This window comes from Pomacea canaliculata, linkage group LG10 (genome assembly GCF_003073045.1).
Source record: "Pomacea canaliculata isolate SZHN2017 linkage group LG10, ASM307304v1, whole genome shotgun sequence".
NCBI classification, from domain to species: Eukaryota; Metazoa; Mollusca; class Gastropoda; order Architaenioglossa; family Ampullariidae; genus Pomacea; species Pomacea canaliculata.
Window position 1 is genome coordinate 569,696 of NC_037599.1, and position 60,948 is coordinate 630,643.

The 60,948-nt window shown below is 43.0% G+C and overlaps 4 protein-coding genes and 1 long non-coding RNA gene across 5 annotated transcripts; 2 read left to right on the forward strand and 3 right to left on the reverse strand.

Annotated features, from left to right (window-relative positions):
• Positions 1 to 11,625: 11,625 nt before the first annotated feature.
• LOC112573294 lies at positions 11,626 to 13,670 on the forward strand. The gene is made up of 3 exons (XR_003101205.1): positions 11,626 to 13,059; positions 13,270 to 13,496; positions 13,545 to 13,670. It is a non-coding gene; the product is annotated as an uncharacterized LOC112573294 (long non-coding RNA).
• Positions 13,671 to 13,958: 288 nt separating this feature from the next.
• Positions 13,959 to 22,447, reverse strand: LOC112573292. The gene is made up of 2 exons (XM_025253518.1): positions 17,502 to 22,447; positions 13,959 to 16,700 (listed from the first exon to the last, which is right to left on the reverse strand). The coding sequence occupies exon 1, from the start codon at positions 18,673 to 18,675 to the stop codon at positions 17,551 to 17,553; it is 1,125 nt and encodes a 374-aa protein (XP_025109303.1). The 5' UTR covers positions 18,676 to 22,447; the 3' UTR covers positions 13,959 to 16,700; positions 17,502 to 17,550.
• Positions 22,448 to 22,761: 314 nt separating this feature from the next.
• On the reverse strand, positions 22,762 to 42,193 carry LOC112573293 (PDZ domain-containing protein GIPC1-like). Its single transcript, XM_025253519.1, has 5 exons — positions 41,506 to 42,193; positions 37,466 to 37,835; positions 30,770 to 30,870; positions 29,618 to 29,699; positions 22,762 to 27,365 (listed from the first exon to the last, which is right to left on the reverse strand). Exons 1-5 carry the CDS (start codon positions 41,797 to 41,799, stop codon positions 27,181 to 27,183), a joined length of 1,032 nt encoding a protein of 343 aa, XP_025109304.1. The 5' UTR covers positions 41,800 to 42,193; the 3' UTR covers positions 22,762 to 27,180.
• A 1,364-nt stretch (positions 42,194 to 43,557) lies between these two features.
• On the reverse strand, positions 43,558 to 54,979 carry LOC112573421. The gene is made up of 15 exons (XM_025253777.1): positions 54,822 to 54,979; positions 54,012 to 54,192; positions 53,639 to 53,709; positions 53,399 to 53,488; positions 52,838 to 53,047; positions 51,699 to 51,814; positions 50,611 to 50,731; positions 49,752 to 49,977; positions 49,375 to 49,439; positions 48,847 to 48,981; positions 48,376 to 48,500; positions 47,555 to 47,675; positions 47,049 to 47,155; positions 46,544 to 46,682; positions 43,558 to 46,293 (listed from the first exon to the last, which is right to left on the reverse strand). Exons 1-15 carry the CDS (start codon positions 54,892 to 54,894, stop codon positions 46,142 to 46,144), a joined length of 1,932 nt encoding a protein of 643 aa, XP_025109562.1. The 5' UTR covers positions 54,895 to 54,979; the 3' UTR covers positions 43,558 to 46,141.
• Positions 54,980 to 55,046: 67 nt separating this feature from the next.
• On the forward strand, positions 55,047 to 60,741 carry LOC112573420 (tetratricopeptide repeat protein 13-like). Its single transcript, XM_025253776.1, is given in 5 exon segments — positions 55,047 to 56,579; positions 57,328 to 57,880; positions 57,883 to 57,992; positions 58,970 to 59,320; positions 59,560 to 60,741. Coding segments are annotated over 5 exon segments (2,625 nt in total). The 5' UTR covers positions 55,047 to 55,181; the 3' UTR covers positions 59,773 to 60,741.
• Positions 60,742 to 60,948: the final 207 nt, after the last annotated feature.

Consider the following 60,948-nt stretch of genomic DNA (forward strand, 5'->3'; position numbering starts at 1 on the left):
GCCCTAAGACGAGTCAGAGCTAAAACATGAGAGAGAAGGAGGTGGGCTTTGTGACTGTTAACTGTTGGCATTTGTTGTGCCAGTTATTACTGGAGAGGATAATGTGGGCTGATTACCTGAGCAGGTTTGCTCCCTAGAAGTTTAACCAAGCCGTAGGTTGGTTTTGGTGGGGGGCTATTTGTCACAAACCTGCTGAGATCACTAGCTGTGTAGCTGCGGCATCAACAAGCTTTGTACAGGTGTGTCGCGGTATCACTGTATGTGTATTGTCTAACTTATCACTGTATCTGTATCGTCTAACTTATCGCTGTGTGTGTATTGTCTAACTTATCGATTGCTCACAGCATTATTATCGTCCACAGTAATGATGGAGTCTTGTTTTCCATTTCAAAGTAGCAATTCGCGGCAATTACAGAAACCACACTCATAAATAACGGCAGGCTTTCTTTTAAACCGATAGCCAGCTTCTCTCATCAACATACCTAAAGATAAAACGTTTTAAATCTCAAATCCTGTTAGTTGTGGATGTCACAGCTACGGTGACTGTGATGTCACATTAACGTCGTGGCTGTGGTAGAGGTTGTTGAGGTGAGTGTGTATCTTAGTTGATTTTTTCGGTGAATGTGTGTATTTCTGTATTGGATGAGTGTGATATATTTGTGTATACTTTATGAATTTGTTTGAATTTACATTTATCTACTGACTTTGAGAGGAACTGTGCAAGAAGATATTGAATACTTTTGAAATTGTTGGAAGAAACGTGTGTTCGAACTGTGGGGTTGGGGAATTAGGAATTGTTTTGTGTTGTGTTTCTCATTTTGATTTTAAATTATATTATATTTTTAAAATTTAAATTGTTGTCTGTGTTTTGATTTATTTATGTTCCTCGTCTGAAAGGCGCTGTAAAATGCAGGTGACACTACTCCTCCCTGTCTGTGACTCCCTCCACATTGTCGATGCGATAGTTGGGTGAGTGGAGTCCACAGGTGTTGTGTATTTCTGGATGCCTTCACCTCTCACACCTGGACATGGGTGCTTACAATTCCTTTTTTCTGGTGGCGGTGGTGGTGGCGGTGGTGGTGGTGGTGGTGGTGGCGGGGTGGTGGTGGTGGTGATGGCGGTGGTGGTGGCGGTGCGGGGTGGTGTGTGGTGCGGCCTTCGCTTGTCAGGTAAAAGCCAGGTGTGCAGCTGACGACAATACAACATGTTGTGCACCAGACTTGCCAGTGCCACCTGGCTGACCACCATGAGCAGACGGTCACCATGGTGACACAGAAAGCACACGATGTAGCCAAGGAAGCGGACAATTGCAGATGAATGGCTGGCACAAACGTGTACAGGGAGGAGACTTCGCTGGGTGCGTGCATGGATCACACGTCACATAGGATGTGTAGTCCACAGATGAGTTGTACACTCAGTGTGTTTACACTACACACGAGGCTCATCACACGTGTACAGGGAATGGATTGTGGTTGTGAAGTCGACGTGACAGCGATTCACAACAAATATGCAGGTGCAGGTGCACCTCCAGTCAATCCTCCTCACAGGCGGTGGGTGTGGAGGCCACACTTCAGTCCATGAGCAGCCTCCAGAGGTGGACGGGGTCAGGGGTCACCTAATATCAACAGAAATAGTCGCCGGTAGCAGTTGTGGATTCACAGATGTACACTTCACAATTTCCGGCTGAACTTTCACCTGCACATTCATGCTCAGATGTGCAGGTCACCGTGACCCAAAATATGGCCTCGTTTGGGAGACAGGGGTCACGTTGTTTTTTCATCCTCTTCCTTCTCTTGTTTTGTTTACGTCCCCCTCCCAACCACTCAGCCGCTGATCCTTCCTCGCGCTTCACTTCCGCTGACGTCACTGAGTGCAAAGCTGTCAGCATCCGCGCAGCCACAGGTAAACGCAGGTAAACGCAGGTAAGTGCAGGTGGCTTTCTTCATGACAAGCTGACCGCATGGCACTGGATCAACAGCGACCGCCTTCCCCCTCACACACTCAACCCCCCCCCCTGTACCTCTTGTTTGGTCTCCACTCTCCAGTGTGTGACGATGTGTGACAGCATGTTCACGTGATGCTACAACATTCACAACAATGTGAAACATGGCCACATCATGAAGAGTGTGATGGGTGAAGACGGGCCGTCACATTGTTGATTGTTTACTCACATGAACTACAACTTACAAGTCCAGACACAGCGGCAGTTGTCGCAGGCGATGAAGTTGTTCTCAGACTGAAAGACTGTCGCTGAATCTGTCGCTGAGACCACTTCAAGAAAATGTTGAGAACAACATGCAGCACACCAACGCGGTCTCCTCTGGAGAGTTCATCGAGAGCTGACTGCTGCACTGCAAACACCAGACTGTCGGCAGCACCTGAAGGTGTCAGCATCTCAAGATGTCAGCATGTCGATGTCGCCACCTCCCAGTCTCGAAGTGCCAACAACTGTGTTTGTCCTCATCTCTCCTCCCTTCTCACTCGCGCGGGCAGTGACGTCGTCTCAACAGCCCAGTGGCGCCGCCAGACGGTAAGCTTTAGAAATCAGACGTCGGGAGACAGGCAGCCAGCCCTCCAGTCAGCCAGCCATCCAGTCAGCCATTCAGCCAGCCCTCCAGTCAGCCAGCCATCCAGTCAGCCATTCAGCCAGCCATACAGTCAGCCATTCAGCCAGCCCTCCAGCCAGCCATCCAGCCAGCCATAGTCAGCCATTCAGCCAGCCATCCAGTCAGCCAGCTATACAGTCAGCCATTCAGCCAGCCATCCAGCCAGCCATTCAGCCAGCCCTCCAGTCAGCCATCCAGCCATCCAGTCAGCCAGCCGTACAGTCAGCCAGTCGGTCGTTGGCTGACAAGGTCCCGCTACTTCTGCCTCCTGTAGTCTGACCACCGAGGTGTCCACCTCGCTCCGTGGCGCCCTGCAGGACAGTGGCAGACAGGGGCTCATGTTGGGTGGCATGGCAACCCCCACCTGCTGCCCTCGCTGGACGTTGCACGTGGAGGCTGTTGGTGTCCTACGAGTGTGGCAGCCATGTTTGCAGCAAAGCCACTGGTTTGATGTTCTGTGTACGAGATCCGGAGCAGCCTCCACAGCCTCCAACGCCAGGCTTGTCCTCTCCGTGTCCACGTGTCACACCCGTATAGCAGGGGGTGGGTGGGTGGGTACCACGAGGGACTGGTACAGATCGTACTTGGCAGTGAGGCTGAGGTTATGTCACACCCTGTCATTGCCTGTTGCTGTCGCGACCGTGATGGGGGTGTCTGTCGGGGAGCAGGCGTCTGTAGCTAGGGTGGCCCCATGTACCCAAAGCTGTTTACGTCTTGGAGTCACGTGTCATGCATGTACATGTATATACTGTGTACTCCTGTCAGTGCTGGTCTCCATCCCACAGGTGTTGGAGCTGTCTGTCACTCTGTCAGTCAGGTCTGTCACTCTGTCAGTCAGGTCTGGCAGCTGTCAGTGCCTGCTATCAGATCAATGTCGTCGGCACAGCGCAGGTTGCCAACCGGTCACCTGTGGAAATGGCAGTGACACGTGGCAGTAAATGGATGTAACGGTTGTCAGCAATGTAACCGACGTTGGTTGTAAGACAGTCACAGGCCAGGACAGCCACGTGATCGCCTTCCACTCGCTAGTCGTCAGCCAGGCAGTCACCGGAAGTTTGAACAACGTGGGCTTGGAGGTCAGGCTACCGCAGCCAAGGGTCAGCTGTGACATTGGTGTAGTTGTTGTTGTGTCACAGCTACACAGACATGGCACTAATCTGTAGATACAATCAGGTATACTGCTGTATAGTAGATACAGATATACCACTGTATAGTAGATACAGATATACTGCTGTATAGTAGATACAATCAGGTATACCACTGTATAGTAGAGACAGATATACTGCTGTATAGTAGATACAGATATACCACTGTATAGTAGATACAGATATACTGCTGTATAGTAGATACAATCAGGTATACCACTGTATAGTAGAGACAGATATACTGCTGTATAGTAGATACAGATATACCACTGTATAGTAGATACAGATATACTGCTGTATAGTAGATACAATCAGGTATACCACTGTATAGTAGAGACAGATATACTGCTGTATAGTAGATACAATCAGGTATACTGCTTTATAGTAGAGACAGTCAGATATACTGCTGTATAGTAGATACAATCAGGTATACCACTGTATAGTAGATACAGATATACTGCTGTATAGTAGATACAATCAGGTATCCACTGTATAGTAGAGACATATATACTGCTGTATAGTAATACAATCAGAATACTGCTGTATAGTAGACAGATATACTGCTGTATAGTAGATACAATCATATACTGCTTTATAGTAGAGACAGTCAGATATACTGCTGTATAGTAGATGCAATCAGGTATACCACTGTATAGTAGAGACAGATATACTGCTGTATAGTAGATACAATCAGGTATACCACTGTATAGTAGAGACAGATATACTGCTGTATAGTAGATACAGTCAGATATACTGCTGTATAGTAGATGCAATCAGGTATACCACTGTATAGTAGAGACAGATATACTGCTGTATAGTAGATACAGTCGGATATACTGCTGTATAGTAGAGACAGTCAGATATACTGCTGTATAGTAGATGCAATCAGGTATACCACTGTATAGTAGAGACAGATATACTGCTGTATAGTAGATACAATCAGGTATACCACTGTATAGTAGAGACAGATATACTGCTGTATAGTAGATACAGTCAGATATACTGCTGTATAGTAGATGCAATCAGGTATACCACTGTATAGTAGAGACAGATATACTGCTGTATAGTAGATACAGTCGGATATACTGCTGTATAGTAGAGACAGTCAGATATACTGCTGTATAGTAGATGCAATCAGGTATACCACTGTATAGTAGAGACAGATATACTGCTGTATAGTAGATACAATCAGGTATACCACTGTATAGTAGAGACAGTCAGATATACTGCTATATAGTAGAGACAGTCAGATATACTGCTGTATAGTAGATGCAATCAGGTATACACTGTATAGTAGACAATATAGTATAGTAGATACAGTCAGGTATACTGCTGTATAGTAATACAATCAGTATACCACTGTATAGTAGATACAATCAGGTATACCACTGTATAGTAGATACAATCAGGTATACCACTGTATAGTAGATACAATCAGGTATACCACTGTATAGTAGATACAATCAGGTATACCACTGTATAGTAGAGACAGATATACCACTGTATAGTAGATACAATCAGGTATACTGCTGTATAGTAGATACAATCAGGTATACCACTGTATAGTAGATACAATCAGGTATACTGCTGTATAGTAGATACAATCAGGTATACCACTGTATAGTAGATACAATCAGATATACCACTGTATAGTAGATACAATCAGGTATACCACTGTATAGTAGATACAATCAGGTATACCACTGTATAGTAGATACAATCAGGTATACCACTGTATAGTAGATACAATCAGATATACTGCTGTATAGTAGATACAAGATATACCACTGTTTAGTAGATACAATCAGATATATGTTTAGATATACCACTCGACATCCATCACCAAGATATTAGCGTAGACTTATTCAGGTCTTGCAGGCTGTAGATGTCGGTAGTCGTGTCCTGTCTACATCAGACAGCAGCAGAACCTCTTCTGTCTACAGGATGATGATAAACTGCGTCTGCTCTGCTTGCTTCCTGCTTTTCTCTCTGAAGCATGTTTATTTTAATATTTATCCTACCTGTCATCAGACGTGTTATCTGTGGTACCTGGCTCTCAAAAACAATCTATTAAGCAGAACAAAATTTCAAATTATCGGCCGTTGAGAAGGTAGCACGTGAGAGAGACGAGTATTGGTGATGTAAAAAGTGGTAGGCCATCAAAGTTAATCTGTAGCTGGCAATGGCAGCTGCTCAAATTCAAATCCAGCCCTGCGACAACATTGTGTTACAGCCTACTTTCAATAACAAACTGGAAAACTGGCTTCACAAAGATGGCAGCAACAGAATAGTGTGCGAACCTGCGCGGCAGTAAGACATTTCAGGGCTCCTTACATGATAAATCCACACAAACACACTTTGATAATAACTGAATTAGAAATTTAATTAAATAAAACTTGTATTAAGTTAAATAGAAGAATTTTTAACTACTGTAAGTAATTTTGTTGTGTAAACCAACTTACCATGAGAGAGATCAAAGGATGAATGGATGAAAGGCTTGAGTCACGTGTAGTCGCTTGTCTCTACAGGTGTGAGTGTGAGAAAGGTCGCCCACCACAACTTGTCACGTGCATCGCTAGGCGCCTTGCAGGTTAGCCCACTAAACCTGACCGCTGACCGATGGGAAACCCACCACCACATGTCACGCTAGCAGGTTAGCCACTAACCCTGACCGCTGGGTAGCCCACCACCACATGTCACGCTAGCAGGTTAGCCCACTAACCCTGACCGATGTGACGCCCACCACGTGCCTGGCACTGCGCCTAACGGGACAGCCTTTGTTAGGGGAGACAACTGCGTTTAGCGCCAACTGGTGGGAAACCCGTCAGGCGCATCGTGTAGCGCGCCACGGCAAGCCCACTGCCCTATAGGTGGGCCGCCTGTAGTGGGGCCCTCTACTACCCACTAGTTCTGCAGGCTGGGCATAGATAATTAACAGTCACACTACCTACCCAGGGTCCAGTTCTCCTCGTGCAGATGACTGCCTCACGCGCACTGTGCTCACTGAGTGTGTGTAGACGTGTGTGTGTGTGTAGGTGTGTGTGTAGGTGTGTGTGTAGACGTGTAGGTGTGTGTGTGTGTAGACGTGTAGGTGTGTGTGTGTAGACGTGTAGGTGTGTGTAGACGTGTAGGTGTGTGTAGGTGTGTGTAGAAGGTGTAGGTGTGTGTGTGTAGGTGTGTGTGTAGGTGTGTGTAGGTGTGTGTAGACGTGTGTAGACGTGTGTAGACGTGTAGGTGTGTGTAGGTGTGTGTGTGTAGGTGTGTCTCACCGTTTGTCTCTCGCTACATGGGGAGCAAGACTTCCTGCCTCTGATGCCGGCGAGCCACTTGATGTCGGCCATGTGTTTCATTCCACCTGCAGTCTGCTTGCTGAGAATGGCCGCGTGTCGCCGACAGGTGTGAAATGTTTGGAGAAAATCTCGCAGGCGCAGCCACGATGGAGAAGGAGCACGTCACGTACGTTGTTGTCACCGGAACTTGCACGTGCGGCCCCAGAGCCCTCGAGATAAGATGAAGTGACTGAGACGAGTTTGCCTCCACTGTGGCTGCCATGATGACCGCTTACCACGTCACTCTGTGGCTTTCGTGACTGAATTGTGAATAGTGTGTGCTTGTTGTTGTTGTTGTTGTCTTGAACGTGACTGAATAGTGTGTTGAATGTGTTCGTGAGAAACAAGATGGCGGCCTGTTGTGTTGCAGGTCATCACGTGTGCAACAGTTTTCACTCCTCCCAAAGGACTTTCTCCATCTCCCTCTCTCTCTGACATCAACCGTGTGATAGGACAGGTGTGGTCTGTGATGTAAACAGAGTCTGTGTGTCTGCTGGTGTGTGTGACAGACAGGACGTGTGTGTGTGTGTCTGCTGGTGTATGTGACAAGACAAGTGTGTGTCTGCTGGTGTGTGTGACAGGACGACCGTCGGTCCCTGTCGCTAAGTTAGCGAGGCGTGACGCCTCCAGCTGCACTTGCTGCACTTAGTGGCTGACATGGCAAGTACTTACTTCAGATATTGTTCTATGTTGTACCTTTCTGTTATTTCTTTCTTTGCTGATCATTAAGGTGATGTGATGCTATCTCATGTCAGCTGTGAGTGGGTAGCACTAGTGAGTCACGGGTGGATTAGGAAGACTCTCGCTAAGCTGACAACACCCGGAAGCAGAGATGTACCCACAGTGACGGTCCGTGTGTCTGTCGTGTGACGGGTGGCCAGGCAAGCAGGGTGGTGCCGGCGATACCCTGACGACACCTGCTGGTGCCAGTGAAGGACAGTCTTCACATTCTCGCTTTTTTGTCTTTTTTCTGTTTCCTTGCACAGATGCTCGTTATGCACGTGCAAGCGACTGTGATTCGCAAGCGGATATTGCAGGGACTATACATGCAGCGGGTAGTCTGTCCGCCGCTTTCACAGTCCGTCTCGCAAAGCAACAAAAGCTGGGGCTCAGCGGGCCGCCTGCGGGCCACTTCCTCCACTCAGACCCACACCCAGTGCTTCCCCTCCCGACATCTGCCATGAATGGATGAGAGTGAATGAGACAAACTCGCCTGCTCCCACGTCAGGCTGGGTGGGCAAGGGGAGGGGGAGGCCAACTCAGGTCATTTACCCTCCCCTCCCTCCCCCACACAACGTCCGCTGCTGTGATGTAGTCAGCGAGGGGGAGATAATCGAGCATCGCATGTAGACACCCGAGCTTCTTCACGCCTTGTGTTAGCGCACTCCGGAGGTAAAAGCGAGTGAGTACAGCGAGTAGTGGAGCTGTGGAGCTGTGGAGCAAGCCTCGTGGTGCTGACTACACTGCGAATGTTGTTGAGTCCAGGCGCTGAGTCCTGCTGTCGGTAGGAGTCTGCGTCTGTGAGTCCACGGACGTGATCAGTCCACCTAATGTCCACGGACTGACACGATGGACTGACTGGGTGGACTGATGTCCACGGACTGACACGATGGACTGACTGGGTGGACTGATGTCCACGGACTGACATGATGGACTGACTGGATGGACTGATGTCCACGGACTGACAAGATGGACTGACTGGATGGACTGATGTCCACGGATTGACACGATGGACTGACTGGGTGGACTGATGTCTTAGGAAGCTAAGGCTCTGAGCACACGGAGTGACACGACAACACTCTGTGGTCAGTCTGAGCTCGCCAAGTTGTCCACTGCTAGTCTCGGCGAACCCAGTTCACCGCCAGACTTCCGGTAGGTGACGAGACTTGTGACGTCAGCATTGTCATCGCCGTAACTGCTTTGTGTTGTTGCACTGATAACCTAACCTTGCCTAGTTAGAACACAATTATCTGCTTTATTAGTTTGAAATCTTTCTCATGAAATGATAAACAGCATGAAGCGCACATACACGTGAAGATCTCATTGTAGATGTCAGTCACATACACGTGAAGATCTCATTGTAGATGTAAGTCACATACACGTGAAGATCTCATTCTAGATGTAAGTCACATACACGTCAACATGTCATTGTAGATGTCAGTCACGTACACGTGAAGATCTCATTGTAGATGTAAGTCACATACACGTGAAGATCTCATTCTAGATGTAAGTCACATACACGTGAACATGTCATTGTAGATGTCAGTCACGTACACGTGAAGATCTCATTCTAGATGTAAGTCACATACACGTCAACATGTCATTGTAGATGTCAGTCACGTACACGTGAAGATCTCATTGTAGATGTAAGTCACATACACGTGAAGATCTCATTCTAGATGTAAGTCACATACACGTCAACATGTCATTGTAGATGTCAGTCACGTACACGTGAAGATCTCATTGTAGATGTAAGTCACATACACGTGAAGATCTCATTCTAGATGTAAGTCACATACACGTCAACATGTCATTGTAGATGTCAGTCACGTACACGTGAAGATCTCATTGTAGATGTCAGTCACATACACAACATCATCTCATTGTAGATGTCAGTCACATACATAACAACATCTCATTCTAGATGTGTCACTGTTCACACTCTGGGATCAAAGCCGTTGTGTGAACGCCAGCCGCTCGTCTCGCTCTCTCCATCCACCAACGTTTGACACCTGCACAGTGGCATCCTAGCAACAGCAGCACGGGCTACCTTGCAATTGTTTACATGTTGTTGTTGTTGTTGCTAAACCGGAAGCTGCCTGCTGTAGAGCCTCGTTCTCGTACATCATTGGAAAAATCCACTGCAAGCTAGTAATGAGTTCGTGCTGAGCCTGTGAGCAGGTTTGTGTGTCTGTGAGCCTGTGTATGTGTCTGTGAGCAGGTTTGTGTGTCTGTGAGCAGGTTTGTGTGTCCGTGCAGGTATCAGCTAGTCACTGACTGACGTCACACAGTCGCAGGCTGAATGTTACAATAAGCTAAACCGCAAAACCGTGAACAGAGGTAGGTCACGTGACTAGTCGATACAACACCGTGAACATATTTGAGACACGTGACATGTGGATATAAGACAGTAGATAGAGCTGAGACACGTGACATGTGGATATAAGACAGTAGGTAGAGCTGAGACACGTGACATGTGGATATAAGACAGTAAATCTGAAACACGTGACACGTAGTTACGGCATCCATCTTTATGTTTCATGAATGGAATGAGAAGTAGTCATTGTCACATAGCTTGTTACAAGTGGAAAGTCGACCACGTGACAGGTAACGACAGCTGTGTTAGTGTTGACTATAACACTACAGTGTTAGGTACTCCTGCACTCAGTGCATGTACCGTTGACGTACTAATGCACTAAACATAGTGTTCATGAAGTACTAGTGCACTGTTCACATTTTCACGGGAAACTAACAGTAACCTCCACCCCTGTCGTCATGGTAGCAACACTTGTTTGTCACACACACACACTGACACACAGGCGTCCAGCACGCACACACAGACTGACACACAGGCGTCCAGCACACACACACACTGACACACAGGCGTCTAGCACACACACAGACTGACACACAGGCGTCCAGCACGCACACACAGACTGACACACAGGCGTCTAGCACGCACACACAGACTGACACACAGGCGTCCAGCACGCACACACACACAGGCGTCCAGCACGCACACACAGACTGACACACAGGCGTCCAGCACACACACACACTGACACACAGGCGTCTAGCACACACACACAGACTGACACACAGGCGTCCAGCACGCACACACACACAGGCGTCCAGCACACACACACACACAGGCGTCCAGCACACACACACAAATATGCACGACAACCTGCGCTCACTGACAGGCACACACACACACACACACGCACGTGCATCAAGACACAGGGAGGTGACTGTGACACGCCGTGTGGACACGACACCAAGATGCATAGAGGACTGACACAGTCTACGTCTTCACTTCCGGCCGTCTGCTGCGTGCACAGCAACGTCAGCAACATGGCGGACAGCAACTACAGTGTCTCGTCATCACGTGACACAGCGCGCTGCACTAGCCAAGGGGCATAAACATCAGCCAAGGGGGGTAAACATCAGTCAAGGGGCATAAACATCAGCCAAGGGGCTAAACGTTAGCGCAGTAAACATCAAAGTCTTCCTCGTCAGTCAGTATACTCATCGTCAGTGAGCTAAACGTCAATGTAGTACGTGGTAGTGCGATAAACATCAGTGAGCTACGTGGTAGTGAGGTAAACGTCAGTGAGCTACGTGGTAGTGAGGTAAACGTCAGTGAGCTACGTGGTAGTGAGGTAAACGTCAATGTAGTACGTGGTAGTGCGATAAACGTCAGTGAGCTACGTGGTAGTGAGGTAAACGTCAGTGTAGTACGTGGTAGTGCGATAAACATCAGTGAGCTACGTGGTAGTGAGGTAAACGTCAGTGTAGTACGTGGTAGTGCGATAAACATCAGTGAGCTACGTGGTAGTGAGGTAAACGTCAATGTAGTACGTGGTAGTGCGATAAACATCAGTGAGCTACGTGGTAGTGAGGTAAACGTCAATGTAGTACGTGGTAGTGCGATAAACGTCAGTGAGCTACGTGGTAGTGAGGTAAACGTCAGTGAGCTACGTGTTAGTGCGATAAACGTCAGTGCGCTACGTGGTAGTGAGGTAAACGTCAGTGCGCTACGTGGTGGTGAGGTAAGCATCAGTATATTGTGTTAGTGCACTAAACATCAGCGCCCTACCTATCAGTCAACTAAACAGAGTGACGTGTTAGCCGTGTAAACATTAGTGTGGTACATCTGTGTGTCACGTGTTAGTGTGCTCCACACCAGTGTGGTACGTGTTGGTGTCAACGTGTCACACGACAGGTGCCAACAAACGCGGTGTGGAGAGTTATGACACTGAGTAGCCAATATGTCAAAGCAAGTGTTTCTCTACCACGTATGACAGACACATCAACCGTCTCTCTACCAAACATGTCAATGTGACGTGTTGATCTACCGCTAGCCAGGGATGCAGATGACAAGCGTGTCTGCTCTACACATCGAGAATGCAAATGTAAAATGGAACCTCACACGTCGTCAGCAGACAGGTTCATTAACCTTTACCTGACTGTCCACATTATGCCATTGACCCTTTGGCTGCACAACAGACCCACTCAGCCCTGCACTCAAGTGTTGTCCCACGAGGGCGGCAGTCAGCCTTGCACGTGTCTTCCTGAAAGCAAGTTCCGGTGCCAGTCACGTGGTTGACAGAAGCTCACAGAGCCCGTGACGTGTTGTCAGGCACGGGAGCCACTTGTCACCTGCACTAGCACCTAGCAACGCACGCAGGTCTCGTGAGAACACTTGTGACGTCAGGAGCAACGCACGCAGGTCTCGTGAGAACACTTGTGACGTCAGGAGCAACGCACGCAGGTCTCGTGAGAACACTTGTGACGTCAGGAGCGACGCACGCAGGTCTCGTGAGAATACCTTGTGACGTCAGGAGCGACGCACGCAGGTCTCGTGAGAACACTTGTGACGTCAGGAGCGACGCACGCAGGTCTCGTGAGAACACTTGTGACGTCAGAAGCATCGCAGGCTGGCGAGGCCATACCTGGTTCAGCAGCAGCACTAGTACTATTATTAGTATTAACAATAACAAGAGAACTTGTGTTTGTAGCCACACGTTCACACACATTGTTCTCTCTCTCTCTCTCACAGACGCGCGCGCACTCCACAAGAGCTGTAACGTCGGTCGTCGTTTTCTCTTTCTGTAGTTCCTGACACGAGTGACGAGAGCGAGAGTAGCGACGATAATGACGACTGGGATGTTTGTGGTTGGAAGACTTGGCAATGCACGCCCTCTTCTCCGTGTGTACACACGGAGGCCTCACGAGGTACCTATGTCTGACGGCGAGGTACCGGTGTCTGACGGCGAGGTACCTGTGTCTGATGGCGAGGTACCGGTGTCTGACGGCGAGGTACCGGTGTCTGACGGCGAGGTACCGTGTCTGATGGCGAGGTACCGGTGTCTGACGGCGAGGTACCGGTGTCTGACGGCGAGGGTACCGGTGTCTGACGGCGAGGTACCGGTGTCTGACGGCGAGGTACCGGTGTCTGACGGCGAGGTACCTGTGTCTGACGGCGAGGTACCTGTGTCTGTGTCTGATGGCGAGGTACCGGTGTCTGACGGCGAGGTACCGTGTCTGACGGCGAGGTACCGGTGTTTGACGGCGAGGTACCTGTGTCTGTGTCTGACGGCGAGGTACCGGTGTCTGACGGCGAGGTACCGGTGTCTGATGGCGAGGTACCGGTGTCTGACGGTGAGGTACCGGTGTCTGTGTCTGACGGCGAGGTACCGGTGTCTGTGTCTGACGGCGAGGTACCTGTGTCTGACGACGAGGTACCTGTGTCTGACGACGAGGTACCTGTGTCTGACGACGAGGTACCTGTGTCTGACGACGAGGCGAGCAACACGGGGGTTAGCATCTCGTCCATTCCTCCCTTGGACTGCAGACCTTGACACTAGACATCCCGCTGTCCTCCGAGTGTGGCGAGTGTTGTCTGATGCTCTCCACCTCACTCCAGCAGCTTCCTCCGGCACTCGTTCTCTGGGTTCTTCTCTCTTGCTTACTAGTACAGCTGTCATCCATACACCGGCACTGGCAGTACAAACTACTGCTATAGTACACACTGTACTCTTAGACTGGTGTTAGCACTGCTAAAGTACACACTGTACTCTTAGACTGGTGTTAGCACTGCTAAAGTACAAACTGTACTCTTAGACTGTGTTAGCACTGCTATAGTACACGCTGTACTCTTAGACTGTGTTAGTGCTACGCCAAGTCCTGTACAGCTCAGTCATTGCCACTGTTGTTGTTGCCATGTTGATGTAGGTAGTTGGATGTCGTGGAGCCGTCGTCTGTGAAGAGTACAGCTCGCAAGTACTTAAAGGTGCGCACGTCCTCGAGCTGTACTCTGGTCATGTCGATGTTTGATGTTGTTACCGTTGGTGTTAACCATAATTTTGATCTTGTCAGCTCTGGTCTCCACTCCAGATATGGTGGTGCTGTCTGTCAGTCTGTCCACGCACTTGTATGACTGGACTGCCGGCAGACGATTTTTCCAGTTAACTACTAAAACGAGGCTGGTGTCTACAAAGCTTCCGGTTTAGTTACATTCATTGTGTAGGCTCGCCGAGACTAACAGCGGAGAACTTGGCAAGAGGCTAAGCGTTGGTCTCGGCACACAGACAGCAGTCCACCTGTACACGTCCGTGGTCTGTCTGTCTGTAGGTGAGGTCTTACCCAGCAGGTGAAGGTCGTCTTCCAAGTGTATCGACCTCCCCCCCCCCCCCGATGGACATGGACAGGTGATGATCGTGACGTGCTTCCTGCCCTATAGTACGTGTGAATGGAGACATCCTTGACATATGCCTATTGTTATGCTAGACAAATCTGCTGTGTGGTCATCCAGCATCACTGGCTGAAGTCCTGACGGCGATTCCATGACGACGAGGCCTTCTTCCACGTGGAAGTTTGGACATCACATGCCACATCACAGTGCCACATCACATGCCACATCACATGCCACACTCTGTCAAATGCCATGTTCAAGGTAGATAAGGTTGTGCTAGAGTTTCCGCTGGTGTTGTTGATGTTTTTCTCTCAGACAGCCACAGGTGAAGATCTGTCTCGTGTTGGTGCCTGGTCTGACAGGTTCTTTCTGCTGACAGGTGCTCACGAGTGGTGTTGGTACAGTTTTGCATTCCTCGCAGCATCACCTTGCTTGCACGGCGCATCAGACATTTGTGTAGTTTGGCCAATTCACTATTTCTTTCTTTGAGAAGGGTTAGCTATTGGCTGCGCTGTTTGTTATTTATTTTCTTTGGGAGGGATGCCACCAGTGACTGCGTTCATTCTGTGCGCCTCCCCCCGCCTCCGATTCTAGGCACGGTGCAGGGAGGGTCGTCGTTGTTGCAATGACTGGGGGCCTCCCACGATTACACACTGCACTCAGTCAATAACTATTGACACGCCTGGCTGCTCCATTACCCACCGATGGCGGTCACTAGGTGTGTGGCTCTGTGCTGAATGGAGGAAGACAAGGTTAGATGATTGTTTGCTTTTTTTGCTGCTGACAGGCAATCACGATTTTCGTGCTCGCGCCGTCAGACTCGTGAAATTTATCGAGCGCCTCGCTCCCAGGGCAGACTTTGACCCTTCAGGATACGGAGGGAAAGAGAGGAGGGGGAGGAGGAGGAGGCTTTGACCCTGCAGGATACGGAGGGAAAGAGAGGAGGGGGAGGAGGAGGAGGCTTTGACCCTGCAGGATACGGAGGGAAAGAGAGGAGGGGAGAGCCGCAGGTTTTGACCCTGCAGGATATGGAGGGGAAGAGAGGAGGGGGATGTGGAGCTGGCTTTGACCCTTCAGGATACGGAGGGAAAGAGAGGAGGGGGATGTGGAGCTGGCTTTGACCCTGCAGGATAAGGAGGGAAGAGAGGAGGGGGATGTGGAGCTGGCTTTGACCCTTCAGGATACGGAGGGGAAGAGAGGAGGAGGAGGCTTTGACCCTGCAGGATACGGAGGGGAAGAGAGGAGGAGGAGGCTTTGACCCTGCAGGATACGGAGGGGAAGAGAGCAGGAGGAGGCTTTGACCCTTCAGGATACGGAGGGGAAGAGAGGAGGAGCAGCAGCCAAGGTACACACACACACTGTGTACTGGCCAAGGCGAGGGACACAGATGCTGTGGCCTTGTGGGCTGGCAATGGCGCTCGCGGACTGAAGCTTTATGTCGACATGACTTTACAGCGGGGAGAGAGTGGTCGTCCATTAACGTCCGGTTGTGGTTGTCGCAATCAGAGGTTATGACTGGAGGAGGTAATGCTATGAAGGGAGCATGTGTGTGAAGATGGCGTCATTAACACTGCCCTCACTAGCCGCCTACTGTCATGTCATGTCATGTCATGTCTCAGTCTCTGACCAACACGCAGACATCCAGCAGACCTTGGTACAGACAGCTTGGACTCTGGCAGGCCGCTGAGAGGGCGCCACACACATCGCAGTCCACAGTTCTGATTCCTTGCAACCTGGTCACAGCTGTGGTCACTCTACACCACAGTTGTTACTTCTTTGATGATGCTGGACGTCACCGCTCTGCGTCACCAGGTCTCAACTACATCTCGTTTGTTGGCCCCTCAGTGTTGACTATGATGTTAGACGTCACAGCTCTGAGTCACGACTGTGATGTTAGACGTCACAGCTCTGAGTCACGACTGTGATGTTAGACGTCACAGCTCTGAGTCACGACTGTGATGTTAGACGTCACAGCTCTGAGTCACGACTATGATGTTAGACGTCACAGCTCTGAGTCACGACTAAATCACGTTTTCAGTCACATTTATCTGACGCACACAGCGCACAGCAGGGCTTGAGTGTGACCTTTTAGTAGAGTCAAAGGTCGCTCTTTGATCGGTGCCATCCCGTCTTCAGCAGCCGTTGGATGATGCAGACGAGATGCCGCTTTCCAGCGCTCGGGAAGATGGCAGCACTGAGCCAGCTGCACAGAGAAGGAAAATAAACTGTCAGTGTTCTCGTGCGCCGGTGTGTCAGTGAGAATGTACGGGTGGCTACGGATGGATAAATAGATGGATAATACGGTGGATAAAAGGTAACGAACAGAGGATGCTCTTTTGGAAGATTCAGTTGTTGTTGTTGTTGTTAAGTAGACCTTAGCCTATTTCAAGGGAACAACAGCAGTCATCGTCATTAACATTCTAATAAACTGTATTGTGCAAATAAACATACAGTGAACTGTTGGTAGTACAGTTACCTACGATACACAGCAACCTATTATTTGACATCCCAGCATGGACAGTAATTAAGATTGATTATGTACACATAGCCACATAGCCACATAGAAATGGAAAAAGAAGAGTGGATGAGAGAGGAAGGGATAAATCAGGAATACTCGTCGCTGTATGAAGCCACGAGAGGTTTACAGGGGAAATATACAGGATACACAACTGAGAGGTTGTATACGGGGATGTATATAGGACGCAAGTATGCACGAGATAACGAGCGAGTGAGAGAGACAGATAAGAGAAACATTTTGACACTTGATGGCTTTAATGTCATTGACTTCATCCGTATGGCATGGCGGAGGTTCAAGCATGATATCAACAAAATAAAGCAGAATATAGAAATCAAGTCAGAATCATTACTTTCGGTGTGTTCGAGTCCAAGAATACATTTGAGACTATCAGGCATAAAAAACTGAGGTTTGACTTTCATGCATTTATACTCTAGCTGGAAGTATTTTGCTTCGTCCAGAGCGAGAGAGAGAAATAGAGAGTCGAACCTCCATGGTCGCCGCCCACTCGCCAGGCACTGTGGCCGCTGTCCGGACATCAGACGTCGGACTCCAGCAGACGCCGCACCAACCCGAGACTGGGAGCACCGCTGACATCAGAGTGAGGCTGCATCTGATGCGAACTGTCCGCCAAGGCCTCGTTTAAGTCCTTGACCCTGCTAACCCCACGGGCTTCCAGGCGAGGAGAGGCGCCGCCCTCGTCCGGTGTGCCGCTTCCGAAGCCGGACTCCTGGTCATCGTTGAGTGCGGTGGCGCTGCACTGAGGCGGGCCGCTGGTCCTCAACATCCGCAGCGAGTCCCTCTTGCAGCGCCGGGTGGACCGCCCCGACTCCTTCACCGCTGTCGTGCCGGACGACGTCCTGCAGTTGCCATGACTATCAACAGATTCCGAGCTCACGTCCCCCTCGGTGCCTCCGCGGCCTCCGACAACGTCACGACCTGCCAGTGGCTGACCACAAGATGGTGCATCGGAGCTTTGAGGGGCGCTTTCTGACTGGTCCACTTGGAGCGACCGCCCGCGCATGCTCCGTGCGCTGTCCTGCCTCCGCCGATCACTGAGCGAACGAGATTCCCGGAACATCAGAGACACCCGAGGTAGATATTTCAATCTCTCTCGCCGCAGGACGTCTGAGGGGTCTTCGAGCCCGCTGCTGTCATCCGAGTCCTCAGGCACTGACCCCTGATGGCGCGGGCCCCTGGCGTTGGAGTCGGACCCCGCGTCGGCCGTTGCCGCCGCCGCGATCAGCAGTTGTTCGTTTTGGGCAGCGTTGGAGGTGAGAGTGTGGAAGGCCCGAATGGCCACCCTGTTCACAGCCTCTCGCTCGTGTTCGATGCGCTTGGAGGGGATGCCCTTGAAGAAGCTCTCCAGCATCATCTCCTCCTCGATCTCCTTGCGCTCCGTCTTCAGGTACTTGATGATCATAACGACGATACCCAGCGAGTAGAAGACAAGGACGGCAGCGATGTACATGACGGCCCCCTTGTCCGTGTCCTGCTCCCCCTCCGTCAGCGCTCCCTCACTCCCCGCCGTCGACTCAGACTCCGAGTCAGGGAGCGTGACTCCTGCCGCCATGGCCGACACGTTGTCTTGGCGACGTAAACATTCATGGAGCACCGTCAGTAGGTACAGCGACACCGTCGCCGTGCTGTTACTGGTCGTCATGGCAAGAAGGGATGACACGACTTACTCCAAGTCAGAACTGTCATGGCCAACGGTGGAAAATTGAGGTAAAGCTTATCGTGTCATGATGACCCAGGTGAGGAAAGATGTCGAGTTTTTGCTGCTAGGGGCAACAGGGTCTTCAACTTCTCGAGTTGGACAAGGTCTGGTCAATCCCTCAGCAAAGTCCAGCAGTAAGTGTCCAGAGGTTGGTGAGTTTCGTGTTCCGTGGCTAACTGAGCCTCAAACCGGAAATGGAGGCAGGAGGCGAGGTGGAAAGAGGTGAAGATGGCTAATAACCAAGTGTTGGGGGTTGTGTGCTTAGCCCCCCACTGCAGGAGCGGCACCCCGGCACAGGCTCCAACAAGACTTGTGCACATCCATGGCGCCGCCCTGCCCCCCGCTCCGCTCCACACCAGGCCAGCCAAGCGTCATGTTGAGTCACGTGACCAGACTCCCAAGCTCGCGAGACGAGATTTCCCAGGCAAACCTACGTAAGCGCTTCGCGGAGCTCTGGTCTTCTTCAAACGGAAAGAGGGATGGGACTGACGTGTGGAACCCGGGGCTGGCGGAGAGAGAGAGGAGCGTGTGGGGTGGGGAAAGGGGGGGGGATATTTGTGTTCGTTTGGCTGCTTGTTACTGGGAGTGGGCCAGTCGCTGCCATGTTAGCTGGCTCAGCCTGTACGCGACCTCCTGCCACCCTTCGCTCACGCGCGCTCCTGCGGCGGAGTGTGGCCCGCGCGCTGCCTCGCTCTCACGGCGGCTGACGTCAGCAACATGGCGGCTTTTGTCCGTCGCGTGGTGTTGATGGTGCTGACGTCCATCTCGTCGAGTCCTGATGCACCTCCTCTCGTGCCTCCCTTCCCTTAGGCATCCCCTCAACCCCTGTCCGCGCCAGTGTCCGCGCTGTTTGCCGTTACCCAGCCCCGTGCAGCGGGGGGAAGTGGGGGGGGGGGAATGGCCGCTTTGCTTGCTGCCGGGCGGCCTCGGATGTACGCTGAGATCAGACAGCACATCGAAACCCTGCGGGGAGCGAAGTGGCTGGAAAAAAAAAAACGATTGGGGCACAGGGTGAGAGTAAGATCGAAGTCCCGTTCAAACAAAGGGATTTAAAAAACACACCGGCAGAGAATGAGGTGTCCGAAGGATCGAATCCCCCATCGGAACTACGAATAAGAAAAAGAAGCAAAATAATGCCAAACCCATCACAGTAAAGTGGAGACAACACAAAGATGGGCAGTGGGCACGGACAATACACAAATCACAATGTTCATCCAGTGGTGTGCACAACAGAAGCGGGTGATAATATAGCTGTGTAATTAAATAATGTTCATCCAATGGTGTACAGTACACAATACAACTGGGTGACGATAGACACTAATTACTAATTAGTCCAGTGTTGATGTCACACCAGTGTTACTGTCTCCATGTCCAGCTGCTCGGTGGCATGACACGCTGGCTGACCCACTCAATTTTTGACGTCACAGTGCGAGCATTGCGTCATCCGTTACCTTTAGTACCGCAGTGCACGTCATTATTTGTGATTGTTACGTGTACTTTACGAAGTACGTAATTTGACGTCAACTCATTACCATACTACTGTCACAAAGTACATTGAGTTTTCAATTGTTACCAAGCAGATGCCGCCATTTACATGTGAAATGCACGCTACACAGTGATTTTAGACCTTGGCGGACCGTCGTACTTTTTACTTCAGTAAAGTGGTCTACTGTGCCAAATACTTCGAGAACCACTGGTCAGTCGGTGGGTATCTTACTCGCTGTCTACCGTAAGTAGGTATCTCGGTGTCTAACGCTGGTATGTAGATAGTTGTTGTCTAACGTCAGTGTGTGCTGTCGTCTCTCCAGACTCCATGTCTTAGTGTCTGGCCTCAGAGCCCAGGTAGTCTCAGGGATGTGCAGTCACAAACAGCAGCACAAGAAAACAACAAACAACTGCGGCAAGACCTTTGAGGGGAGACAAACATGAGTCTGTCTGAGCAGGTAGCTGCCATACTTGCCTCGGTACACACTATCACACATCTCATCAGCAAGACGACAAACTCATCTCAGCACAATTATCTAGCGACACATCTCCTCTGGGCTAAATTTATGAGCCAACGATGCAATAGCGAGAGGTCACGGGGTTACATCGGCAGACTGTGAGGAGCAATTGTGGGGGGGGGGGGGATACAAAAGACAAAGGAAGGAACTGTTGAGTGTAGCAGACGTCACACAAACTGTATGACAGCTAACGCTCGGGGAGCCTTAGATTCCTAGATCATTCCATACACGCCTACAAACATACAGGTAAATCTGAAACTCACATAGTTCCCAGGGTGCAAAGCGACAGCAGACAGATTGGGGAAAGGGGGAGCAAGAGCGATTAAGGGGTGGCCAGGGTGAACATCCCCCTCTCCCAGGACTAACCAGTGTCCGAGTGAAATCTTTGGCGCGTCCCAGGCACCCAGCAGCGAGTGCGTGCATGTGTGTGAAATGGAACCCAGACGACAGGAAGCGGTGTGTGTGGGTGATAGAGGACAAGCAGGTGTGGGTGATAGAGGACAAGCAGCTGTGTGTGAGAGGGAACAGCTGTGTGAGAGAGGGAACAGCTGTGCGAGAGAGGACAAGCAACAGTGTGAGAGAGTGAACAGCTGTGTGTGAGGGAACAGCTGTGTGCATGTGAGAGGGGACAGGTGTGTGCATAAGAGAGAGAGGGGGAGGACAAGCAGCACTCTGTGAAAAGGAACAGCTGCGTGTGTGTGTGTGAGAGGACAAGCAGTAGTGTGTGTGTGAGAGGGGACAGGTGTGTGCTTGTGTGTGTGGGGGGACAAGTGTGTGTGAGAGAGAGGGGAGAGGACAAGCAGCACTGTGTTTGAAGAATCACATATAGAGAGAGACTAATATGTGGATGGGGTTTGGGAGTAGGATCCAAATTTGTGCTAACACACACAAATGAATACATAAGTGAGGAAAAAAAAAGGGATAAACAATCGGATTTTCAACTGAAGAGAAACAACTTCTCACTCCATCATGCGACTTTTCTGTTACCTCCCTTTACACCTGCTTGAAAGTATCTATGTGTTATACATAATATCTAACATCCGGCTTGAAACAGTTAACAACAAATAACTACTTAACTTGAAATGAATGCTAATATCTTGAGAGGGAATCATTCTGCCTATCACGTTACATCAAACATTTGTAACAGCTACATTGCAACATTGTCTTGTCACAGTTTAGTTTTTCACAAAATTAAATGAGGAGTGAACTTTTGTTGAGGTCGTAATTATCGTTTGGGACTGTCTCCCTTGTATCGATTTGTGTTGCTGTTTTTTTTTATTACTCTTCTATACATTTTCCACCTCTGATTTGAAAAGGATCCTGTAAGCAAAAGGATTTTTAGAGGCGGGAGTGATGTAATGTAGAAACAGATCCAATGTGCATGTCCTGCAGTCACATAGCGTTCTTAGTCTTGTCCTTTTTTGCACAGATCTTGTGACACGTTATCTCAGGGACAGATCCAATGTTCATGTCCACCTCCGCACCCTACTTAGTAAATATTGTACTAGCAGTCAGCTGCCTTTCTTTGTCTTGTCTTTTGTTCTGGGGTCTTGTGACAAGTTATTTATCTCGGGTGAAATCACAGCCGTTCTATGCCTATACTCAAAATTGACACAAAGCATATAACTAGAGTTATTTAACATTTTTTACTAGACATACAATTGACCAAGTTGGATAACAGAGTGCCTGATATGTCTTTCTGAATGAAAGTGGCAAATTACACCTATTACTTTACCAGTTTTATGAGGAGTTTTGTGCAAAGTGCACTTAATTTTCTTGAGCACGTAAACATGCACCTGCTACCTATCTGTTACAATATTTAAAGAAACAACTTATTCAAAAAACAATACTCCATTGATAAATATGCTTTCAAATATGCAAGTGTATTTTGACTGTTACGCAATGTTTGGTTTTGCATTTCTGTCAACACTCGTAAAAGGCAATTACACACGCATGCATGCACATACATTTTACCTTCCATGCACAAACTAGTAACTTTAACTCAAAATCACCCGAGACATCAAAATTTTTCATCAAACTTTCATTATCTTTCAGTCACTCATAGATCTCAAATCTGGCGCATGTTGAACAATACAACACTGTAAAAGAGACTGATTTCTAACCACTGAAATAACACATGAAAGTCTGTGTAATCACAGAAAATAATTGTCTGAAAATCTTTGCCTATCTCAAACTAGAAGTTCTAACTTGATAACCAAGCCAAATAACACATTAATTTACACTGTGGACAAAATAATTAACTGTACCTCATGTAACACTTTGTTGACACCATGACAATAAACAATTTATTTAAATAACCTGCAACTCATATAAATACTTTCTAAACCAAATATTTAAACTTTCACAAAATCTGAAGCAAAATATATGTTTTTGGAATCACATTCAAACATGTTTGAAAGCCATTTACAATCTTATACAAAACTCTGTACTCAAAAGATGACAAAGGTGCAAAATTCAACCATTTGATATGTTTTTCTGGACTCAACTTACAAAATGCACAACACTATTAATATGATATGCAATTGATGCAAAGTGCATAATCTCTTAAAAGTTTGGTGAAACTGTAGACACTCTTAAGGCTGATAAGGCCATCAAAAAGTGAGAAACTAAAACAGACCCTGCTTTGTGGTGGGCAGAAGAAGAAGTGAAAAAGTTCTGGGCGTTTTTCAACAAGTAGGCAACTAGGGGCCATCTTATGGCTGGATTGGATAAAGAACTGGAATGTGTATAAGCAATCCAAAACAATCATTTGACTGTCCAGTATTAAAAACTCTTGAAGGACCCAATGAAGATGCATCAAACAACAGTATCAAAACCACACACAAAAAAAAACAAAAAAACCTGGGCAAGGAATGTCTTCTGTAGATCAGATCAAGAGACAAGAATGAAGATATTTCTACTTCAAGAACATCCCTGATCAAAGATGCTGAAAGGGATCAAAGATGCGTTGCTGAACACTATTATCACAATGGAAGGGCACTGGACCACGTCTTCTGTCACCTGGCAAAACATGACTCAAGTTTCACAGACCAACACAGTAAAATACCAGTGCACACGTCTCTAGGCCGTTTCAGTAGCACATGACCCAACACTTACAAAACAAGGCGATCAAATGAAAAGAATTAGCATCTGGGATTCTGATTGAGACCCTAGACAAAATCTTTAAGCGGCAGGGTCTGTCCCACTGAGGATCTCACAGCGGCAGTAAATCGTCCCAGTCTGCTGAACTGTGGTGTGAGGGCCTTTTTCACTAAAGTAAGGCGTGATGGATGATGCCACTAGACTGTGGTGTGACAAATGACACTATAGAGTGGCGTGATGCTACTACAGTGTTGTGATGACTGATGCCCTTTGACTGTTATGTAATGTTTGGTCATGCATTTCTGTCAACACTCGGAAAAGGCAATTACAGAAACATTTAGAACTTTTAAATAGTTTATATAAATACACAACAATCTTGAAGAATGTCCCAGTAATCTTACTGCAGATAGCCATTTGGTTATGTCAGTGCCTTCTAATCCATTTCCCTAAGCATACATTTTGATTTTGCCACTCTGTATCAAAAGCCAACTATAAAACAGGAAAAGGCAATCAAAATATCTTTCTTATAACAATCAACATATAATTATTCTTATTCTTTTATAACAATCAATATGTAACTGCTCTGATTTCGTAAAATCTGAAACAACCAAACTCTTCATCAATATCACTCCAGCAGCAAGCAAAAAGCCCCTGTTTGTGAAACACTTTCAGGGGAGTAAACTCGTGATTAAAAGTCTCTCTCACATGGACACACTTTCTCACTTATACACACACTCTTTCTCAGGACAGCTTTATGGTTAGTGTACCATAAATGTGAAAGTGATTATTCCCCCCTATCCCTGATAAAAAGAATTCAATGCTCAACCATTTTTCACAAATTATGAAATGTTTACCTAAAATACAAACAGATACTGTGGTACAGCAATTTGCAAGGAACACCAACACCTGAAAATGTCTAACCCTTTGAAGGATGACAGTGATAGCACTACCTCAAACATGAAGACAATGAAGGTACCACCAAGTGCATGTGGACAGCCAAGCTGCTCAATCTCGACTTTCATGTCTGAGTGGCTTCTTGTCATTGCAGTCATAGTGGTCCCACACATGCATTGCCATGACAACACAGGCTTTTTCTGGGTTAACATTCATTTTGATTGGTAAATTCAATCCTGACATTATGAGGGAGAAAGTTCTCTTTCAACATTCAGGACAAAAAGGTAAGGATCCACAAAAAATGGTTTTACAAGTCCACAATAAACCCGATAATTTAATCATTTCTGCATAGGAAGATTGGGGCTAAAAAGATAAAGTTATTAAAACTTTCATAACTTTTTAAAGGTCATGCATAAGTATTTTTGTGCACAAATCATATATATTGTTTTGGGAGGTTATTAGGTTACAAACATTTCTCGCAAAAAAAAAAAAGGTCTGAAATCCTCATCAGCAACAAAATCAGCTACATAAAAGAAAGAAGGCATACCAACAAGAAAAATAGAACTAATGCTAAATGTGGAGCTACTGTTAAAGCACTCCACCCCAATCAACATACTTTGTACATAGAAAGAGTGACATCAAATCCAAAATAAACCTAACTCTGAAAGTGTTTTGGTTGTGCCATATTTCTTACTTTATAGCTAATTTTTTCTCCTTCAACTTAAAATAACACTTATCGCAAAATCTGTGCATGTGTGTGTGTGGTGACAAAGTGGTTGTGCAGGCACAAGTAAAAGCAAGAGAGGTGGGTAGCTGATGCAAGCAACAACTTTGTATAAAGCCCACAGATTTTGATGTCACTGAAATAAATAGGTCATTTTATCAGCCACTCCTGATTCACAGGTATCTCGTGGGTGTGATTGGTGCAAGTTACATGCAATGAGTAACGTCGGGAAGATTTGTGGCAGGTCAACTCCAAAAGCAAACAGAAAACATCCACTACGCTCTCTCTCTCTTTCCACCAGCCTGATGTTGCCCCAGCCTTTCAGTTATTCAGGGTATTGAATGTCAATAAAAGGCATGTAAACAAAACTTTCTTGTAATATTACAATTCAACATTCCTGAAGGAAAACTGTCATGTTGCTTTATCTTATCCAAAAAACCAGATTTGTATATGGGAAGGGTCACACATTTTGAAGTTCCACAAAACCAAAACAAGGAAAAGGGAAGTTCACTGGAGAAATGTTGGTACCTGACATTTTCCAACTGATACACAGCACCACACACTAAGCACAAGCCTTGCTGGCACTGTCATTCTAATAACTAACATCTGAAACAGGTACATTTAAAATAAACTACAATGGAGGCTGGGTTTGGAATTTTAAAAGAAAAATCACAAATTAAAACATAATCATTAACAATGTGATTTTAGAGATACTACTCTTTAGAACTTGGCACACCTCTGGAAAGTGTGGCATCAAACGGAAAAATAAACAAGCAATAAAAATGTAGTATTTAGCATCCTCTACATACTATAGATATCTTTAGTTTACATTAAAATATTAACATGGAAATATTAAATAAACTTTCCATTCTTTGGCCCATTCTGGAAAAACAATCTAAGCCAACTGATACTCAAATCAAGCCAAGCAATTTAATGCTAGAATTATAAAAATAACCAAGTTCATCAAATTAATTTAGTTTATTTAGAGTAAACTTTTTTTTTCTTTTTTTGATAATTTCAGAATGCATAGCATTTCTTGGATTTAAAATGAATTATTCAACACACACCACATGCCTATGGCTATGGTCCAGCAACTACTGTCTCCTTGATCAAACCAAGATTCAAAAATAACTTTGCTGGCATACAGCCCAAATTCTAGCATTTGAACGCCAAAGACTGTTTTACTAGCATAAAGCATTGGTCTGCATAGCAGATATAGTGAAATATCACAACACCAATATCATACCCTCTCAACATCCTTTTCTTCAGACAGAGATAACATGACAATTGTTGTTGATAAGTCATCGCTTAAAAGAAACAATATGCAAAAATAAGATATGTATTGAATTATGAGTGAAGATTGTATACTTTACCAGATTAAAAAATAATTTTACAAACCTGCACATTTATTTCCAGCAAAAAACAAAGCAATCAAAGGGAGCTTAGATGTACTGTCCCATCACAGGACAGAGACGCACTATAAACAGGACACAGATGTACTGTCCAACACAGGACAGAGATACACTATCAGCAGGACAGCTCTGTGTTTCCTGCAATTCAAGTTGTTGTCTGGTGGGCTATGGAAAAAAAACAACAAAAAAACAAACAAACAAAAAAACAAACCAACCAAACTCTGCAGGTAAATAGATCTGCTACTGTCAGCTACACTGCCAACCTCAAGCCACAGTCTTCAGGCCACTGACATGACATCACGACAGTCCAACATTAGAACTGCTCTGTAAACTCTTGAACTTTCTTGAGTCGACCACTCTTGGCATCGCTGATGGCACCCCATAGATCAAAAATGAAGTCATCTGTGAAGCCAAACTCTTTGAGATCGGACTCATCCATACCAACAGTGAATTCATGTGGGTTTTCTGATCTGCTTCCAATTTCCCAGATGGTTTGTGCTGCAAAAGAAATAAGTGGTGAAGCAAGCATGAAGAAAAATCCCACAACTATTCTTTTAAGGACAAAAGTAAAATAAATGTCTGCTACATGATGCCATTATGACCAGCAAGCTAAGAAGACGCAAGGAATGTGCACAACAAGTCCCATGAAATACGAGATGATACTATGTGTCTTGCATTCTGATTTTCTCTTACATTAGTTCCACTCCACAATCATATGATGATGATGCTCACATGCGATTTAGACACATTTTACAAAAATTCAAGTATTTAGAAAGTTGAAGGGAAAAACAAGCCCGAAAAAGTGCTACACAAAACATGTTTTAACCCAGGGGTCTCAAACTCATATTAGCATGTGGGCCACAGTGGAAAGTAACAGCCAGTCAGCGGGCCGCACCACGAAAAGAAAATGTTTTTTCATTAAATTTTACGAAGACTACTGTCACTGCAGTTAAATTCTAAAATAAAGTTTTTATAATTATTAATTACATTTAGTGTAGTTTATTACATGCACAGGCAGTTTAGTTTATTAAAATAAGTTGACGTTGTCTCTGTCACTAATAAAAAAGCAGAAACTGTAGTTCCCCCCCCAAAAAAAAATACCAACTATAATTACTAGGCCTACTGCAGATGGCTCGTCAATCCTGTTTCTGTCCACTCAGCTGAGATCGTTTGGCAGAGACCAGACCATCGACGTTAGGCCTGAAGTCGCGTGTAGTGGCAAGCCGCAAGGCTGCTCTCAGATGCTCATCAGTCAGTCTTGATCGTAATGCTGTTTTGTTGATCTTCATTCTGGAGAAAAACTGTTCGCAAACGTACGTACTCCCAAACATCGCTAGAATTCTAGCAGCTGTGCAGAATAAGTTTGGAAAATTCTCTCTAGGAAGAAACTGGTAGAAATCTGGAACTCCAACATCAACGTATTTTTGCTTCAGAACAGTGTCACACTGCAGGTCCAGTAGTTCCATCTGGACTTCCTCTGGAACGTTTTTCACATCAACTGCGAACGGAGTGGCAACAAGGACAAACTGTGGTTCGAGAGGAGGGATTGCTGAAAGCGGTGTTCAAAATCTTCCAGTAGTCTGGAGAGGATGTCTACGTAGTCTTTCAGGCGCTGAGGTTCAACCGTTATGCTCTGTAGAAAAGAGAAATGAGCCAGGTTTCCATCTGCCAGCTGAGTAGCCCACAAAGTCAGCTTGCATCTGAATGATTTGATGCGGTCAAACATCACGGTAATCAGCTGCTTTGAGCCCTGTAGTTGTGAATTAAGTGAGATGTTGCGTGATGTCAGTAAGAAAAGCAAGATCCGACAGAAACATTGGGTCACTGAGCTGAGGTGTGTCTCTTGTCTTTCATTGCCATGAACAATGCTACTTCCCGTCTCAGTTCAAAAAATCTCTGCAGCACTTTTCCACGACTCAACCATCTGACTTCCGTATGATACAGCAACTCTCCGTATTCCGTTTCTAAATCAGCTAGAAATGACACAAACTGTCTGTGGTTGAGACCCCGTGCACGTATGAAGTTCACCGTCTTCACGACAACATCCATCACGTTCTTCATTTGTAGACTTTTGGCACAGAGTGCTTCTTGGTGCAGAATGCAGTGTATGGCTGCAAAAGGTCCCGCCAAGCTGAGCTGATTCCGTTTCTCTACCATTAATCCAACAACACCAACCTTCTCTGAACACATTGCTGGTGCACCGTCCGTAGCCACTGAAACAAGTTTTTCCACGGTAGCCCACACCTGTCAATACAAGCTTCCAGTTCTTGAAACACGTCATCTCGCTAACAATAAAGCTTGCCTTCACAGAATCTTCGCTTGCTGTGTTGATGCGTGCAAAAAAGTTTCTTTGTTTGCTGAAAGATGCTTTTTAGTAGTTCCCTCCCTTGTGATATTTTCATTTCGCTTGTGAACGGGGGTAATTTTCACTGCGGGAGTTAATCACCAAGCACAACATACATATACACCATGGACGTGCCGCACAAAAATGTTTTGCGGGCCGCGTGTTTGAGACCCCTGTTTTAACCTATTAATGAAATGAGACTTCTAATGAATATTTGAAAAATTCTGAGAAACACATATACAAGCAGACCTTTCACTAAAACATCATAAAACTGAGTTAACAATAACATATGCAACAAACCTGTATATTTTACATCCCATACACAATTCATCTAAACAAAAGGTTCGGTTACAGTTACTGACAGTTATGGAAGCTTGCTGTATAGAAAATCTGCGAGAAGACCTACCCAGCTCTGTGTCATTGATGCCCATGAAGTTCTCCAACAAGCCATTAATTTTCTCAACAGCAACATTGACCACATCATCAGGCTGGACAGACAGATCAAGCCACACATTACTACTTTCCTTCTCATCTGATGATTTTCATCTAGTCAACATCAGTGCATAGTGCTTGTAAGTAACATTACACATTCTACACAGTTGATGTCAGTGCACAGTATTTGTCAGTACACAGAAGTAACTGCAGCCATCTCACTATGATGGCAACCAAACACCTTTCCTAAATCACGTGACAAAGACACAACATGAAACAGCAATGGAAATAATGCTTCTGTTTTATCTGCATCATGATGAAATCTCATCTCATTACAATTATTACCAAATCACATACAAACCTAAAGTGGACTAAAAGCCCAAAATGCTCTTCTTTGTATACTCTCATGTAAAGATATTTCATAGAAACATGCACATATTTTTTAAAGGGTATTTTCCACCCAGGATCATAAATTTTAAAGTGTCATTACGAACAATTCATTAGTTTTTAAAATATACAGTCGGACCTCGATAAGTCGACCTTCCCTAAGTCGAAAACCTCCCTATACCGAATTTATTGTTAGTTGCGCCTATTATGCCATTTTCCCTAACTCGAAAACTGCGTAAGTCGATTTTTTTTTCTTCGGGTCCCTTTGAGTTCGACTTATCGAGTGCGACTGTACCTTGTAGGTTTCTTAATTCATTTAAAAACTGTTCTTTCTGAAATATGAGCAAATAAACACCTTCCAATCACAACACGTAGGCCAGAAAGATCAAAACTCTCTATCTTTCATACACACACAACAGGTGAAAATTGTCATTGTGGAACATGGATATGTATAAGATTCCAGTTCTGCAAACAGCTATTGCCTTGACAAAGATTAGCATATTCTTGCAAGACTATTATATTTATATATATCTTCATCTATGTATATTAAAATTTTGACCTTATCTGTGCACAGGTGAAAAGACTGCATGTGGCAAAACAAAGGGGAGGAGGTTAACTCTGATTTTGGAATAAGTAAGTTTTGATAAACTATTTACCATGGGAAAGGGAGAGGGAAACTACACAGAGTTTAAAACATGTTTGTGCCTCATTCAATACTCTGTCCAACATATGTACTCACAATCTCCACAGTAGCTGGCCCCTTGGAGCGTAACCGCAAAGTTTCTTTTCCTGTTCCCATTTTGCCACTCCCTTTTTTGCCACTTGAGGGCCCGATGTTGGCTGTGAAGGAAAACAACAACAAACAGATTACTAACACAACAGGTATTCTGACAAACTGTCTTGCAGCAATAATAATCAACTAGTTTCTGAAGTTAAAAGATGGGCTGCTAGTATACAAAACATGTAATAAATAAAAGTTTGAATGGCTGGCAAGTGAGACAGACTTTCTATACACGTGAGAGTGCTTCAATTAACAGTACCTGGCCAGTTGACAATGTCATGCAATACCTTGCATGGATTCTGATTGATGAGTTAATGACACTGTAAAATGTAATAACATTGCAATACTACTGTGGCAATGCAGCGATAACATTATTTCAAGACACAAGATTCAAAACAAACATTAGATGATCAAGTTGTCCATGTCGTTGATCAACTGCAAGTTGCTAAACATATATAAATCAGAAAAAAGTAAAAGCGGCCCGTACATCAAGAATAACTTACTGTGTGCAAGTTAAAACCTACGGAGTCCTATGGTTGCAATATCTACTGCTGTGAGTCTGAGCTACCTCAGAAACAAGGCAGTTTCCCTGGCCCTGATTATTTTTTGCCCTACAGAGTTCATCTATGTGAGGTCAATAACTTGCTGTCAAGTCCCTCCAAGTGTGAGACTCTCGACAATCTCCTTCTGTTACTGTAAGTTTACACACTAAGAATTAGGTCTATAACTGCACCTTTGTATAAAATGGGTGAACTGTGGTGTACAGTCAAATAACAGGTGTAAGTCAGATCTCAGCATTGTCTGGTTTCACTTTCACAGTTTTGATTATTTATAGGTTTGCCATCAATATTTAAATAGGAATTTCGGCAGGAATTTTGCAGCTTATTGTGGAAATGAAAACAGATGATGCATACAGCCTAGAAACTGTAAAGAAAACTACATTATTACTCTTTTATATCATATACAATGTATTTTTACTTTTTGTATGTTAAAAAATGGTCAACAACATTAAGAGTTAAGGTCTTATGTGGCCTAGTATTATTTTCAGATTTCTTATATTCACAACAGATCCTGTGCCCCTAAGCCCTGTGAAAACAACTGTATAAAGAGCCAACTGTAATGGTCTTACAACACAGTGCCTCTCCTGCTAGTCTGTTCACAATACTGTTGTTCTTGAAAGGATAATGTCTCCAGTCTAGGTTTCTTAACCTAAGCAAAAAAGAGTTGTCTTAGGTGGTGGCCCTGGCCCTATGCTCCGCTGGGGGGTGAAAAGGAATAACAACAAGAAGAAGAAGGTGGTGGTGGCCCACCTGCCATTTATCAGGATGCTGACCTATTCTTACACATGCACACACATTCTTAAACTCACATAAAGCCCTTACTCAGCTTGTTTAAATCGCTAGCCATACCACTCAACACTAATCAGGTCAGAGTATTAAAAGAATCCATGCCTTTGTTTTGCAAGTCAAATTATGTGTGTATGTGTGCATAAGCATCCAGAAGAACCAGTATACATTTGCATGTATTCATGCATGCAAGTATACATGAACACATACATACATGCACTGCTGACCAACTGGGAGAAGAGAGAGAGCAGGTCATCAGTTCAAGGCCACCATGATAAGATTAGCCCTGGAAAAACTTTTCGATCAACTGTCTGGACTGGGCTGGGGCACAGAAAAGCAAAAGATGCCTCTACTTCAGGGGAAAATACTGCAGATGCTCAAGACAGGCAAATGTTGTCAGGGAAGGCTTTGCTTGAACACTGGCCACTGTGTTTGTTTTCAAAAAGACAGCAGCTCAAGGGTGGGTGGAAGATGAAATTAAGTTGTGCTGACCACTTCAAGTCCACTGGTCTTGTCTTCTGAATCATTACCTACTTTAGCCCAACATCTACACTCAAACATCACTGCAGAGCCAACTCTTTTTGAGGTATACATATCTTCAAAGGCATGATGCAATGACCCTGTAATAGGGCTTGAGTTCCCTTAGGGTTCAACAAGCTAAGACATGAGAAAGACCACACATTTCATGCCACAGTTTGAGTTCCTTTGGCCACACTACGTCAGCAAGGAGCGCCTGGTAGTAGTTGAAACACTTGCTTGTCACCATTGCAGTGAGAGGCTCTGGGTTCAGATCTCCTTTCAGGACACTTACCTGTTCACAGGGCTAAGCATTGGTGGTTTTCCCCAGTACTCTGGTTTCCTCCTCCCTTCCTCTCCCCCTCCAACCCCTCCCCCACACTAGTGTGAAATCACCTCAAGGTGGAAGCACTTTCCTACTAAATAAACCAACCTTAGTGTAAGCAAGTGTTATTATATATCGTTTGCTGTTCCACAAGCTTCAGGTGTTATCCTCACTCAGCCTTCAACACCACCATGTCTACACGAGAAAACAAGCCTTCCATTTATGAAACCATGAACATGGACTTACTGAACACCAGTGCCACAGTTTAAAGTGCCATAGAGGAAAACTTTTAACAATAAGGACAAGCAATTGTTCTTTTAGTAAATGGATACCTGGACTTTAACAGTCAATCTTATTTAACATTAGAGTTTTCATAGACAACAAAGAATTTATGAACTGACTGGAAATGACAATAAATCTAAAACCAATGACTGAGAAAATGCTGAATAAAAGTTTGAATGAATGGAGTAGCTCACCAAATTTTACTTCACAAAAAGCAGATGGGCAGAGCTATACTTGAAGTTGAAGGTCTGTAGATAGAGAGAACAAATCACATGATAGGGAAGAGATGGAAGTAAACAGATAGAATCCAAGACAAAGTTTAAACAAACCAGTTTAAACAGGTCAGTCTTATAAGAGGTGCTGAAATGGCTTTAGACAAACCAGTTTAAACAGGTCAGTGACACAAGAAGTGCTGACAATGGCTTGTCATGATGTGCCACTGTTTCCACTCTTCCCATTGGCACTTGTTTCTTCATACAAACATCAACTTATGGACTTACAAGATTTTGTTATTTTATCTTCTAACCTTGCTAAACAAAATGATTGCTATAGTTGAACATGGTCCCAAAGGTTCATAAATTTGATCTTTTCGACCTTTAATACACTACACTCTTCATTCTAAATGCCATGTGAGTGTCCTCCAAAGAGTAACCAACATCAAACACTGGTTGTAGGCTAAATGTTGTGTTCACTAAGCACTGCACAAGCAGTGGTCATACGCACTACTGTATCATTATAGTGGAAGCAAGGTGCAGGCTTCCTAGAAGATCGTCACTTATTTAATGCCTGAAGCAGTCTCAGAATTTCTTTTCCACACTGAGCTTATCAGGTGTATGAACAGCACTATCACCAGGTGCCGAACACAGAGAGGGACCCTGCTTTCCCTTGTGTACATTCAAATGCTCACAGCTGATGGACACAAATGGCAGATTGCATTCATTTACAGTCCTGGCTAAAAGATGTTAGACATGGTTTCAAGTTGGTATTTCTTGTGATCTGTCCTGCAGTGATTGACTGCTTCAGCATATGTGTTTACAAAGACAAAAATAAGATTCACAAAAAGTACCTCTTCAGTACACATTGATATAAACAAGATTTAGATACTTATAAACAGCTTTTTCCCAAGAGAAGTGCACTAACAACCAAATTCAAAAGCACTCCTCCCACACTGTAGAACACTAACAGCTCAGTCCACACAAAAGCTTCACGAATTTTGTCAATACCTGAACATGTATTAATGAGAGAATTTGTATTATTAAGCTCAGGTAAACGTTATTCCATGCCAATATGTAAACGTGATAGACACTTGAAATCGTTTGTGCCAGTGGCATGTGTGTGATGTTGTAGGAACACACATGATTATTCTTGATGTAAGTTGTTGTTTGTTTTATTTTATATAAATATATAATTGTCATTTTTCATTGCTAATATTTTTTATGTTGACATCTTTTAATGCTGCACCTTGCAATGAACTTTATTCTTACTTTTATTTTTAACTTTTACTTTGTAACTAGAGCATCTTCCCATGTTCAAATTTCCCACTGGGACAAATGAAGTTGATCATGTCATTGTCACACACGGACAGTTCTTTCTCAGGCAATGTGGCTGCAATGTACGAGACTCTCAATTTCCTGTAGTTAACACCAGATCCTACTGATGGTACAAAGTACTAGGGACACATACAAACAGCTGAAAGTTGATGGTTTTAGGGGTATGCAAAAAACAGTGAAACAATTAAAATTATTTTGCATGTAAAGTGACATTTGGAATCTCCAAGGTCTTGTCACACCCAGAACAGCAACTTGTAGGATTCTGTATTTGCAAAGGTGAAGTGGGATGTGGACAGATGGCCTAGAAAGCAGGTGACTCATGCCACCCTCTCTTCTCTCTGTCCCCATTTACATGTCCACTTGTCTATTCATGCAAACCACCCACCTCTCTATGAAGCTATTCAAGAAAACCACCCACCTCTGTATAGAGCTGTTCTATTCCTACAAACCACCCACCTCTCCATGAAGCTATTCTTGTAAACCAAGTCCTACACCATCTATCCCTGAGGCCTCACTGCAAACCCTCCCCTACCTAGACTTTCACTGACCATTAAAAGAGACTGTTTAAAAATACCACAGGTTTTTAAAAGCTGAACAGGGCTCCTGGTGGAAGATGACCCACCTCTGTGTACATAGCAAATGCTACATGAGGGAAAATGTACTTTGTATTCAACACAATGTACTGTACTGTCCCTTGTCATTTAGTATGCATTTTTCTTGTACATCCACTATCTGCCTCTTTCTCAATTGTGCAAAAACATACTTGAGAAGATCTGCACCAGTCCAGGTGTTGTAAAATACCCAACACAAATCCTCAATGTGCTCAGCGTGACCATTTGAAGGTGCAGATTATAACTCCTCTATATTAGTTTTAGAGACGGACTCAGTTACATCTGAGACATTAAAACAAATGTGTAAACAGATGGACTCAGTTACTCTTTCATCTGAAGCATTAAATCTGTTTTTTTCCTGAACCTTCAGTTTCTAAATGTAATATAAAGTGGTGCATTAACTGGCGCATTGTGACAGATAACTATCTCATAAAGATAATGGGAATTTATGTAGCGCATTTCCCCACTTAACTGAAGATACTTTAATGTGCTTTACAAAAGAAAGGCTACTACACAAAGATGACACAAAATTTACATAACACACATATACATAAAGACTAAAACATGTTGGCAAACGGCTTGAATGTATTTCTTTTACTCGAGATGAATAATTTGCATAAAGAATAATGTAGCCATAGAAACACTGGCCTGCTAAACAAGGGTGAAGATGTGCACAGAAATTACAAACTGATGAGTGTGCACCAACTTCATACTGTTGTCTACATCAAGTAATGTATGCAGTACTTGTCTACTCCTATTGCCACCATTAAACTGCTACATCTTCAAGTGGGTGCAACCTGGTGTACAGGTACATGTGTAAAACCACAACGCCTGAAAGTTAAGATGAAGGTGGAGGGTCAGCTGATACAATCTTATGATAACATGGGGAATTTACATAGTGTGAGCAGAAAAAGTAAGTTTGTGGTAGTGCATGGAACTGGCAGAGTATATATAGTCATTACAGTCAGCACACACTCAAGACTCACAAACTGGTAAGGAACTTCTCAAAGCACATTACAGTCAGCACACACTCAAGACTCTCAAAAGGTCACAAACATCTCAAAGGAGACAGAGATGTGAGACTACAGAGCCCAGAAATGTCACTAGCAGCTTTCAAAACAATGAGTGGCATAGCAGCTGCATCAACAACTCATAAAATATATGAAACAATGGCAGTAATGAGATCAAAGAGCTGCTGACATGCTGACACAAAAGTGCAAGTGCTAAGCAGCGGGCAAGATGATGCAGACGTCAGCCTAGAGACTGCTGGTCAATAAAGTGGTCCAGAAAAGAAGCCATGTAGTGCAAGCACAGAAAACAAGCAGTAAGTGAAGTAACAGAAGCTCAGATCAACAGCAGACAGAGCGAAGATCGACAGGCAAAGACAAAGATGGACAGCATTCACCCTCTAGGCAAAGGGACATCATTCACAGGTGTGAGACCACAGACTGAAAGAGGTGCAGGTGAAGGGGATGTTAGATGGGGTGACAGCATCTGCAGCTGAAAGGTGAAATTATCTTGCTGGACAGCAGGAACGATAGGATCATCTCTGTTACTTTACAACTTTAAGCAACTCTATGTGTGTACACAGATAAACTATCCTGTTGGACGGTAGTGGTGATACGATCATCTCTCTTATTTAAAATTCTAAGCATCTCTCTCTGTGCATATAGAGATAGTATATATATATAACAGAACCAAATAAAGCCATGTAGCTATGCGAGACCCTCTCTGTCCCTTAACTGCAACCAGTCATAAGGGCGACATAACGAGATTTAGCAATGACAAAGGCATGCTAGTGGGGCTCATATGCAAGACTATATATGTATGACTGAGCTATATATATAGAGTCATCATTTGTATTTATAATATTTATAACATCCAGTTAACTACCCATATACACAAAGATAACTGCTTGCAAAAGCTGATGCACAGTGAAGATTTATCACAAACCGCCACACATCCAACACCTGGCACTAAAGCCCACGCAATAGACAAGATAAGCATGAGAAGCAGGTACTTACAAAAGCCTGACTTAAGAGGCTCCACCACTCGCAAGACAAATGTTGCTCCCTTGGGTATTTCCTTCAGCTTCTTCGCAACTTCAAAGTGTCGGCAGCCAATCAGTGACTCACCATCAATCTTTTCTATATGGTCGCCAACAGAAATGAAAGCTACGTTGTCCATAATACTCCCCTCCTTGATGCGCTTGATAAATGCGTAGCCAGCGCCATTGTCCGTGATGGTCAAGCCAAGTGCATCCTCAGATTTGGTCACCTCCACCTCCTTGGGACGGCCCTTGATGTGCGCAAAGATGAAGTCCTCAAGACCAATCTGGCCACCCAGCAGCTTGTTCATGTCTGCCTTGTGGGTGTTGAGCGTGCAGAATAAAATCTGAACACACAACAGAAACAACATACCGTAAGTGTTTCAGGAATGGCTAGCATGCAGATAATGGTTGTCATAGAAACATTTCATTTCCAGTCACTGTGAGCTGGACATGAGGATTGCATGACTGTGTAGTGTAAGACAAGTTACACAAGATTCCACCTATGTATACACACATATGCTGCTGTGTGTGGTCTGATCTGATCATTATGTAATACATTACTTCACTGTCCTCTTCTCCCATCCTCCACACTCTACGCCCAACTTATCTCCTCAGCCACACCCCTCTTAATGAGAACATATATCCATCCTGCGGCTCTTGTACTTAATTTGAACAGGTGTGTCGCTGTGGTGGGGTGTGTCTTTAAGAACATGCATTTAGCCCCTTGTAAGTGCTAAAGTTCATAAAGGCCTCTGTTTCGTGTGCATGTTCATGTGTCTTTCAAAGCGTATGTTCAAGTTTCTGTGCAAGTGTGTGTTTATGTGTCAGTACTCCTGAGCATGTCCACAGCCCTGCAAGCATATTCGTTCACTATAGACTAGTATTATGCAGTTATCCATGGATCAATTACAATGTCTAGCAAAAGCCACAAACAAGGTGTCCTCAAAAATGGAAGATCCCACCCATCCTCTGGTTGTCTTTCCCTGCTACTAGCCACTACCCATAGGTCCCTATACAAGTGCTTAGTCCACTCGATGCCTTATCACCATGCACAGGGATTTTGGAGTTCATTGTTTTGCTGTGCCTCTTCCTTAATGCTTACAATTCCTTTCTTGTTGGGTTAAATAACTAATGCTTCCTTAAAAAGATGGAATGGAGTAAATATGAAAAAAATACCAGACCCAAACATGTGATGTTTGAATGCCGAAACATTTTCGACCACTGACATAGACATAGCACATATTAATTCCCCCAATATGCTATATTTCTAGCACTATAAATATTTAATGTTACATGTACCTAGAATCTCTAGCACTAGAAATATTTGATATTACAATGTACCTATCATCTTTTGATAAAATGAGTTTTCAATACAAATGCTGTTACCCCAACTTGGGTCAGGCAGCGTGGTAGCCTATCAGATTGACAAATGGCCTATCTTTATGTAGCAGTGGGTGTGGGCTGCTAACGAGAGCTGCAGGATGTCAAATTTTTCGTCTCTCACTTGCTCAATCTCTCTTTCTCAACCAGCCCAGGAATGCAAATCTCCTTATTAAGCAAATGCAATGCACCTCAGTTGCTTGCAGTTCATTGCAGTCAGGCATGAGAGCTGGTCATCTGACCTTCAGGGTAAATATCAGGCCACTTATTACTCTGCCTGCTGCTCGCAAACAACTGCTGGCCCACTGTGTTCTATGCATTACAAAGTAGATTTTTTTCCCCCCCAGCACATTCATCTCTGCATGTTAAATCACTTCACACATTAAACATGAAAGAGGATACAGAAAATAGTGTGAGGTTTTATTTTAAGAAACTATGTCTAGATACAGAAGACCATCCAGTTATAAATGGTTATTGCACCAGAGCATCCTTTTCAGGAATGAAGTAATTTTGGAAACGGGCATAAATATATTTCAGTCTCGGAAACAAACCTTCTCACAAACACAGCACTGTATTGTGTCTCAATGCCTTCTCAACTTTCTAGTTCCACCTTCACTTTCTTGCTGCAAGTGCTTCATCTATGTTTCATTCAATCAATACTCCAGCCAGAGGGAAGGCTTCATTCTAAAAACTAGTCCTGTATAGGTGTCAACAAAATTTGGCCAAAAGTACAGATGAATAGACTTAAAAATAAAAACCTTTGCAAATTGTAAACTGAGTGTTATCTGTTGGGTACAAAAGCATTTGCCAAGCTGAGAACTCTCATCCCACCCCTATCCTTAAAGCAAAGCTGGATCTTAATTATACCAGGCATGACAACCAATGGTTGGTACAAGCACTCCAAGACTGGCAGCCTCTTTTGTGGTGAACAGCCATTGTTCACAAGTAACATTATTGACCAGTCGTCAGCAATGCAGTTGGTGTCTAGTTTCACTTTAAATCAGTGCCAACTGTTTTTTCAAGGCTCAGTTGTTGACAGATCATGAAAAACACCAGCTTCATTACTGATGCAGATTTTAAAATAGATTTTAAAATTACAAATTAAATATCAAATTCCTGTGAGAGTTTGTGTTACATAATTTTTTTTGTTATAATAAAAGACACAGGACCAACAATACTGCCTGAAAATGCAGCTTTCTCTAAATCATAGTTCATATTACACTTCAAGCCTTGACTAGAATCCTAAGGGGAAGAGAAAAGTTGGGAAACCAAAGCAGACTTGGAAAAGAACAGTAGAAAGCGAGGCAAAGGATCTTGGAGCCACATGGGCCACTTACACTTTCAGCATGAAAGGCAACAAAAATATTAAATTAAAAAAAACAAACTATTTCAATTATTATATGGGGAACATTATTTAGAGCTATTTTTGATAACTATATACTCATTACTTTGCAAAGTATGTTGTGAAGATATTTTAGAAAAAGTTCTGCTGTTATTTTAATAATCAGTGTAATAGGATTTTACTGCAAGTTTCAGATGTCTCGGTAGCAGGAGTTTATTATTGTTAATCTATGTCACTCAAGTCCCATCAGAGATGCAGATAACTAGCATAGCAACACTGGGGAAAAACTAAAGAAGCCTTATCAGCTGCAAATATGAATCAGTTTATTCTCAGCAGATGCTTGCTTTTAATCAGTTCATATAGCTTATCTTTTGGTACTTATTAGTATTATTAATTGTTAATTATTATTATTATTATTAGCTATAACTTTTGTAGTCTCTTTAAAAAATTTCTCATGCTGGATGACAAACCTTTTCTACAGACTACAATTTATCAATCTTTATATTTTTTAAATGGCTTCTGGCCTGGACAGAGAAAACACATAAATTTCAACAGTATGCTTAATTATGCTTATCATTGTGTGTTGGGTTGGGTGGTTTAATTCTGAAGCAGAAATTTGGATAACTGTCTTTTATCTAGTTAACCATGTAGGCAATCTCTGCCTGCATATCCCTTGTTTTTAAAAAGTTGTCACACAGCTATCAAACTGTGTTATCTCTGCCTATCTGTGTCTACCCTCTCTTCTTACACTGTTTGCTGAGTTGATAGCTAAAGTTTCTTTGTTTTTACAATTTGATTTGCAGGCTTCCTTCACAAAACCTGCAAACATAATGTCCTTTTAAAGTCAGCATCCTGAATAGGAAGACTTTTTAAAGTATTAGTGAAATATTGGTTCTGGGAGTTGGTCTAGATATCTACAGCCATGAACAGAAAGTACTCTGGGTCTTTTTGTCTCCTCCAATTTTATTTGTAACTTGATAGCCACCAAAATGTTAACCATGTCATCACTGAAAAGTACACTCCACGGCATTATTTCCACTGCTCCTTATCCTTCTACTTCATGTTGCTGAGAAGAGCATGGCGCCAGTCCATTCTTAAAGTTGTATTGGCTTCATTTCTGTGGTTAGAGACCTGTAGCATGGGGTATACTCCATCTACACATCTATAACAACCCGTGCCACTCAGGCCTAAACTAACAGTTAATGTTTCCAAAGGTATATCTGTGTCGACCTTGTTTGTGAAGCTCTACACCTGTAAGGTAAGTGATTAAAGACCGTCAAGAGTTTACTCACTTCTTCCACAGGAATGTCGTAGCAGTCGGCGATTTTCTGGTACAGTTCCTTGACATTGGTGAACCCTGATATAATTCCAGTGGGGCTGCCATGGGCCTGCTGACAGTGGAACACCAGGCGGGGGCGTGGTGGCTGGGAGGGCACTGGCGCCTCTGAACTTCGACTACTCTTCGACCCTCCGTTCACCTCGTTGGCTGGAGCGCTTGTGTCGTTTGGGCGTGTCGCCTCACCGCCACTCGAGTGTTTGGCGATGTTGTCACTGTTCTGTTTCTTTTTACTGAATATTTTATGCATGGTACAGGACTGTGTGGCTTATCCAGGGGCCACCAGGGACCAGATGATCACAGCACCAACAGGTGAGACGATTTTCTGACGGCGTCTGTTCGCTCCACCTCCTCCTCTGATTTAGTCCAGGTGGAAAATGGCGGCCAGGCAGGAAGTGACGTCAACAACCTACACAGGTGAGGTGGCCCGCTAGCATCAAGTTGCGAAGGTAGCCAGCCTATAACCGTCTAGCACACCCGCATTGACTCAGCCGCGAGACAAAATACAATCACTGCGCGGTGTTATCGGTGGGTACGCTGCACCCGCTGGCTTTTGACAGGCGACACCTGTAAGGTGTGGAGATGTCTTTTAAGGGACGCCCCTGGTAGGCAGGTGTCCCACCCCACAACACAGTGGCTGAAAATAGACTGGCTGTTACTACGAGGGACAACAAGCCTCTGGCTGTGCAAGTGGACATTCATGCCTACACTTGACTAGCCCCACTGCTTACTTGATTCCCGACATCACGTGCCTGGGGCGGTTAGTTGGGTATGTGTGGGGTGGATGTGTGTGTGTTGGGGGGTAGTGCTGTCAGCGTCCGCGGCGTAATGTTGTCAGCGTCCATCCATCGTGTTTGTCCTTCGCACTTCCTGACATCAGCACGTTGAGAGATCAGCTTTTGAGCCAGCAGGTCTCTCTACTAGGCTTGATGTGAGAATGACGGGCCGTCCTGTGTTGGGAGTGATTACACGCCGTCCATGACTGCCCGAGTACTACTTCCGGGTAGGAGTGACGGCATGCAACAACCGCGGGCCACCCTGTACGTGGTATGCAGCAGTGTTATGTCAGCTGACCTGCACCCTACCCAAACGCGGAGTGTATCACCAGCTCCCGTCATTGCATTCGCACATGTTCTGCCCACCTTGAGTTGAGCAGCCAGCCGTTTTCAACACCAAGTGGCGACCTGTGATGAAGACTAAGGGCTAATGCTGATATTTTTCCTCTCCATTCCCGCGCATTTTTCGCTTGTTTGAAGACGCTTTTTTTAAAACTACAGTAACACATTCCCCTAAAACCTGGAGAGCTCACTGAAGATTAAGGATTTTCACATCCATGTTATTATGTACAAAAGTTGCCCCCTCCCCCAGTATGCCTTATGATCCTCCAGAACGACTCACCCTGATTTGCTTTTTAACACCAAGATAGCACGGCCTTATTTTATTGCTATTTAGTCTTGACACAGGGATTCTGTGTATATAATGTTGCACTTCCAATATTTTTGCTTTTAGTAAAACATCTTAGAATGTTGCTCTCTAAATATTTTGCGTATGCTTGGTTTTTGTATAGCACTATAATCTTCTCTTGATGGTTGAGCTAAGTGCTTTTATAGTTATTGCTTTTGTAAAGCACTGAGCCTGCCTTTGATGGTTGGTTAGTGCTATATAAATCAATATTAATACACAACCTTTAATTGCATAATCATTGGAGATTAGAGTAGCTGTTACTTCAAAACCACAATATTGTCCTTGCACATCTGCTTATGCATCTTTAATTTCTCTCTCACACACACACACAGGAGTGAGATCTGCTGTCAGTGAAACCACCACCTCAGAGAAGACAAAAACTGTGAAATGAGTATGTTAGAGGATCTAGGAACCAAAAGTTCAAGAATATAAAATCGGTCTCCCGCCCAGTGACTTGTGACTATTTCTCCCCTTTTCTCCTGGAACATAAGTGATATTCATAATACTGAGAACTACATATATACAGAATTATCTCACAATGAAGTTATTTGGAATATAAAATTTTATTTTTCTATAACTGTATACATGAACAAGTTTTACCTCCACACACATGAGCAGGGGGTACAAATTCCAGCATATAGAATTTTTAAGTCAAGTGGTGAAACCTCAAGTATGGATAACAGCATATAATACAAGTTTCATTAAGGGCGAGTTCAAATCTGTATCCAGGAATGATCGGTTTCAACACTCAAATCTGAGCTTGGCCTCACAACTCTTCAGCCACATTGATTCAGCATTTCATCATATACACATGTGGACAAATCAATGTCAATGGTGTGTGTGTTCCTATATGCATGATAGGAACGTGTGTATATATATGCAGTGGTGTATGCAGATGTCGGTTTTGGGGGCAAACTCCATGATGATAGTGAACGATGTTCACATTCTTGTCCCTCAGTATCTTTCTTGAGGGGAAGGGTGCCCCATTGTTCCTACACCACTGATATATATATGCTATGTGTGTGTGCATGGTAAGAACCACAAGCTGCAAAGCCATTTGTTCAGGATCAGTAAGTCATGTTTCACTGGACAATTGAACATCTTACATGGCTGAGGGCCTTCCAATCTATATAAAAAGAATTTGCATAAATTTGTGGAACACTGGTCAAATTTGATCATAGAAAGGAATGATATCACAATATGTGGAATGATAGGATGATGCCAGATCTAAAAAAATGAACATTGCAGTTCTAAGAATTATCACTGGTCTTAAAAAAGGCTGGAATCTACAAAAGATTCAGCTGATATGTTTGCAAAGACACTTTGAACATAACCCTGATATGACAAGACACAGGGTTTTGGTGGTTAGGTGAACAGTTCTGCACTGCTACAACACCATTATTATCAGAAATGACACTAAGATCAAGTCCTAAAAAAACTGTACAAGTTTTGTGTTGTTCCTAGATATTAACTGTCAAATAGCTTGCCAAGACCGCATAGCCTACAACTTTGCAAGAGGATATGCGATGGTCTTGGCAAACTACGGGCAGTCCAGAGATTTATGTGATGTTCTTTCTCCTCCATACTTTTGCATTGCTAACCAGATCCTGTTTGTTGTCGACTACTCGACTACTGCCCCTGGTCTCTTGTGAATCGCATTGAGCTCGCCTCTGTGTGGGAAAATGCACGATACAAATCCTATTATTATTAAGAACAAGTCCATCTGTGCAAGATGCCTTTAAACAATGTATGCCGCAGCACAAGGGCATCATTGTGAACACATGCCACAGTATATAACAGACTTGCCAACAACAGTAGCTCATTCCTGATTTGAGCTAAAATCTCCTGAACGGGTAACCTTGATAAATGTCTTTTACTGCAGTCTGGAATGCACGGTGAATTCATAAGGGATATCATGAACCCTACCAATTGAAGACTTCATGATGTATAGATGAGCTGAAAAGGTTATGGGTGTCTACGCAGGTCATTGCCAAAACCAGAAAATGCAACCAACCGCTTTGCGGTAACCATGGACAACCATATCTAGCCAATTATCGGTTCTGAAAGTGTTTATGGACAGAGATGTCAAGCAAGATCTAAAACTGGAGAGACCTAATGTTCAGCAGACCTCAATAAAGAATAAAACCCAGAAAGCATCTATTTTAATGTTATTTTAAAAGATCTGATGATAACATGTACAAGAAGATTCAGAGGACGACGATGTTGTGACCAACTTAAGGCATGGTATTAATATTGCGATCTTCATACATTTGTGCGGACTGTCAAAGTTTTTTAGGCAGCCTCTCTCTTGCCAAAATATACATGCATGTGTACACACAAATCTCTGTTCTTTTTTAAATCTGACAATGCTGTTTAGCAAGTTGGCACAAAATCTTCCAGGAGTTACAGAGTAAGGAGTGATATCCAAATGGACTTTGCTTATTTCACATATAAACTCTATAAAACATAGCATTATAATAATGGAAATATTAACAATATTTACAAAGTGATATGTTTTGATAAATCAGTCATTTGTTAGTCTAAAAATAAAATTCAGCCTCTCCTCTTTCAGTTAAAGAGGCAATCTTACAATGATACCAAAAATTATTAGAAGAGTAATGTAAAAAAACCTACAACAAAACGTGACAAAAATAGCACAGCATCTTGACTACACTAGTCTCTTACACTGTGTGCATTCTGCTCACATGCGCGCGGGCACACACACACATTTTATAAACCAAATGCATCCACATAAGCATTCATATACAGACAAATGAACATCATTGTATTTACACTGAGTAGATGCTACGCTGGATGGACTTTTACAGCCCTTCTTTCCAGCTGTTTACACTGAAAACATCAGCAAGAGGCACAATAACTGATGTGGCTAACTAGATGTCTTTAACACATCCTTCATACTTCTGATTCTCATTGGTGAAATTAAAAACAAAACAAAACAAAAAAAATAACCACACCCTGAATCAAGGTGAGATTCAAAGCTGTCATCCTGCAAGCCTCAAAAATTAACATCCTACAAGCAGATATGTATCTGGTTCTTAAATGTTGGTCCCCTGTTTGACACTACAGCCATAACTTCTGCAGTCCATGAAACAATACATCCATGAGAATTACAATCTCAAAAACAGAGACACTAGAATGCACAGCACAGCATTCAACAAACCAATAGGAAGATGGAAGGGGGCAGAGCTCAGTACGTAGATTACAGTTGGCTTGCTGTAGGGGTCAATGCCAGGGTCAAATCGCTGGGGACAGTCATCAACTGGAAAACAAGAAAATCACAAGAACTGCACAGGTGAACGATGATTAATGATTTTGTTTCATGTCTGCTGCTTTCCATTCTTGTATTTCTGGCTTTTAAGCAATGAAACTAAAGTTTCAAACACAAACCAGGATGTTTACCTTACACCCCTACTCCCAATATCAGATTTCGTCTGGTAAAGTGACACAGCACCAGGAAACTGCAATGCATTTCTTCCACATAAATCACAACTGCAACATTTGGTACTCACAAAGTCTCTCATTCTCATGCAGGACCATCTGAAGTCCAGTGCCCTCCATCAGATACGAAACAGCCTTTTGATTGCGTTGACAACGAGCTGTCTGGGACCGTGATAGACTAAGCTCTGTCCAGCTGATACGCTCATATACCTTCACATATGTACATAAGCATACATATTAAATACACACGCATAATGTTTGATTCACAAATTTAAATCACAGAAATCAGCCTGAGAACTGCTTACAGCCTGAACTGTTGCCCCTTGACTGAGTCATTCAATAAAATGTTTATCAGCAGTTTGTAGTAGTTTATTGGTATATAAAAAAATTATGTGGCCTACAATACCAGAAATGTGTGAAATCACTGAATGCATCAAACTGAATTACTGATGAGGTTTAGAAGCTGTAACATGAATCAAACTGAATTACTGATGAGAATCAGATGCTGTAACATTAAATCTTGGATAAGGCACATAAATGCATCATCCTCATCTCTGAATGCCAATAATAACATACCCAGCAGCGGAACTTTGAGACGGCATCTTCTTCATCATAAGTGACAAGGTATGATTTCATGTCTTCCATCCAGTAGCCCACACAAGTCAAATAATGGTCTGGCTCATCTGTACAAATAACCGCAATTCCTCATCAATCTATGTAAATGTTACTGCACTGCTACATGTTCTCATGCTTATTCTGGTTCCTTAGTGGTAAACCCCATATCACTGTGTACACACCTGCCCCATCAATTTAGGGAACTTAATGATATCTTATTTTTCTGATGCAAGTGACTAAGCCTTATTTTTGGTACAAGCCAACAATATTTGATGATGCTGTCAGATAAAAGTATGGGTCTACCTTCAGCATTACATTCTGCTATGAGATTTGCAGTGATATGTCACTCCAGGGTTCGTCTGTCAGAAGCTGTCATCAAAATTTCCGATGTCTCTTCACAAGAAAACAATCATTCATCTTTTGATCACCCAGATGTCAAAAATTCTCCCTTATAAGGAGCTACATACCATACTCTCCAATGGGTCGTCCACGGTAGTCTACAGACTCACAGTACTCAGCATCAATTTCAATACGTGAGCGATCTTGACTGCAGGACTTCAGCTCAGATATTGTCAAGCGACAGTCGACCTAAACATAAGCACAACACCATCAGCAAATTAATGATGTATCGTACAGGACAGTTTGTTATAATCAGTCTTCTGTGTTACTTCAAGCTTATTTAAAGAACTGATTCAAAAAAATGATTAAATAACTATCCACTAAACGAGCTCTACTGTGATGAACAAAACAGGCATAGAACACTGCTCCTCATCTCTGTGTGTGGATCAGAAAAATTACCTTATCTAAATTTGGTTCATCCTGACAATAATGTGGGGAATTCATAGGTATTTAATGAAAGAGGAAAAAATAGCTGAATGCCCTCTGTGACTTCCCTTTGTGTGCTTGCATGTGTTCAATGCTTCTTCAGGATCTTGTGACGAAGTGTTGAGAGCAAAATCTCCCGAGGAAGTGTTTAAAGCAAGATCTTCTTAGGAAGTGTTAAGAGCAAGATCTTCTTAGGAAGTGTTAAGAGCAAGATACATGTGCTGATTCCTACCAATCACCACCTTTAACATGAAGCTTATACACTTTACACTTAGTGACTTCATAAAATTAATATTAATAATATTAATAACAGTTACCAGCCATCAACCCTGCCCCACAGTATTTGAACATCAGAACTGGGGAGATGGACAAATTTTCACAGTGACAAACTCCCATCCTCCACCACCAGATTCATGATATCATTGGAAGCAGTCTCTGAACATGTAAATATCTGATTTCATACCTTATTACGAGGCCTATCCGTTACACCTCGAATACGTGTTGAATATCTTTCCCACTCGCCCTGTACATTCTGATCGAATGTGTATCGTCCAGCTACTGGGCAAATGACGGGGGAAGGAGGGTCCACTGGTGAAGACAAACAATTAAATCATTAACAAGTCACATCTATAAGTGGAGCACAGCACCATTCACTAATTCATCTTGATATTCTCTCAGTGACACAATGATTAATATTCTGTGTTACATTCTTACAGTTGGCTTAATGCCAGTAGACAGCCACAACAAAAGAATGTGAGAACAAAAACAGTTAAGTGAAATGGGGAGAAAATCTGAGAGAAAAGAGAGGATGAGGGGAGAGAAGTTAAAGATAATATAATAGACATTGAAGGGGGAGAACATAGTAGTAAAGAACGATAATAAGAGTGAGGCAAGAGAAGAAGACAATAAAATAATTTTAAAAAATGAAACTCACAGATAAGAACTTCATACTTCCAATCAAAGTCATCACGATTGAAAGTAAATGACATCCAACTGCATGTTTCCCGAAACTTTGCCGTCATGAAGTTGTCTTGAGCCAGCTCATCTTGTGTCAAACGTGATGGTTTGCCTGTTCATATTCCAAATGCTTTTTTGGTGAATGTAAAGGACATACTTATTGGTCATACAATTACATCCATATATTGACACAACTCAGAGGTAACACCATCATTTTTAAGATGTAGAATAGGGTCAGTGACAGCAGTCTTTTCCAAACTGGAAACAAACCAACCAGACTGATGCTGACCTTATTTTCCCCCATTTTTCATGCTTTTAGTAAGACTGTATTTTTATATTCACTGAAGTTTTCTTTATCTTCATATCAAGCTAGAGGATCATCATTACCAAGACCAAATTAATGATCCAAAACTCATTTATGATGATATTATATTAAAGTATAATGGATGCCCCCAGATAAAAAAATTAAGTATATAGAAGAATAAAAATAAAACTGGTTACTAACCCACTCTGTATCGTACAATCCCATGATGGCGTGGCACGATATCATAGCAAACAAAGTCCACTTCACTAGAGGAATAGAAATAAAAAGCCGTCTAGCACATAGCTATCAACACAAGTCACAGTAGCACTGCCCAGTCTGTTATTGTCAGGTGTCATCTGTATGGACCCTCATATGTATGCACCTTTAGCATATGTAAAGACATGTTAGATTGCAAAAATGTTCGTAAGAACCAGGTGATTCTTTAAAAAGGTCTTAAGATGACATTTCATTTTATTCACAAGCTTATTACTGACAAACAGATTTAATAAAAATATGAAGGTTCTGCTTTACAATGCCATGTGTTACAAAATCACTTAGCTGTCCTTTGTTCTACTTACCACTTCCCAACAATAACCTTTGTCATGAGGTAGCGAGTACCTAACATCTGTTGACAGGACAGGTATGTTTCTTCATACTCAAACTCGTTTTTGTTAGTGAAGTACTTGACGTGAGTGTCATTGATGACCACCTGAGACTTGAACTGGATTCCCTGTGTGTACCACTCTCCAGAGATATTGCGTGGAAGGTTACACTGTGGGTTCATGTATGGGGTCTGTGGTGGGACTGCAAGGAACAATGAGAAAAAAAAAATGTAAGGTGGTGAAATCTGCTTCACTCACTTCATGTACCTAAACCAGTCTATACCACATAATGATATATTTAAAAAAATAAAAAAAAATAAAAAAATAAAGAAAGAAAAAGAAAGAAAATTCTGTATTTTTCATAATATTTTCATTTTTGCAGGATCTGACTTTAAGAATCTGAATAAGTTATGTGGCACGCTGCCAATCCAAGACCACCGTTCAAATTGTGACTGCTATTAGCACATCTTAAAAGAATGATGGGTACAGTAATACAAAAATATAATAGTTTCTGGACTGTGAAATTTATCCCTTAGGCTATCATCAAATCACCCAGTCTTTATCAGTGGGATTCACAAGAAAAGAATGATTTTCCTTAAAAAGCTCCTTTAAATTGTGCACTTTATTCTTAGCTTAGAAAAAGATTGTTTAGCCAATAAAGTCTTCAACAATATTTCATAAATTATATTGAAATATTTTTTCATTTAACCCAAACTATAAATTTTTATTTATCTGTCTTATCTTGTATTATTTTTTAAAGGCAAACAGGCACATCTTCATAATCTATAATGCAATCAATACAAAATGTTCAAACTGAAATGTAAATTACTCTTACTTCGTCTCAGGACAAGACGAACAGGACCATTGTACAAGCTGTTCAGTGCACCACACTCGGCAAAACGTGACATGACCCAACGAATGGTGTTGTCAGCTGACTTTTGATTCTTCAGTGTCATCTACAAGGAAAAGAAATATCCCATACAAGTTCTTTGGTAATATCAGGACAATAATAATTCTATAAGCAACCACTCAATGGAAATCAGGACTTCTGCCAACCTTTCCTTTTGATACAACTGTCATTCTGAAAAATTTAACTAAAGCTAAAACATTATATTTTATGATGAGAAGAATGGTGATGATGTAGCTTGCAAAGTAGAATTTCCATCTCAAAGATGCTCACTGCACTTGCAGAGCAACTGGATAAACACAAAGTAAAAAGTGGAAAAGAATATGACCTGAAATGTTAAAATAGTGTTTGTGTTGCTAGCTGAGCTGATCAATTATCAAAACACAATATTCCAGTTTCAGAGAGGATGCAAAGTCAAAATATATGCACTAATTTCACAGCACAGTGCGTCATTATGTTGATTGGAAATCAAATGCTTAAGCAGAAGGAAAACATTGTATCCCAGAAAGATGTGATTTTCTTTTCAAGATTCGATATTTTACTTTTTTCATCACAAGACAATGAGAATTTTTTTGTGTTAAATTACACTTTAAAAAATAATCCTGTGTCAAGTCATCTCTCTCTCTTCCCTCCACCTCTGCCCTCTCTCTTCCTTCTCCACATTCATTCTCATCTTCATGCCAGGATTATATCTTCTATTATAATATTATCTCAGTCTGATATTATTACATATCATCATCCTTTGTGTCAGCATCACCACCACCCTCAGCATAAATATAACATGGCAAATGTAGAGCAAGTGGTTATAATGATTACATATTATTATATGGCTATTATAGATTTTTATATAATAAGTAACAATTATATCTTATTATATAATGATTGTATAATGTATAGGGATTATTGTATATAAATTATATATTCATATATAATGATTATGCACTATTATAAAGCAATTATAACAAAGGTGTATACTGATGTCTTTACCATGGACTTTAGGATAAGCCTCAACTTACCAGACACTTGAATTTTTCTCTCCTGTCTTTCTGTACTGTATCAGCAATGGCTGCAAAGGTATAGCCTGTACCACTCACCATCGCAAACCAGCTCCCCATGCACTGGTATCGAATGGCTGGCAAAGGAAACAAAGGGCACATGCACCATTAATAAGAAGGAAACAACTCGGTGATCTCCTATCACAGCATATGCACCACACTTCATGACCTATTCATACCACCAGCTGCATGACATCTACTTCTGACAACGTTTCATAACTGAATGAGTCTAAATCAATGAAAGACCCTACTTTAGTGTTGGAAGCAGTTTGTACTGAGGACAAGAAAGTGCGTCAAAAGGCCTGCGTTGCTGCTCTTGGATCTGCAGACTCCTGGGTAGCAGATCATAATGCACATAACTCATGCCATGAACCATGTTGGAAAGGTTCTTCAACAAGAGTGAATGCCCCTGCTATTTGTATTAGAAATGAGTGATGGTAGAAAAGTCAGCCACTTCTGGACTGGACTGCAGTCTTTACACATTTTACTCGTACTACATTGCTGTGCAGCTGGTCGGTAACAAGTGATGTCACACAATAACATGCACTGTCATCTTTGCATTTCATGATGCTTTTTTCTGTTGATGGCGGTTACTTTTGGCAAATTATAAACACATTTGGAACACAATGTGATGCATTATTTTGAACTGAACACTGAAGGCAACATACATGACCATGATCCCAAATGGCTGAAAAACCATGACCAGAAACAGGTAAGGAACCAATTTTTGAACAAATTCAGTCCTTCAAGGTTTTGTCAGAGGGTTAAGGGAAGATTCTCTCTGTGTTGGTCCATACATAATCTTATAGACTTTCCTCTAAACTTTCCACATTGTATTTATTCCAGACACTGTATCAGACAAACTGGAAAATACATAAAACTATATTTATAACCTGATCAGAAACTTTTTTAGTACAAAGGAACGTACTAAAAGTCTCAACCAGTGAGCAGGAGACAAGAAAAGAGAACTTGACAAAGCTGACAGACATTTCAAACAAAATTATTTAAAAAAATGTCACTTCTGCATCTAAAGAAAAGTAATTTGTCAATAGAAGACCAGCATATATACAGTTCAAAAGCAGCAACTGATCTTTACTCACTCTGCGAGTAAGAAGTCTGCACTTCGGGACATCTGGAGTAGGTCATGTAGAAGACTTCATTATCGACGTAGGCGGACCCTGGATCCTGGCAGGCTTTGATCTGAGAATCTTGATTGTCACAAATGCCACCTCCACCCCAACTGACTTCATAAGTGAACTGATAAACACCTTCAAATGTTGTGATACAGTTTACTGGCTGGGGGTCTTGGCCTGCAGGTGAATATTGGTAGTATTTTACTGATTTTATAGTCCCTTCACTAGATTGTACAATTGTGTACAACAAAAAAACATGTAAGGATAAGGTAGAAATACTTAAAAAAAAAAAAAGCAAACGAGAAACCATTTCATACTGAGGAAACAGACTGCAGTAGCAATGAAAGCAGATGGCAGTCTGACAGCAGCAAACAAAATGTATGTACAAATATCACCAATTTCTTAATGCTATTTTTTTATGATGGTTTGCACATTGCAAGTGCAAAATGAAATATCTTGAAATGGTGGAGGTTTCTTACTATCTCATGTTTCTCGTTTTTTTTACCAATGTGCCTCAAGTCCACTTACGAAAATAAGTAATCAACTGGTCAACAGTAGGCAGACTTTGGTAGCCAGGGCACATATTCTGGAACCCACTGTTTGAAGTGAAGCAGTCACCTAAAAAACCCAAAAGCATAATCAGTTTAACTCACAGTAAAAGTCTATTTACACACCAAGATCATAAGAGGAAAAACTGTAACACAAGGAGTATTATGTAGTTGATCTTTCCTCTATTATTTTTTAAAATGTAAGTGCCATGATACTCACTTTTTCTAACCTGAAGAATATTCTTAGTTCTGTACAAAACGTCAAGGCATATAAAGCATGTGGAACCTCCTCTGAAAACAAAACACAGATTATTATTACCCGCTGTTATTTTGTCACATCTGAACAGCAGCCACAAAATAACCATCAACCAACCTTCCATCAGCTCACCTATGGAGCAGAAAACTGTTATCTGCCTGTATCTAGCCAGCCATACCCATAGTACATCTGCTAATAAAAGATTTCTAAAGAGAAAAATACTGAACTACCAGTACATGGAAATCAAGTAATTATTACCAGACAGTGAGACAAACCCTGCCAATTTAATAATTATATGACAGGATAATGGTATCTATATGATTTATCTACTACTGACATTTTTTGCATGAGCATGGTTGAGTTGACTCCTTCCACGTTACTGGCGTTGTTGTAATGAATCTTTATTTCTACACAGCGCATGTCTGCAAACTGCTGATTGTTAACATTGCTCACTGCATCACTACCGTCGTTGCTCATCCAGTACCAATCACCCTTATAGTCAGTTGGGATGATGCATGCTAAACAGAAAACGTAAGTTTTGAATATGCCATTGTACATATGTAAACAGAATTTACTTAAGATGTAATTTTATGGCTTAAAAGTGTGTGTGAGAGCGAAAGAGTGTGTGTGTGCACGAGCATGCAAGTTAAAACACTTTCATCTGTAGGTGTATGAAATATTTAATTAGTGCTCATTAGTGATACTATGCAAATAGTAAATCTTAAATGAAAAATCCTATATATACTTTCCTATTAATGATTTTATTTGAATACAATCAATTAAAGAACTTTAAAACAGTTTCACAATGGCTTTGGAACAAACTTTGTTCTTATGCCGTGCCTAGTGTTTTGAGTCGTATCACAATTATTCTCTGCATCAAGAAATTCGGTTTTTTAAACCTACAAAAGGAGCAAATGCATAAACTTGATTTCCTGAAACTTTTTATAAGACAAAAGTACAGTTCTTGCAGCAGATTATTAAAACTTAATACAATTCATCCTTTTCTATTTTTAGGTCATTTCCTGGTTGTAAAGCCGTGACAGTGAAAGCAGATCTTGTCATAATGTTGATCTTCTACCTTTACATTTTATTCTGTCTGTTCTTTGAATATAAAACTATAAATTGAAGTATTGGAATTTACTCTCACCTTGCTGAGCAGATGCCAGCACGGCAGATAGTAGCACTAATGCCACTGTCACCTTCCATCTGACAGGCGCCATGTTATGAACGAGGCTATGGCGGTGACAGGTGAGAGCGAGGCTTCTTGTCCTACCTGCGCAGGTAAGTCACACTTGACCTACTTTCTATAGACATGACCCAGTATCTACTGAACACTTTATTTTGAGCTTAATTATTTTTTGTGGTTTATGAGACGATGTGGGTAGTGTGTTTTTGTGAGCCGTCAAAATGTTATTTTTGATTTTGAGTGCGGCTTAAATGGCGTTAGCTCCCTTTGCTGCATGTGACGTGAGTGACTTCCCTCTAAACTGATGGCCGTGCGCTGGCGATGTCTCTGTCGGTGTTAATAGTTTGGACCAAGGCCTTGGTTGTTTTGGTCTTGGTCTGCAGAGGGGAGCAGGTGTGTGAGGTAGCAAATGTACAGATCGAAAACGAAGACGGCGTCCGACAGGTGTTTGAACTAAAAAGCGTCAAACCCTCCCAGAGTGGGGCGTATGTACTATGTGCGACCAGGCAAGGTGCCAGCAGTGTCAACGGAGAGTCATGGTCTCCCTTCGCTCTTCGCTTCAACGTTGTGTTGACACCCGGCGAAATGCTGATGGCTTGTGAGACAGGACGGGAGCACTTGCCTGCAGGTCTGTGCTCTCAAGCGAGGGTGACAGAAAGCCATTGCTCGCATGAGGCAGGCAGCTGCCCCATCCTCGACGATGTTTCACGCGAAGATCTTGCTGACGAAATCATCAACCGCAAGTTGTTGCCATTAGCAACAGGCAGACCCGAAATCGACTATCGTATCGCCCACAGCATCGTCAGCATCAACGCTGGGTTTCTCGATGAGGCCATACAGGAGCTTTCCGTACTTCTAAAGGAAGATCCAGGCATTGTTGCCGCCTATTATGCACGAGGAGTTGCATATGCTAGAAAAGGTCTGGAAACTCCCCAGCATGCACTACGCTCTCTCGCCGATTTCACCATCTGCATCGAGCAGGAACCTTCTCGGCCAGAGGGGTATGAGTGGCGATCTGAAGTGTACATCGCTCTGAATCAATTCCAAGATGCGTTGGAAGACCTTAAGCATGCTGTATCAATACGACCTACAAATCGTCTGTATTTTAATCAAGGCATCATCAATTTGTTGTTAGAGAATTTTGCAGACGCAGAGAGAGACTTCAAGAAAAACTTGGAAGAAAAAGACTCAGATAAAAACCCCACATACATATTGTCATATTTCCACCTTGGTCTGGCCCAGTATTACAGAGGACGTTTGCGCAATGCTATTGAAGTGTTCAAAGAGGTATTGAAGTTGGACCCAAACCATGCTGAAGCATGCATCAGCCTTGCACATGCTTTCCGTGAGCTTGGTAACCAGAAAGCTGCACTGTCACGTTTTGACCAGTTGCTAGCTATTAGTCCCAACCATACACTGGCATTACAGCTGAAGGGCTCCATGCTTTATCATTCAGGCGAGCCAGCATCTGCACAACCTATTCTCCAACACTGTCTAACTGTTGATAAAGATAACATTGGGTGCCGGTACTTAATGGCATTGTCTAACGTAGCTTTGGGGAGCTTCTATCCAGGGATTAAAGATATAACAAAAGTCATGGTCAACTCTCTACCAATACTTAGATCTTCTCCTGAACATGTTCGTGCCCATTATTTGCGGGAATATGCTAGGTACCTGCATGCATCACTGGATGTTCCACTGGATCAGTTTAAGCCTGAGGTTGGTATATATGAAATTTTCAGATTTATTTTACATAAATGACATGGAATTGCACACTTTAAAATTACTTATAGATATAACAAAAATTACTTGTGAATATCAAATAGTTGATCATATCTGTAATTTATTTTCTCTTGCTTAATTTTCATTAGTACCATTCTGCTTGTTACATCAACATTTTCTAGCAAAATGTTGATAGATTGTAGAAACAATATTTGTTGAAAGCTCAGAGCAGGTGGATTACACTGGTTGAAGATCAGAATCAGAGTTTATAGATCAGTTCTCAAGAGTAGTCTAATGATAGTAGGGTTTACAAAAGACAGTAGATGTTTTTTTTAAAAAAGTTTCAAAATACTGTAAAGAAAAATTTGTCCAGCAAGCTTCAAATTTTATTGTTCTTTGATGTTATGTTTTAAAAAAGCCCTCAGGTTGTTGATACTAGAAACAAACTTACACCAATCTTTAAAGTAATGATCACTTGTCATGAAAAAAAAAGATTGTGGTAGTTAGCCAGCACTATCCATCTTGTTTAACAGGCTTACGTTTCTAATCATGTAAACAATATATTTTATTACCACAAGGCACAAATGACACTTGCAGATGCATTTTGGTGTCACACGTATGCAGATTTTACCACTAGACATAATGTTAGCATGAAACTGATTCTATGATGAGTGGACTTTAAAAGTTTTCTACTTTCTTGCATTTTAACAGCATACCTGTCTATACACTGTGTTTAAATTTACAGGTGAGTTTAGATGAGGATTTGCGTTCCCAGTGGGTACAGGGTGTACCCTTTAAAGCACATGGCACATACAGAGAGCAGCCTGGCCTCCAGCCTGATATCAACGATGTTGCTGCTGAAACAGAACACAACTGGTCCCATCCTGCTATGCAAAACTTGCTGTGCTTTGCAGAAAAAGTTGGGTGGTCAATGCAGGTGACATCCGATGGCTTTTTACCAAATCGTCGACTAAACTTAGCAATGGGTCTTGCAGCTGTTCACATAGCTCAGATTGCCGAAGCCAAGTGGAAAAATTTCAAATCAGGGAAATCAGGTGAAAGGCCTTTCACTTGGAAAGAGCTGTTTTCTATAGCTGTGAGATACCGACAATTGGTGGACCCAGAACAGGCTGTTCTATGGGTTAGTTCATTGCCAGACTATTACACAAGTGATGGTTATAGAGCAGATGTCACATTTATACGAGGGTCAGTGATTAATGTGAAGTTGAATCAATACTTTGACCTGGCCTTCAAGCTTGCCCGCACAATGCTTGAACATTTCTCGGGTGAAGGAACAGTTCATATGCAGGTCAAGCAGCTGACATCCAGAAGGCCAAAACTTGTGAAGATCTTTTAGCTGTTGCTCGAAAGCGTCGCATAAATCCACATGGTTTTCTGGTCTCCACACAGGTGAGATAGAAACTTCGACTGATTTTGCCAGCGATGGGGCTTAGCTAATGTTGTATTAACAAGGAGTTATTACAGTGCTTAGAATATTTTTTTTAAAAAAACCAGACTCTTACAAAATTTGTTAAATAAATTTTTAGGGCTTTGTTTCAAAATCAAATGGCCCTAAAATTTGTAATTTGGTCAAAATAAGGTAAAGCTATACTTGTAATTGAAAATTAGAATCAAGGTCAAACACATTGCAAAAGGGCTAGCAATCAACTTAATTGTTTATATTATATGATGATTTTGGCTGTCTGTTCCTTATTAGCCACATAGGTAGTGTCTGGCATGAAGCTACCATTGCAATTTGCTTCCCAGGTTTTCTTTGGCTTGTAATTTGAAGGACTGGCTGGTAGGTGGCTAGAGACTAGTTTGCGGTAACCAACACATGGGACTGTCTCATAATTTGTATAGAAAATTGATTCTTTTTCACACCCATCCCATGTTGACGCATAAACCATTGATGTGGCTGTATTGGCTAGACTCACTGACAGTTTAGTTGCACAGACGGATGCAGTTCCTAGCCATCCACATATTTGCCTATTCAATCTAGTAGTCTGAGCATTTCTTTATTTATTAAGTCCTGCAGTTTCATAGCTCTGGTATTCTCAGGATTCCTTAATTGTGTAGAGTGCAGATGTCTCCTGTATGAATGTTGAAGATAATAACATAATTTTACCACTGGGATACTGCATATCTGACTGAACACACTTTATCGATGGTACACAAGAAATGATTCAGACCACTGTGCAAATTCTGATCTATCCACACACCTCACACAATTACAGTGGTCTAAAGAGCATGAACACAAGAGGTAATTTCCAGATGCATGGAATAAAACCTGACATTTTGAAAAGTGTTGTAAAAAACCATAACAGACTTTGGAATTTGGTATGGACATAAATATCTGATAGTAATAAAACTTTACTTCTTTTAAGGTTCCAGCAGTTGTTGCAGTTCCTGGATCACAGACAACAAGCGAAGATCGGTTGGATGGCACAGTGTTGGTCTTGACAGAAGATCCTGGTGGCCGCATTGTTTTTGCCCTGAGCTTGGCAAGCACACCTGCTCGCACTAACGCCTACGCTGCTCAGATGGATCACTTTCTGCTGCAGCTGCACCAGGAGGTTCAGAAGGGAGGTCTGGGGAAAATCTCCGACCTTGACCCCATTCTAAGCTCTATTTTGTCCCTTGTCTACTACTTCTACAACCTCATGCCGCTGACCAGGGGATCCAGTGTAGTGGCCTATGCTGTCTTGCTTGGGCTGGTTATGTCCCTTGGACGTCAGGTAAGGTTTATTGCTGTAACGCCTGAGAGAAACGATTTGTCTTGTGCATTACTTTTGGGAAACTGACTCAAAATGTTCAGTTGCCTCTGAAAAATCTTGTACTAGCTGCTAATTAATACAAATGCAACGTCACTTTAAATTTATATGAAAAGAAGTTAAATCATGTCAAATATTTATTAAGGTTAAATATACAGAGGAAGAAATGGCATGGTATGGTCATATTGTGGTTCTTCTATCAGGTGAGCGGTAAGCTACCAACAGGCAAGCTACTTGACATGGAAGCCATGCTGTCTGGTGCCCCAGATGCATTTGTCATGGTCACACACCAGTGGATGAGTGTTAAAAAATTGACAACACCAGTCTCTGCTTTGCCAAGGATATGGGAAGTTCTTCCAAATGTACGAGACATTCTGGATCTCTTGGCAGCAAACACTACTGCCATCTGTGGATAGCACTTGCTGTCTTTATAGTGTTATATCTTGTAAGCTGCATCGTACCATTGTTTGGATACCATGTCATGTGTATCCCCAGTTTTATCATAAATTAGAACTCCTGCTTGTGTCCAGATCAGAGAATATCTTTAACAATCAGTTACTGACCCAATGATCATTACTGAATTGAAGGTCTACATTAAATGGGTTTGTTGTTTGCAAGGGGAGACAAAAATTTCAAAAATTTGGAGACTATAAAGTATTTACATTTTAGATTGCAGCATCCTGTACATTAACTGGAACATGTGAAAGGAGTAATTTTACATTTTTTTTAAGAGGGGGGTCTGGGGAAGTAGCATAGCATCACAGAGCACTAGATAATCTGTACTGGCTGAATGTAGATTTTGAGCAACTGATACTTTATTAATCTTTCTGCTAAACAAATATCTTTTTTTTTTTTAATAATGTAGATTTATAGAGGAAATTCGTGTTAGTTGGTGTTGAACTCTGTATCAACCACTTAGCATATTCAGTTGGTTGGTTTCCCTTTTGCTGGGCCTTCACCACTTTTAAGTGCTTATCAGAACTCCTGTTGCTGGCATCTTGTGTATAGTTTTTGTGAGGACTGAGCAGCACCAAACTCAAACTCTATGGTTAAGTGGTAACAGGAGGGGGAGGGATGATCATCCTATGTTCAGTTCCCTCATTGATTGAGAGCATCCTCATTTCCACCGATGTAGTTTATAATGAGTGCCTTTCACAAACTAGAGCAATGATAGCTTTGGTGAAGACCTTTTTGTGACTGTTCTTAAAGTAACATTCTCTTGAAAGATGAGGTGGCTTAGTTCACTCTAATTAGTCTTTCTGGACTGGTTTGCATGTTCTGCAAATTTAAAAATAATTTTATCATTGTCTTATTGGCGATATATCAGTCCTTTAAATTCTTTGCCAGCACTGAGGGATGCAAAATAAAGGAGCAGTTTGCATAATTGTGGTGGTGTTAGAATCTGAATTAGAACTGTAGCATGTGAAGAACTGCAGTTTCATGTATGATTGAAGTGTGTACCATGATGAGACTAAAATGTCTGCTCCGTTGCACATGCATACATGTTTGTAGGCATATAGTAATTAGAGCAACAGCATCAAAACATGAAGGCATGCACTCTAGCTGGTCCAATACCTGTGTGATACTTTCCC

What these genes read in the sequence shown, in the direction of transcription:
- LOC112573292 (XM_025253518.1), bottom strand. Translation starts at nt 18,675, where the DNA reads ATGACGACCAGTAACAGCACGGCGACGGTGTCGCTGTACCTACTGACG.
- LOC112573293 (XM_025253519.1), bottom strand. Translation starts at nt 41,799, where the DNA reads ATGCATAAAATATTCAGTAAAAAGAAACAGAACAGTGACAACATCGCC. An exon ending in ACGACATTCCTGTGGAAGAA is followed by an intron (nt 37,836 to 41,505) that starts GTGAGTAAACTC and finishes TTGTGTGTTCAG; the next exon opens with ATTTTATTCTGCACGCTCAA. An exon ending in GGCCAGCTACTGTGGAGATT is followed by an intron (nt 29,700 to 30,769) that starts GTGAGTACATAT and finishes CTGTCTGTCCAG; the next exon opens with CCTGATGATGTGGTCAATGT.
- LOC112573421 (XM_025253777.1), bottom strand. Translation starts at nt 54,894, where the DNA reads ATGGCGCCTGTCAGATGGAAGGTGACAGTGGCATTAGTGCTACTATCT. An exon ending in TATTCTTCAGGTTAGAAAAA is followed by an intron (nt 53,489 to 53,638) that starts GTGAGTATCATG and finishes TGGGTTTTTTAG; the next exon opens with GTGACTGCTTCACTTCAAAC. An exon ending in CCAGTTGATTACTTATTTTC is followed by an intron (nt 53,048 to 53,398) that starts GTAAGTGGACTT and finishes ATTCACCTGCAG; the next exon opens with GCCAAGACCCCCAGCCAGTA.